The sequence below is a fragment of the Ochotona princeps genome, chromosome X (assembly GCF_030435755.1).
Source record: "Ochotona princeps isolate mOchPri1 chromosome X, mOchPri1.hap1, whole genome shotgun sequence".
In the NCBI taxonomy this organism is placed as follows: Eukaryota; Metazoa; Chordata; class Mammalia; order Lagomorpha; family Ochotonidae; genus Ochotona; species Ochotona princeps.
The window spans coordinates 67,168,017-67,240,105 of NC_080865.1; the positions used below are offsets into that span (position 1 = coordinate 67,168,017).

The following is a 72,089-nucleotide window of genomic DNA, read 5'->3' on the forward strand; positions in this document are numbered from 1 at the left end:
GGAAGAAAGCAGAGAATGTGTGAGAGAACTTGTTCTTTCTCGTTCCCTCTTCTAAATCATCTCAATGGCCCAGGGTCCTGAAGCCAAAAGCTGGGAGCGCCATCTGAGTCCCCCACGTGTGTGGCAAAAGCCCAGTACTAAGACCATCTTTCATTGTTTTTCCAGGGACATTAGCAGAGAAAAGGAATAGAAGTAGAGCAGCTAGGACTGGAACCTGCACTCATATGTGATGCGGGCTTTAAAAGTAGCAGCATAACCCATTGTGCCAGCACACCTCCCCCTCTGGGATTCAATGGCTTTATTATGATGAATCTAGAATTGGTTTCCTTCATATCACACTATGCTTGGTATCTACAAGGGAACTTCAAACATTATGGCAAGTGGTGTTAAGTTTATTTTTGGTGCAAAACTATTTTGAAATCTATGCAAAATGAGTCTTCATAAAGTTCAAGGAAAGTGTATGCTAAAAAATAATGCATAGATTTCAACATGTTTATGAATCAAAATAAACATCTTTTGATTTCATTATCTCAGCAACGCTTTTAAAATACCCTTGTTAATTACTTCTTGTACCTGTGGCCTAATAAGTTTTGCTACTTCTTGAAACTTTGCAAGGATTATACCTTGAAATGCTGTATCTGCACTATTCTTTCATCTTTCTAGGACTCAATAATTCATGTTTGCATTCACCATAATGTTGCTTTGTTTGTTTTTGCATCCTTCATTATTTACTTTCCATGTTTCAGACCTTTCTTTTGAAATCCTTTTACTTCTCTCTTTAGCTGTATACGTTTGTTGCCAATCACCTATTTGATCTTGATTTCAGTTATTATATTGTGATCTTGAAGTTTCCAGTTTTTAGATTAACTTTTGAATTGTTCATATCTTTAGAAATCATGACATGATCTGGGTTATATGAATGGTATGTAGTTATCTCTTAGTGTCTTTAATTTTTTGTTTTCTTTTTTGTTGTGGGCTAAGGAGTTAATTAGTGCTCATTAAGCTGAGCAGTAATAAGAAATGAGCTTGCAGCTGAAGGCACCTAGACTAATTGGACTCACTGGCATCCTATTGTTTGGCTAAAGGACTTGGGGGAGGAGTATAAAAGGAGTAATAAAGGGAGGCTTTGGAGAGACTTCTACCATCTCTGGTCTCCTGTGTTTCATTCCCAGATGAAACCTCTCCCTGTCCACGTTACTGGCTCTGCTGGCCGAACGACTTCTTAATTTTCCACTACACAGTCTTATGTTTCTTTTCACCTAGCTATCTTTGATTTCTCTTAAGGGAAATATACATTGTAATGTCTAGATTTATTTATTTTATTCTTTTTTGATTAATTTTATGTGTTTTCTTGGCAAGCTATACAGAGAGGAGGAGAGACAGAGGAAGATCTTCCATCCGTTGATTCACTCTGTAAGTGGCCACAGTGGCCGGAGCTGCATTGGTCTGAAGCCAGGAGCCTGGAGCCTCCTCTTGGTCTCCCATGAGGGTGCAGGTTCCCAAGGATTTGGGACATCCTCAACTGCTTTCTCATGCCACAAGCAGGAGTTGGATGGGAAACGGGGCTGCCAGGATTTGAACTGGGGCCCATATGAGATCCCCATGTAAGCTGAGAACTTTAGCCTCTGGGCTACCACCCCAGGCCTTATTTATTTTATTCTTAACATGCAGTTATTTTCACACAGGAATGAATTATACATATATATATATTTCTCAGTGTGTTAGCAGGATAACAACCCTAAACCTCTTAAATTTCACTGATAATTGAGATGATTAATGTGGATTTTAGTGCCTTGAAGGTATGGTTTCATTTCTATTCCTCATTATATTTGGCGTACCTCTTACATAAGCTTGAGTGGTTTGTTTTTTGTTTGCTTGTTTTTTTTTTTCAGGTTTCTCTCTTTGGGATGCCCAAATTCAAATGTTATACTTTTAACTTTGACTGGAATTTTGGCATTTTAGCAGTTCTTAAGACTTGAGATTATCTTTTGTGTTTCTATTTTTTTTATATGATGTTTTTAAATTTTAAATTGTTTCCTATGTATTTTGATTGTTTTCTAAGTTGAAAGTTTAGTTCAACTTAGCTATTCTCCCATTGTTTTCCAAGTCATAAGCAGAGAAGAGGGGTTGGAAGTGGAGCAGCTAGGACAGGATCCAACGCCTATAGGAGTTGCTGGTGCTTGCATGTGAAGGATTATTCTGTTGTGCCACGTGCTGGCCCCAGAGACAAAATTTCGATGCCTTCCTGTTATGTGGCAAATAATCAGCCTAACCCTTAAACAGCTTGTAGTTCTTTTCTTTATAAATACTGCTCCTTTTTGTAAATATTTCCACATAGTTACCTCCTCCTTCAAGATCTCTCTCCCCCAACCCCCTCTATCTATCTCTGATAAAGATTCCTATCTGGACAGGTAAAACAGTTTGCTTACTTGCTTTTGTATGATTATTTCATTAGGGCAGGTTGGTAGTCTTATTGCCCCCATGGTGTTATGCCAAGACATGGTACATAGTGTGTATTTACTGATGGGTTCTCAAATTTGTGTTATTGTTCCAAATTTCAGAATCCAGTAATGGTGGTGGGTGTCAAGGAAACAGTAATGATGCAGGTAGTTTGCAGGAGAATTTTGACAAGGGGAACCTTCATTATGAAGATGCTAGGGACAAGTTTCTATCTTCACACCTCCAGGAAACTGGAAACAGGGTGATAAGGGATGTCCATGAGGACTCCCCAACTGAGGTAAGTAACGAGGCAGCCTGGTTTGCATGCAGCGGCCTCTGGAATCCTGCAACTCTCACTGTCTGTATTCTTTTCTCACTAGAAGCTGAAGAATGCTAAAAGTGATAATGGTTGAGCATCCTAGTCGTAAGCCTTGTTACAAGTGAGTTGAGATTATGTGGAAGACCTTGGGGGCATTTCTACACATTTATAGATACCTCCTTCTATATTTTATCAAAGCCTTTACCAAAGCCTTTTAACAAAGCCTTTACCTTCCCACCCAACAATAGGAGTGTGGAATGTCATTATGAATACCAAGATAGAATTCCTCCAGAGAAAAAAAATGAAGGCTAACACAAGTACTGAAGCCCTGGGAATATTGTGCAAGATAACGGTAAGTGTCCTAACAAAGTATTGGAAAATTATAGGAGAGGCAGATCAGCGAGAATTCTGAGGATCACACATAAAGATTCTGGGAATTTGCAATGCACGGAGGAAGATGCCGTTGAAGTATAGATACTGAAGAAATATGTAAGAGAACAGGCTTATTGCATGAATATCAAAGGTGAAGGTGGAAACAAAGATGAGGCACTTCCCCACCAGTGCCTCCTCAGTTCAGTGCAAGCATCAGGTGGGGGGTTTCAGTCTCTAGTCTTTGTCAGAGGAGCAGATACAGTCTTCAATAGTTAGGATTTCATGGATCTCTAAAAAGAGAAAGGTCATTTTTAAGATCTGAATTTCATTACTTCAAACATACATGTTGAAATAGAGAGGAGGGACAACTGGGAAATCCATGTCTGGAAAGAAAAAGAATAGACAATTGAAAGCATGTTCCTACCTTACCAGTTTCTAAAACTTAATAGGACAAAATAAAACAGTTGGAGCTACTCTCCAGGCTAATTTCATACTGTTTATGTTGTTTCCCAGACTTTCTTTTAACACTTAGATTTCTTGTGGGATAAAGTATGAGAAAACATAGCTAATCAATTCAATCCAGAGCTACTGCCATGTCCCCTTCTCCCCAGTCAATGTAAGAAAAGATGGTGAAGCCACATGAATGGGAACAGTGGAGGTGTACAGAAATGGGTCAGCAGGGGCTGTGAACTCTTGAGACTGTTGTTTGGTCTTCACTCCCTATAGTTCCAGTATATCAAAAATTAAATAGAGTTCTTTGTCCAGGATACCAGCACTGCCTGCACCTTGTAGAATACAAACTGCAAAATTTGTGATGAGGAAAATCAAAAGGTATGGGTTGAGATCATTCCTTCTATTGATTTCCAAAGCAGGAAGACTGGCCAAGGGTTGGATTCATACTTTTAGGTTAGAAGTCTTGAAACTTATTCTGCCTCTCCTTTCTGCAGATATCTATTCATATAAATCCTTCTACTGAACCTCATTCTCTGCAGAGTAACTTGAAGACAGAACAAATGGAAGTGCTAATGGTAATGCCAATTTATGGTACATTTGGCACCCACTTACTGTTTTTTTTTTTTAAGATTTTATTATTATTGGAAAGCCGGAAATACAGAGAGGAGGAGAGACAGAGAGGAAGATCTTCCATCCGATGTTTCACTCCCCAAGTGAGCCGCAACGGGCCGGTACGCACCAATCCGAAGCCGGGACCAGGAACCTCTTCCGGGTCTCCCATGCGGGTGCAGGGTCCCAAGGCCCTGGGCCGTCCTCAACTGCTTTCCCAGGCCACAAGCAGGGAGCTGGATGGGAAGTGGAGCTGCCGGGATTAGAACCGGCGCCCATATGGGATCCCGGGGCTTTCAAGGCAAGGACTTTAGCTGCTAGGCCATGCCGCCCGGCCCCACTTACTGTTTTTCAACATTCTTACTTCCCTGTCACCACCAACATTTAGCCACAGAGTCACACTGTTCATCTCTTTCTCTGCAGGTGACCATGAATAATGATATGATATTTCCCAGGAAGCTTTCAACCTTCAGAGTCTCAGCTTGGACCCTAGGTACACCAGGGCAGGTGAAGACAGAGGGGTCTATTAGGGAGATGTGGGGATGACAACTTGATCAGGGACTGGGCTAGGATTGGTAAAGTCAGAACTCTCCCATCTTGCTGATGCTGTTCTGTTGGCTACCTAAAGCCTTGGCTGGCCATGATATTGACATGATCCTGAATTAAAGAGACTGCATGATTGCTGCCCTACAAATCATTGAAAGGAATTTTCCCGAGGTGCAGCCTTAAACTCATTATATAGAAACAGAAGGATAGAAGAGACGAGCTAGAGGAAAGATTTTCTTCTTGTTCCTGGATAGTTGCCATCTCTCTAACTCTTCCTCCCTCAAAGCTGTTATGCTTGAATTTGTACAAGAACAAACTGTACCAGCTGGATGGCCCATTCAGCATTACAAAGAAGCCCCCTAAAGTCAACACCCTGAACCTGTCTCACAATGAGGTGATAAGAGGGAGCTACAAGAAATCGGGGTTGAAGGTGCACATCAAATGACAATGTGCAAACTAAAGGTACCCAAGGGATAGGAAGGGAGCAGAGGCCAGGATATCTCTTTCCCTGGGACTCCTTTTTCATTTTTCTCTGTGTGTTTCTCAGCTGAGGTCAGTATGGGAGTTGGACAATGTGAAAGAGCTGATGCTCGAAGAACTGTGCCTACAAGGAAACCCCTTGTGTGTCACTTTCCCTAACCATGCTGCTATATAAGGTCAGTCACCTTTCTAGGGACCTTCCTTGTTCCTGGGAGGCTGAGCTGCCCCTGACAGTGCCACCTGCAGGAGGAAGCAGCCTTCTGGGAAGACCATGGCCCCACACTCTCTGCCCCTCAACTCTACTTGGAAGTCTCTTTTCCTTCTTCTGACCTCTCCCTTTCCCACCTGGTTGGGAATATGCTTTTTCCCTCTCTATACTGGCCTCCTCCAGCACACCCTCCCATAGGTGTGTTTCAGGAAGCAGGGCTCCCTGCTCTGACCTGGGATAGAAAGTTCAGTCTTGACCCAGATCCTGGTGATAGTACTGAAGTGGGTCTTCCAGCCCAGGGTTTCTAGCTGATTCACCTCTTCCTGTCCCTGTTCTGAGAGGGCCCCCTTTCCATTGTGCCCAAAAGAACCCTCTACCTATGCAGCAACACCTCCGCGTTGTACACTGATGGCTACCTCTTCCCTTCTCCCAGGACGGACAAGAGTTAATGACCAATTAAAACTAACATGGAAGTCCCTGAGATTATCAAACCTTGTTCGGTGAGGAGGAACACATGAAGGTTAAACGTGGGGAGGGCACTTGGTATAGTGGTTGAAACATCATTTGAGGCACTCAATCTGATATCAAGGTGTATGAGTTCGAGTTCCAGCTCCAATCTTGATTCTCAGCATCCTGAGAGGCAGCAGATGAAGACTCAAGTACTTGGCTCCCTGTCATCCACATGGGATACTCAGATTGGGTCTCCATATCCTGATTTCAGGCTAGCAAAGGCCTTGTTATTATGGGCATTGAGAGAGTGAACCAGTGGATTAGATACCCCTCTTCCTTTTCCTCTCTCAAATAAATGTCTAAGAGAAATCAGAGGGAGGTTTTTGTCAACTGCATTGTTTCAAACTATCTTTTTATTCCAGGAAAGCTATAACAGATCTGATACTCTGAAAAGTCTCATCCTGCAATTTCTGCTTCAGTAAGTACCCTCAGACCACAAGGCCTGAAAAGGCTGGGATAAAACAGACTACCTCAAGAATAGAGCTGATTATGGATGGAATGGAGATTTCAAAGTCCTTTTAGAGCACAGACCACAGATGTAGAATGCCCTTATTGCCTCCCCCCACAACCCCAAACAGGCACTATGTAATTTATGACTCTGGACATCAAGTGAATCTCTTTTTACCTTGAAAGGCCTGCCTCTCCATGACTGTTCCCTTCAGGTGACCCACTGTAAGTATGGCAGCTCAGACTCTGATCTGGGCCATGTAGATCCCTAGAAGTCACAAGTAAGATCCTGGAAGCACCAGCCTTGGCTGGATTACTATCTTTTTATTGTTGTTGTTGTTTGTTTTTTGTTTGTTTGTTTGTTTTTACATCTTCTTGTACAACCAGCCTATGTGAGTACTTTAAGTAGAGCAGGAATGTTAAGAAGCCAAAGGACCCATGTAAGTGTTTTAATGGAGGAATACCAGCATGGAAGGGAGATAAAAATAAATCATTAATAACTTATATGAACCTCTGATAGCCTCTGATCTTTGCTTCTCCTCCACAGTTCTGCAAAGACAGCTGCTGAGACACACAAAACATGACATTGTGAACTCTCACTGTGCTGCACAGAGCTCAGCATGATTTCAGCTCCTGTGTGGTGGGCCTATGTTTTTCATACAGTGAGTACTTGCTTTCTCTTTCAGGCAGTTCATGACATCTAGATCATGAAAGCCCTTATTTGCCACTTTTTCCTTTCAGGAAATGATGCTTTGCTTTTCTGTCAGTGCAGTGTTCAAGGAATGGGAGTATTATTGCATTCCACTCCACACATCCTTCATTCCTTCAGATGGCTGGGCTCTTGCACAGGACTCTCCAAACTCCTTTTCCTTCCTCTCTCTCTTTTTTTCACTCCTCCAACAAAGAACTTAAGTTTTGGGAACATACACCGTAGAGTTTGATGGCTTGCGTTCCAGGTTATTACTTTGCAAGCTCTGAGCTGTTCTTCTATTTTCTCATTTGCAAAATGGGGTTGGTAAGCCCATTTCTTAGCTGCAAAACTAAAATAAATGACCTTTAGCTTGGCATGTTTGAGAGAATCCTGTCATTAGGAGCTGATTATTTCTATCTTTGCCCTCTCAGTCCAGGAAACTCCTTACAACTAGTGAAAAATTGTCCTAATCTGTCTCCCTTTGGGGTGTCAAAAAGAGTGTCAAGTAAGATCATGACTGTGTAGTGCTGTATGAGTGTGGAAAACGTGTGTGTGACTCTAAGGGAATATCATTGTTTGTTATCTGCTCATCTGCTTGGGACGCACACACACATGGGCACAGGTCCCCAGATGCTGATTGCTCCTGTGCTGGCATCTGCCCCTACATATCTTTTTAACAAAGGGAAAAGAAAGAATAAGCATCTGTGCTGATACACTGGTATAGTTAACACAAATTTGACATTAAACAGGCCCAGAATGCCTGCCAGGTATTAGCTATTTTTCTCCCAACAGTGTCATACTTACCTCGGTACAATGTAACCTAGGCAGTTGCTTACATCTGAGGGACCTAGATTTCTAATCCTGAAAAACAACCAAGGGTTATTTTTTTCCTGCCACATACTTTTTTGCTTATTCAAAATGGTAACTCTGTCATTGAGCTGTTCCTAGTTGCCCAAGAAACAGGATCCTTTCCTGTCATGGCCTATGGGGATATACACAGTCTTCCTGCTTTTCTGCCTTGTGGTTCAAGTGTCAGACACCACATAAGGCAGGACCTGTCTTGAACTCTACTGTTAGGTCAGGGAAGAGGACTCCATGGACATCCTCGGGGCAGACACCCTCAGCCATAGAGGTAAGATGATGAAGGGAACGTGGTAGTTTGGGAAGCGTCGCAACAAGATGCACATGCTGTGCCACTGCTGAGGCCCCAAGATCTACCACTCGCAGAAGTCCACCTGCAGCAAGTGTGGCTACCCTGCCAAGCACAAGAGGAAGTATAACTGGAGTACCAAGGCTAAAAGATGCAATACCACTGGGAGTGGCCAGATAAGGAACCTCAAATTAGTGAATCACAGATTCAGACATGGATTCCAAGAGGGCAGCTGTTGCCACATCCAGTTCATCATGAGAATTTCAACAATTAGGTAATAAATATTTTGGTTTTAAAAACTGGAAAAAAAGAAAATATATCAAATAATAATTTGCATTTGTCATTACCAATAAAATTAAATGTATTTCAGAAACATTGGTGTGTGTTTTCTTTGTGAACACGATATTCATATGTTTATCTGCTTTCCACTAGATTTTGGACATTGATCTTTTTGTTATGAATTTAGATGGATTTGGAATAAGAAACTTTGAAAGGCACAGTTGTAAACATGCACATGATAGAAAATGAAAAAAAAGGGCCCGGCAGCGTGGCCTAGCAGCTAAAGTCCTCGCCTTGAACGCGCCGGGATCCCATATGGAGGCCAGTTCTAATCCCGGCAGCTCCACTTCCCATCCAGCTCCCTGCCTGGGAAAGCAGGAGAGGACGGCCAAAGCTTTGGGACCCTGCACCCGCATGGGAGACCCTGAAGTGGTTCCAGGTTCCCGGCATCGGATTGGTGCAGCACCGGCCCGTTGTGGCTCACTTGGGGAGTGAATCATTGGACGGAAGATCTTCCTCTCTGTCTCTCCTCCTCTCTGTATATCCGGCTTTCCAATAATAATAAATCTTAAAAAAAAAAAAGAAAAGAAAATGAAAAAAAAAAGTAAATCACTAATATAGAATCCAAACTTAATGTATTTTCCAAAATATTTGTTACCATTCGAGATATTAACATACCCTAGATTTCTTTCCAGACTGTATTTTTAAAAATTCCTTCCTCTAGGCCAACCAATAGTAGTACACTGGCATGCAGGCCATGGTGCAAGCCATGGTGTCCTATCTAAGCTATCATACCTACTGGTTTGCATGGAAGCCAGAGGTGGGGCACACTGGGCAGAGGTAGGCTGTAGCACCCACCAGTGAAAGTTGGGTGTAGCAGCATGTCAGGGCAGACCAGACTTCAGCATCTGATGGGAAAGTCCATGCTGGCTCATGGGTTACACTGGGCTGAGCCAGAGCAACAACCAGTATGGACAAGATCTGTGAGTGGGAGCTAAAGGGGGCACCCTGGCTGAGCTTTGGTTCCCACTAGTAAATGTGAAAGCTGGAATGTGGATTGCAAACTGGGTTGGACATGGCTGCATCTTCCCTTGGCATGGGTGCGGAGAGAGTCTGTGGAGTGCCAGATCGGACTAGGCTCCAGCCAGTGCTCGCAGGAGACAGGGTGAGTGTAGGACAGGCTGGGGTAGGTCTTGGCACCCACTGAGTCATGTGAGAGACTGGGCTGTAGTACTCAACAGTAAGAGCCAGAACAGGTGTGGGCTGGTTGGGCAAGACTGCCAGGACAGGAGGTGGGCCAAATCATGCTAGACCAAGAATCCACTGGTGTGCACGAGATCTGCCACTGGGAGATGATCTTATAGAGGAGCTTGGGGAACTCCTCTGTCAGTATGCAGTCCATGCAGGCAAGTATAAGAATCAAGACAAGGAGCAGTCCAGGCCAGGCCAGGTTACAGTACCAATTGGCATACATGTGGGCCAAGTCTGGGGGTGGGCCAGGTTGGGCCAGGTTGGGCCAGTTCATAGCACCAACTGGCAGATGTGAGAACCAGAACAGGTGTAGGACAGGCTGGATTGGGCTGCAACACCAGCACTGTGGGCATACGGGGCCGAGCTAGGCTGCAGTATCCACTGGTGCATGACAAGGTGAGGCAAGACATACTAGACTGGGTCACAGCACCCACCAACACACGTAAGACCTGGGGGTGGGGGAGGGGGAGGCTAATAGGGGGGCTGCATGGGCTCCCCTGCTGGGCCACTGCTCCCACTTGTGAGCTTAGGAGCTAGGACTGAGAGCAGACCAGGCTGGGCAGGGCTACAAAACTTCCTGGTATGCATGTGAGCCGGGTTAAGAGGAGAGCCAGGCTGAGCTAAGCAACTTTATCTACTGGTGCATGCATGAGCCAGAGTAAGTTCAGGCTGGTTTGGGTTTGCTGCAGCATAGGCTAGCAGGCACTAGGGTTGACAGCAAGGTAAGCCTAGACTGCAGAACCACCTGGAAAGTACAAGATCCTGGACTGGGAGTGGGTCTAGTAGGGAAACTGTGGGCACCCCTCTGATGGGCTGCACCTCACACTGGTGAGCATGGGAACCCAGGCTGGGGGTGGGCCTGGTTGGACAGGCAGTGGCACCCATCGGCATGAGTATGGGCTGAATAATGGGGTTTGTCAGGCTGAGCTAGGCTCCAACACCCATTGATGTGTGTGAGAACTGAAGGGGATAGGGATGGATTAGACTAGTCCACTGTTTGCACAGGTACACATGAGAACCAGGGCTGGAAGCAGGCCTGGTAGGGGTTATTGGGGGTTGCCCAGACTGTGTCACAGTTACGACTATTGTGTGTGAGGGCTGAGCGTGTTTTGGGCAGGAATGGGCTGGGCTGCAACATCCATTGGCTTGTATATGAGATGGGGCTGGGGACAGAACTGTCCAGGCAACTGCAACCACCAGAGTGTGTGTAAGCTGATGTTGGTGACAGACTGAGCCAGATCCTACACCAGATGGCACATTCAGGAGTCAGGTCTGAGGTCACCTCTAGTGAGGTTTCTTTGGGGACCCCTTGACTGGACCACTGGACTCAGAATTCTAACCACGTGGAAAATCATAGGATCTGTGGTCTGACAGTGAAGTGCATGTGTCACAACTAGGCCTCCTTGGATGTTGAAGCCTGTGCGGTGGACGGCATGCCCAGATGCACATCGGGGACATGACAACCAGTTCATTGGGGCCTGCAGAGGACGTCTAATACTATGGAGGGCAGAATAAATTGGATAGCTCTCCTAGCCTAGCTTTGACATTGAGTATCTGACTGTGTGGAGACTCTAAGACGGACTATGTCAGCCAATGGAACTTGAAGGAATTTCCTCATCCTTGGAGCAACAAAACAGCATTTCAGGACTATCAGAATCACTCAAGCAGTACCCTCAAAATGCTCCACATTTGGTGACCTTGGGATGACAGCGAGTGGCTGACCCCCATTCCCAGGTACCTATGTGGTTGGGTTCCTGGGAGCAGCCCTCCCCTTTCTCCCCACTTTCCTCAGATACAGTAAGAAAAAAAAGATTGGAAATGGTTTTCTCACCCACTTTCCTTTATTCCTCCACCTTTCCCTATCCTAAACATTGGTCCACATGGGTATGCATCCTTAACTATGTAAGGATCATCAAAATAAAACAGATTATATATACACATGTATATATACACACACAAACACACACATAAATATATAAAATCTAAGTCTTCCCTATTTTCAAAGGGAGGCAGTGGTGAGCTCTTTATGGAAGACTTCTCTGGCTATACACTTAAGTCTTTTACTCCCCCTGCACAACTCTATAGAGAAAGGAAAAAAGAAAAAAGAACAAGAGCCATCTGCATTGGAGCCTCTGGAGTGGTCTGGCCAGAAATATCTTTACCCTCTCATTCTTGTCTTGACAGCTACTCTACCCCATTTGAGGTTTTTAGGCACTCAAATTGGTGAGTCAGGTTTAAAGGGATCATACAAATAGGGGAGGGAGTGGGTTTACAGATAGTAAAGCAGTTTGGTATTAATCCTCTTCTATAGGAAAAGCCTGGTTTCCCTCACATCCCAGCTCTGGCTCCTGCATATTCACATGCGGAGAACATCATGGGAATTCCACACATACACCCGGTAATGGTTTGGTATTAGCGCAGTGTCTCTATTCATCTCTGTTTTATTTATACCTTAATCGCAATCTACCTTTGACCATTCAAGTCAAGAGTCTTGGATATAAAACATAAAAAGATCAAGATGTTCGATGTTGACCAATAAATTAGGGCAGAAAAGCTTTCCGGAGCCTAGCCCTGATTCTGCCCATATCGCGCAGGAAATTAAGGGCTAGAACAGCAGGTGGCAGAGACCAGCTTTTCTCACAGAACGAATACACTGAAATGTAGCCTCCTATTCTAGCCCTTATCCAGACTATCCTATCTTTTTAAAAAAAGACTTATTATTTTTATTGGAAAATCATATACAGAGAGGAGGAGAGACATAGAGTTAGATCTTCCGCCTAAGGATTCACTCCCCAGGCGGCCACAATGGCCAGAGATGAGCTGAGCCAAGCCAAGAGCTTCTTCTGGGTCTCCCACGGCGCAGGGTCCCAAGGCTTTGGGCCATCCTTGACTGCTTTCCCAGGCCACAAGCAGGGAGCTGGATGGGAAGCGGGGTTACCAGGACAGGAACTGGCGTCCATATGGGATGCAGGCGCAAGAAAGCTGACGACTTTGTCCACTAGGCTATCACGGCGCAGACTATCCTATCTTGGCCTCCTAACCCCTCCCCCAACCTCCCGGCCCCACCTCTTCCCCCCCGCCCCGCCCGCCGGCCTCCGGACTGCAATCCGCTGGGCCTTAAGGACCCCGAAAAGTGAACTTGTCAGTATTCGTCCGCTTAGTCAGGCTGGCACTGACTTCCAGACGCCACAGGGCAGCACAGGGGAGGGGAGAAGGTAAGCGTTGTTAGGGGCAGTTGCTAAAGAGAACTAATACTGAGCCACTTTGATATTAATATTCCTTCTCTCCGTTTGCCGTTGTTTCTCCGTATACAGATTCCGACGCAGCGCACTTAGAAAGGGCGGGGTGACGCATTTAGAAAGGGCGGGGCGGCGGCCTCTGACGTAGGAGAATGGCGCTGGGCAAAGTTTGGTATTACTCCGCTTCCGTAAGCCGGATCCCTTTAAACACTGCTTAGCGCCTCCCGCTGCTGATTTCCGCGAAGGGTATGAGGCAGTTACCGGACTGCGCGGAAAAGGTAGACGTTGCTAACTGCGTGCGGGTTCCTGAGGCGTCCTGAGAATGGGAAACCGCAAAGAATACCCGAAAGTGACAAGGCAGCAGTTTGCCACTCCTGGCAGTTTATGTGATAAAGGAAGTATCTCGTCGTAAGTCCCAGGTGCCGGTTGAGCCCAGAGAGTCGTCGCCATTGTCTCGGGTCCTTGTATTCTTCTGATTATCTTTCCTGTGTGCCACGACACCCTTGAGGCAAGGAACCAAGAAAATTGCCCCTGATTCAAGCAGAGCAGGTTAGTGAGAAAGGACATTGCTTGGGAGTATGGATTTCGGAATGAACATGGGATGCATGACTTGGTTACCTGAAGGCGGGCGGTGAGGCAGAGACAACGGGATAAGATAAAATGATCTTCCTTTTGCTAGCTTGATTTCCAGACCGGTGCCCCATTTCCAGTCATGTTCGGGAAGGGAAAGGAATGTAGTAGCAGCTTCTAGTCCTGAGCAGTGTAAAAAGAGGTTGTAAATGTTTGGTAATCAAGACCTTGGTTATGATAAAAAGTCCCATGTCCTGGTTAATGGTCTGAACATGAAGTCTTTTTCACTGTCTCTTCGTTGGATCTCTGTGTGTGGTGCATTTAAATGTGCTTGTAATTTTTGTGTACCTCATTCTTTAAAGAATCTATAAAGGGCTTCAGACTTCAAGGGGAGGGGCAAAGAAAAAAATGGCCGATTTTCAATAGAGTGAGGCTGCTTTAAGGTGGTAGATGACTAAGACTAGAGCACATAAGGGCATAAGGGAACCTCCACATCTCCTCTCTATCAGGTTTAAAACATGTCTTGTGTTTATATATGTTATGTTGCAGAAAATGATAGGTTTTAAGGACAGGAAGAGAACAAGAATTTATGAAAAATTTTGGAAATAATTTTCATTATTTTCTCGGCTTCCATGGTTTGTAGTAAACTTCATTCTTATGAACACCAGTACTATCTTGGAAGGATGTTTGAGTTTCCTCTACATAATATCGTCAGACTTTAGGAATGGAGCGAAGAGGACTGGAGATTTAGGAAATTGGAAAGGACAGGAGGTAGGGAGTATTGAGAAATAGGTACCTGTCTCCAGAAAACATAGTGCCCCAGGTGCCTGGTTTCTGCCAAGGACTCGATCTTCATTGTCTGCTGTGTTTCCATTTATTTGTCTTTGTGCTTGGACTCTCTGTAGATAGATCTGTCCCCATACTTACGAATCTGTCATTCATTGTGAATGTTTGTATATGGCAACCCATCCTGAAACCAGAGAATAACAAAGAAGGTAAAATTACCTTGTAAAATGTTGAGGGTGATGTGAGGGTATAGGGACATGGATGACTGAGACCAGAGAACTTGATCTCTTATATTGTAAGCTTACCGATAGCCCCTGTCTGCCTTCTCCTCTGCTGATTTACTTGGGACTTGTAAAAATTAGTGGTTGAAGACCTGCCATTCCCACTGTCCAATTGTTTTCCTTGCTAATTCTGAATTAGGGAGATGCAAAGGCAATCGCTGATGAGGAAAATCATGGGCACTTAGGGGAGGTAGAGCCGCCTTGAAATAGGACATGGGAAGAGGGGACCAAGAGGAGAGATGAAGGAAATGGGTTCTAATTGGAAATGCAAGAATAGCAGCCAGGGACCAAAACTAATTTACCAGGAGATCAGTTTCTATATTCTCCTGTTTGTTTATTTGCCTTTAGGTCTGCTATAGGTCTGCTATAGGGCTTGTCACCATTGGAAACGAGGAGAGGAGGAGAAAATTACTCCAGATCAGTACAGGTTGGTATGAGTGTGGGGAATTCTTGGGTAGACCTGTAGAATGGAAAAATGGAGATCTGCTTGGCTCCAAAAGGGTACAAAAGCCAGTCTTGTGCTTCCTCCGCCTGTCTTTTTCATTCCCACGCAGTTTTCCTTCTTTCTCTGTCCCTGTTTAGTGTCTAGAAAGGAGACTGTTAGTGCTTGAAGGTATCAAGTGTGGATGAAATGGAGAGGGAGTTTGCTGATTATGTACCTATATACCTTTCCTACCTAGCACTGAATCTCCTTACTTTCCTGTGTCTGTACAAGATACTGTGAGGAGAAAAAAGAATGGAAGAGACTCAAAGCCCCGTTTCCTTCCTTCACTCTTAGGTTCAAGTTGAACTTCAATGACAGATCTGGTGGCCTTGGAGTTACTGAAGACCACCACCCTCCACAGGGCTGCATCCAAGCACAGCCGTCTTTTCCTACCTTAAGTGAGCTTCCTGTGCTTGTTGTCTATATTATTGGTAGAGACTGTAGTTGGAGAGGGGGCTGAGTGACTGCTGGACTTTTTGTGAAAACATCAGCCTGGTACAGACTTTCTTCAAGGGTCGGGGGGGAGGGGTTTCATAACTTGGCCTTGTCTTTAACTTGAACCATGATTCACTCTGGGGCTAGAGCAAGAGCTAGAGGGCCTGGCCAGAGAGCTAAAGTCAGTGATCCTGCCAATACTAAAGTGAAGGCTGAGATCCAGGCAGCAGCTGAGGCAGCACAAAAAACAGAATCAGTAGTGCAGGCTGGGGATGGATCAGTGGTCAGGACACAGACAGTGACTGAGACTGTGGCCATGGGCACGACAAGGAAGGGAAGGAAGATGGAAGATAAGACTAAGACTAAAGTCAAGACTAAGACTAAGGCAGAACCTAGTAGACTGCCCCAAACGAATTCAAAGGCCATGGCTACGTTTAGGGTCGGTGGCATAACCAAGTCTGAAACCAAGGCTGTTGATGACAGTGAGAAAAATATCAAATCTTGTGTCAAGGCTAATGATAAGGCCAATATTGGGTCCAAACCTGAGAAAATTGAAGAGGTCAGCATTAAGTCCAGAGCTAAGGGAAAATGTAATACTGGGATCAAGTCAAGTGATGAGAATGAAAAAGATGTCTGCTCCTGGTTCTGGACTGGAGAAGAATCTAGTGTAGGATCTTGGTTCTGGCCTGAAGAAGAGATCCCTCTTCAAGTTTATAAGCCACCACCTGAGATTGAAGAAAAACCTGAGCCTATACATGAGCCACTCCTTGCTATAAAACAAAAAGCAATAGCATGGTCAAGGCCCCGATATATTGTCCTAGTCCCAATTGAGGAAGGGGAGAAATCTTTGCCTCCAGAAGGGAACTGGACCCTGGTAGACACCTTAATTGAAACTCCTCTGGGAATTCGGCCTCTAACCAAGATCCCACCTTATGGTGGACCTTACTTCCAGACCTTAGCTGAGATCAAAGATCAGATTAGGGAAAAGGAAAAGTATGGACCAAATCCAAAGGCCTGCCGCTGTAAATCAAAAACCTTTAGTTTAGAACCAGAAGAGTTTGATAAGCTTGTTGCTCTACTTAGGATAACTAGGGATCCTTTCATTCATCAAATAGCCACAATGATAATGGGTGTCACTCGTGCTTATCCATTTACCCAGGATATAGTTCATGATGTAGGTATTACTGTTATGATCGAGCACTTGATCAATAGTCCCGATGTTAAAGAACGCCCTAGAGCCTTAAATATGATGCGTAATGATTCTGAGTCCTATGATGAATCAATAATTGCAGAGTTATACATACAACAACTTTGTAAGGACATAAATTCTTTTTACTTGAATTCCCCTTTGCAACTTGCTGGACTTAAATTATTAGCTCAAGTTAGTGTGGAATTTGAGTACCACTATATAATTACCAATTACATTGAAGATTTACTCCTCTTTCTAAACAGGGGAAATGTCAAAACCAAGTTTTATGTTTTAAAAGTTTTTATGTGCTTGTCTAAAAATCAAGCTAATACAAGAGATCTCATCAGTGCTGAGGTACTGTCATCATTGCTTATACCTTTTAACAAGAATGAGTCAAAGGCCAATATTCTTAATATCATTGAAATTTTTGAGAATATAAATTTCCACTTCAAAAAAAGGACAAAGCTATTCACTAAGGAAAAGTTCACTAAACATGAGCTTTTTTGCATATTCCAACAAACGAAAGTGCTGCATCAGAAACTCCTAGAATTATCAGATCACAGTGATCCTGAAGTGAGAGATAAACTCATACGGTTAATACTCAAACTCTGAATAGCTGTGTGTCCTCGCATAGCCTTGAATTTTTTTTATAATGTTGCAATGTAAACCCAATGTATATTATTAATGATAAATTTGGTAATTATATTCTTTGTGTTGACTGAAAGAGTCCAGCTAATCTTGAAAGATTGAATATTTGTTTCTTTGTTGCTGTTGTATATAATAAAAATTGGGATATTTTTAGTATTTTTGCAACTTGTCCTGCTGATGAACCTATTCATGCTGAATAAGCTATATATATGGATATAGATATATATAGATATACCTGTTCTTTATATTGATATAAATGTGTTCTTTTTGAGATTTCATTTATATTTTGTTAATAAAGTTGTATGCCAAAACTGGTGAGAATACTGTCCTAGTTCTTCAGTTGAAATCTAGTCAGAAGCATAAAACACAAACAATATAAACATTATAAAGAGCACTGTCTGTGTGTCTTTCTGTAGGGTTTGGGTGAGGGCGTGAACTAATGAAATCGTAATGGCAGATCTTTTAGTTTCACTATGTTCAAGTAGAATCAATTAAAAAAAGATTTATTTATTTTGGTTGAAATAAGCAGATTTACAGAAAGAGAGACAGAAAGATCTTCCATCCGTTGATTCACTCTCCAAATGGCTGCAATGGCCAGAGCTGAGCTGATCCTATTCAGTAACTAGGAGCTTCTTCCAGGTCTCCCACATGGGTGTAGGCCCCCAAGGCTTTTGACTATTCTCTGCTGTTTTCCCAGGCCATAAGCAAGGAGCTGGAAGGGAAGTAGAGCAGCCAGGACATGAACTGGCACCTACATGGGGTCCTGGTGTTTGCAGGGGGAGTATTAGCCGGTTGAACCATCGTACCATGCCCAAGTGAAATTACCTCCTACGCAAGAAGACAGCAGTTACTGGCTGTAGATTATGGATGATAGGACTTCATTCTGTTAAGGTTTCAAGTGAGAAATAAAGCTTTTAGCTTGATAGCTCTGGGGAAGTGGATAACAGACCTAGGAGGAAGGGAACATAGTTGCTTTCATTCCAGTGGGAGTTGCAAAACTTTCACACAGAATGTCTCACCAACATGCCTTGAAAGCTTTTTAACATCTAAGAGGATTTCTGCTTCTCATGCCCCATTCAATAAAGCCATAAACAATTGCATAGAATATGATCTGAAGGAATCCAGCCCCACTGGCTCCCCTAGCTGTGGTTATCAGATTGATTCCCTCCACGTGCAATCTTATGCCTCAGAGGATGATCTCTGGTGACAGGGCCTGCCTTGGTGACTGTTGTCTTTGATCCTTGCTTTTGTTTTCTGGCTAACATTTTTGGACTTGGTGATTTTTACTCATTCTTGGAGGTAGCTCCTTGTTTGTGCTGATTCATTCTGGTTGGAGCTCAGCTCCATGTATAACACAGCTGCAGAATACTAAAATTCCTTTAGGAGTATATAATTAGGAAGAAATTAATGCCCCTATTTTACAGTGTGCAACTCATAGAGCCTACACTATGCCATCTGTGCAACCTCATTTTCTTTTGTTTATGTTTAACAAAGCTAGATCCTGGATAGGGGTTTTAGCATAGAATGACAGAATGCAGATTGTAGTGGAGTCACCTCTGACTCCTTTACCCTGAAACCTCCTTTCCTGTTATTACTTTCTTTACTTTACTTGTAAATATTGGGAAATGGAAATGTTAGGATCAGTCTACAAATGTTGCTGTCTCTGTTGACCTTTGTCCCTAACATTTTATTTATTTTGGGAAGACCTAAATGAAAAAAAAAAATATTTGCATAATGTAATACACCGCTAATTTTCATAGCCATCCCTACTTTAATTCAATTTAAGGTCAAGGGTGAACCTATCTTTTATACATTCAGAACTTAAAAAGGATAATCTACTACATAATGGAATTAAAAGTAAAAACATAGGTTAGGATTCTTTTGCAGTGTGAAGCTTCAATGTTGATGATTTTTGAAGGTTTTTGTTTTTCTGTTTTTTTTTTTCCTTTCTAAATTGGAAAGGGAAATCAGATTTATGGACAGGAGAGACAGGGAGAAAGATCTTCCATCTACTATTTCACTCCCCAAATAACTGCAATGGCTGGAGCTGAGCTGATCTAAAGCCAAGAGCCAGGAGCTTCCTCTGGGTCTCCCACGCGGGTGCAGGTCCTGAGGCTTTGGGCTGTCCTTGACTGCTTTCCCAGGCCACAAGCAGGGAAGTGGATGGGAAGCTGGACCTGCTGGGATTAGAACCAGTGCCCATATGGGTTCCTGGTACGTACAAGGAGAAGACTTTAGCTGCTAGGCTACTGCACTGGGCCCAGTTGTGTCCATCTTTTTGGCTCTCACAAAGCTGCAATAAACATTGGAGTACATGTATCTATCTAGGGCCCCAGTTTAAATTATTTAAGGCATATACATAGAAACTGGAATTAAGCATTTACCCAGTGGCCAGATCATAATCCATCAACAACATATAACAGTTCCAGTTTATTTGTATTGTTGCAAACTTTCATTATCCTTTATTTTTTTTAATTTTTTTTTATTGGAAAGTCAGATTTGCAGAGTGAAGGAGAGACATCAAGATATTCTATCCTCTGGTTTATTCCCCAAGTGGCTGCTACGGCCGGAGCTGAGTTGATCTGAAGCCAGGAGCCAGGAACTTGGTCTGGATCTCACATTCCCAGGCCTTAAGCAGAGAGCTGGAAGGGAAGTGGAGCAGCTGGGACACAAATTGACTCCCATATGGGATCCTGGCGCATGCAAGGCAAGGACTTTAGCCACTAGGCTATCGTACCAAGCTCCATTGATTTTTTAATAGATATTCTAGTAGATGCTATCTCATTGTGATTTTCATTTTTGTAATGATTAGAAATGAATATCCTTCTACATATCAATATGCATCAAAATGACCAATATGCATATTGGTCATTTGCATATCTTTGGAATGCTACATATTTAAGTTATTTGCCTATTTACATTTTTTTAAATTTTAATTTTACTTTAAAAGCATAGAGAAGGAGACAGAGAACACGATCAGATTTTCTACTTCTGACTGGATCACTCCCTAAATGCCTGCAACAGCCAGCCAGAGATACACCAGACCAGAAATGAAACTATCTGGGTCTCCCAAGTACGAGACCCACCTCCCAAGTAGGTGGCAGGATCTCAGGCAGTTGAAGCAAAATCCACTGCCTCCAAGACGCATAATCTATAAGCTGGATTGTCTATGGAGTGGCTAGGATTCACACCAGCAACTGGGTATGGAATGCAGGTATACCTAGTGGTATGTTGACGCACTTTGCCACAAACCTGTTCAGATTGTTGATTTCTTTTTTTTTTTTTTTTTGCTATGTTTGTTGTGTTTTGGGAGTTGTTTATATGCCCTGGATACAAGCCCTTTATATGATTTTCAGGTGTCTTCTGCAGTATACATTGTTTGTTCACTTTTAATGAAGTTCCTTGGTCATAGAAGTTTTCAATTCTGGTGAAGTCCAAAATCCAGTTCCTCTTTTTGTTTTTCTTTTGTCACTGATGTCTTGGTGACATTGCCAAATGAAGGAAAATCATAAAAATTTAACCCTATGTTTTAAGAGTTTTGTAATTTTTACTTATGTTTAGGTTGTTCATCCATTTTGAGTAAATTTTTGTAGATGTGTAAAGTCATTTGGTTTAATTCTTAACACACACAAAAAAATCCAGTTCTCTCAGTACCATTCCCCCTGGAATGTTCTTGGCCTCCTTGTGAAAATCAAAAGCATAATCATTTTAGTTTTGTTTCTGGTCTCGATTTTATTCCATGTGCATGTAATTCTATTTTACACTAGTGTTGCTATGCATTCATTACTGTAGCTCTGTAATAATTTTTGAAGTCAGGAAGAGTGAGTACTCCAGATTTGCTCCTGTTTTTGTTGCTCTGAATCCCTTCTATATGAGTTTGAAGATAATTTGTTCTAACATATAAAAATAGGTATAGTGGGCCCAATGTTGTGGTTAGGCTGCTACCTGCAGCACAAACTCTCATATGGGCACCTGTTCTAGATCCAGCTGCTCAATGTCTGATAAAGCTTCTTGCTAATGATCCTGGAAAAGCAGAGGGAGAGGGCCCAAGTGTTTCAATTCCTGCAGGCAACTAGTAGACCAGAGGTAGCTCTGGGCTTCTGACTTAAGCCTAGCACAAGTCCTGGTCATTGTGGCCATTTGGGGAGTGAACCATATTTAAATTATATTTTTAATATAAATAAGTATCTATGATTTACATAAATGTTTTATAATGAAATCACCTCAGTTATTGAAGACATTTCAACATTTTTATACTTCGTCTTAACCAAAAGGCCAAGAAGCAGTTCCAGCATTTTTTTTTTAAAGATTTATTTTTATTACAAAGTCAGATATACAGAGAGGAGGAGAGACAGAGAGGAAGATCTTCCATCCGATGATTCACTCCCCAAGTGAGCCGCAATGGGCCGGTGCTGGGAACTAGGAACCTCCTCCAGGTCTCCCACGCGGGTGCAGTGTCCCAATGCATTGGGCCGTCCTCGACTGCTTTCCCAGGCCACAAGCAGGGAGCTGGATGGGAGGTGGAGCTGCTGGGATTAGAACCGGCGCCCATATGGGATCCTGGGGCTTTCAAGGCGAGGACTTTAGCCGCTAGGCCACGGTGCCGGGCCCAGCAGTTCCAGCATTTTTATATGCATGGTCATAAAGTTAACATTGTGGTAATATACTTTTTAAATTTTAAACTTCATTTTTAATATTATTAACATAATTGAGAGGGGTGCATGCCCATATGGGCCTCTGATAGGCTGGAGAATGTGGAGATATGGAGGAAGGTGGGTGAGATAAATGTTTCAGTGTTTTTTGAGATAAATGTTTCAGTGTTTTTTTCCCCCTCCGGTGTCCTCGGGAGTGGTGATATAGGGAAATGAAGGAGGCCATTCTTCGCTGTCAAACTACATCAGCACCCAGGAATGAGGAAGTCATTTGATGACATCTTAGAGACCTTGATGTGGGGCAGAGTATTCCAGGAGTTTTCCATGAGTGGTCTTGATAGTTCTGAGACATTTTTTGCATTGTAGCACAAGGGTTGAGAAAATGTAGCATCTATTGGCTGACCAGGTCTACTTTGGTGTATCCGTGGACCCAGACATTTACTGCAAAACCTGGACAGGAGAGTTGTTTAACCTGTTCTGCTTTCTGTCTTTTGATGAGGTACTCAATGTCCTCTGTTGGCTTAGATGAGCTGGCTTTGTTTCTATCAAGTGCATCTGTGTATGTTCTCTATTCCATGGGTGTCAGCAACTGAGGAGGCCTAATCCCAATACAAGCACTCTAAGGTCAGACCACAGACCACATATCTTGTGCTTTTCCCTGTGAGTGCGCTTTGAGTCTAGCAGTCCAGTTTAGGACTCCCTCAAGAAACCTTGCCTGGGATATTCTCAGGAATTCTTGTGTGTGCCAGCTAGTACAGGGTCATGTTCAGCCTGACACCTACACCAACCAACGTACAGATTGGTGGATTCAGCTGCCTGATCAGTTCTATCCCTAGTCTGATCTCCCACACAAACTAGTGGGTAGTGTAACCTAGCCCAGCCCAGCCCAGCCCACCACAGGCCCAGCCCTCATGTACACCAGTGGATATTGCAGCATAGTTGAAGTAACTCCGGATAACCTCTAGCAGTCTTTCCTGCAGCTCCAATTTTTGCACATACTGGCATGTGCTGCAGCGTAGCCCATTCTGTCCCACACCCCACCTGGTTATTGTGCATACTCATGGGTACTGGAGCTTACCTCAGCCTGGTCCATCCCCAAGACCTGGCTCACAGACCTGCCAACATGTGCTGCAGCTGTTCTAGCATGGCCCATACCAGCCCTAGCTCTTGTACTCACCAGTGTGAGCTCCAGCCCTCCAAGTTTCCCTACCAGACCTGCTCCCAGCCCCAGATCTTTGTGTGTCAGTGGGTTCCTCGACCCAGCTGGGCATAGCCTATCCCCAGTCTTGGTACTTGCTAGTGGGTGATGCAGTGTAAGTCAGTGCAGCCCATACCCCGTCCTTGGTCTCATGTGTGCTACAGGGTGCTGTGGCTGGCCTAACCTAGCCTGCCCACAGCTCTGGCCACACACATTCTGACAAGTGCTATATAGCCTTGCCTGATGTGGCCCACCCCCAGCCCCGGTTGTCAAACTCACCAGTGGGAGCTGCAGCCTAGCTGAGGAGTTCCCTAAGTTCCCCTACCAGACCTGCATCCAGCTCTGGAGCTCACATCTGCATTTTTATAGCTAGAGAGAGCAGTGGAGGGAGGCTTTGGGAGCAGGGCAGAGGTGGGGAAGACACTGCATCTGCATGGGAGACCTGGAAGAAGCTTCCAGCTGCTGGTTTTGCATCAGCTAAGCTTCAGCCATTGCAGCCATTTCGGGAATGAACCAGCAACCACCAGATGGAAGATTCTCTCTATCTAAATCTGACTTTCAAGTAAAATAGTAAATAGATCATCTAAAAAGAAAGGAAAAAAACTTTTCTATGCGTTACTACATGTGGCAAATCTGAGTTCTGAGAATTTTTGAAAGTATTACAATAGTGCATATATTATCCTACTGCTTTTTAGATATGGTTTATTTACACACACACACACACACACACACACACACACACACCAATCTTCATCCATTGGTTCACTTGCTAAATAGCAATAATGACTAAGGCTGGTGGGGCCCATAGGGCTGGTGGGGCCCAGGTAATTGAGTTAGCTTCTACTTTCTAATGCAGTTTAGCAGAGTTGGACTGGAAGCAGAGCAACTGGGAATTACTGCATCATGGGATGCGGGTGTTGCAGGGGGCAGCTTAGCTCACTATATATACCACAATGCTGGCCCTCTACAGTTTTTTTTAAACCTAAAGTATATCTTCAGAGATTTTTTATTTAGATAAATATTTATTTGTTACTAGCGCTATATTGCATTTCTTAGCATTGTAGTATGCTTTTTTTTTTTTTCCTAAGTGTTGCTGAGAAATAGACTTCTCAACCATAGAAATAAACTCCTGGTCATCTTTTTTTTTTCCACTTGAAAAGTTATTAGAATTCTCCTTATAAGTGGACTGTATCAGTTTATACTTTATCAGCATATGAATCCCTCGTTCGCCACACACTCAGCAACTCTTCTAAGGATTTGGATATTTGAATGTATTTGCCAATATAATGGATTAAAATAGTGTCTATTGGGGTGACTGGTTAGATCAGTTGATTATAGGGTGGTGCTAAACTGGTACTGGTATCTGTATTTTAATTCGCATTTTAGTAATGTTAAGAAAATATATACGCTCTCAAAATAATCAAATCAGAATTATGAAGTTGCCCTTAAATTGCAGAAGCAAAATTCTTGCTAGCAAGATTTTGGCAGCTGAAAAAATGAGTGAATAATGTATTTTTCTTTGCCAGAACTTAATATTCAACATTTCTGTTGTGTAACAAGGTTAACAGTTTGCACAGTGGTAGCAAATTCGAGTTTACTGTTGTGGGCTATAAGACCTTTTACCCTGTAATTATTTCAAGAATGCCGAGACACTGTTCAGGTAATTGGATAAATTAGGCATGATTGGCAGGCTAATAAATGATCATTTAAACTTTCATTGGATGATTTAGCAGTCAGATTGCAAATTTTCCTTGAAGATTGTATTCAAAGTTGATTAAAGTTTAAATTATCTAGTGTGTTAAGAACAGTTTAGTAATTTTTGTGCTACAAGATAATTCTATAGTAAAATTAAATATAACAATTTATTTTCTAAGATTTCTGGACACCTTTTTTTCCAGATTTTTTTTTTTTTATTGGAAAGGCAGATTTACAGAGAGGAGAGACAGAAAGATCCTCTGTCTGCTGGTTTACTCCCTAAGTGGCTGCAGTGGCTGGAAATGAGCTGAAATGAAGCCAGGAGCTTCTTCTGGGTCTCCCATGTGGGTGCAGGGTCCTAGGGATTGGACCATCCTCAACTGTCTTCTCAGGGAACTGGATGGGAAATGAAGCAGCTGGACACGAACCAGTGCCCATATGGGACCCCAGCGCATGCAAAGCAAGGATTTAGCCACTGAGTCATCATGCTGGGCCCCTCAACACCTTGTTTTGTTTGTAATCAATGGAGTCTTGTTATTACTAATCCAGTTGAACGCCTGCAGCTGTGGAAAAGGTTCTGTAAATCTGAAGTTTTGTTTTCTTAGCTAAGAACTTTTCTCTTTCTAAGGAAATATTTGTAGGATTTTCAAATATCTTGATATATCTGGTATTAAGGTTTTTTTGACTTATTCACTAGAAAAGAAAGATAAACACATATAAATCTGTGATCCAGAATAGAAAGTTGGAAAATGATTGAGTACCAACATAGAATCTGATCTTCCAATGTTAGAACTTCATCCTGTACAATAAATCCCACAATCTGTTCACACTAAAGTGACCCTGAGTAGTAATAAACTGTTAAATTGGGAAATCGGTGTCAATACCTTTTTATAGCCAACATTGATTTGCCTGACAAACATGGTTGGAGTGACTTCATGCTTTCTGAAACACCCTTGATGAGAAACTGTGGTTCAGAACTAAAAATTTACCCTTTAGTGAGCCTGTGACCAAGTACACATGCTTACACTTCTTTTTTTGTTTTAAAAAATTTTTTGATTTTTATTGGAAAGTAAGATTTGGAGAGAGGAGGAGAGACAGAGAAGATGATCTTCTGCCCGATTGACTCCCTACATAGCTACAACGCTGGAGTTGAGCCAATCTGAAGCCAGGGTCTTGGAGCCTCTTCTGGGTCTGCCACACGGGTGCAGGGTCCCAAGGCTTTGGGCTGTCCTCAACTGCTTTCCCAGGCCACAAGCAGGAAGCTGGATGGGAAGTGGGAGCACTGGGCCACGAACTGGAACCCATATGGGATCCTGGCATGTGCAAGGTGAGGACTTACAGCTGCTTGCCTACTGTGACAGGCCCAGCTTACACTTCTTGAGATTTCTTTATCCCCCTTCAGTTTTCTAAAGAGATAGCCATTTCTTTTTGGAGCTATTCTGATTTAGAAATACCTGGAGTGGGTGTTTAGCATTGTGGTTACAAGACACTGTTTGAGATGCTCGCATCCTTTATCAGAGTGCTGGGTTCCTCAGAGTGCTGGGTTCCTTTGCTTCTGGCTCTAGCTTCCTGCTGAAGTGCACCCTGGGAAGCAGCATGTGATGGCAGAAGCACTTGGATCCCTACCACCTGTATAGAACAATGAGATGTAGTTCTGGTTTTTCCTGGCATCAGCTTGCCCCAGCCATGACTATTGTCAACATGTGAGAAATGAAGCAACAGATGGGTAATTTCTCTTCTATGCCTTTCAATTAAAGTGAGAATAAATTAATTAAAAATCTTAGTTGAATATAAAGTCTTGGTGTGTAAGTTCCAGGCAGATAAGAAACAAGAGAAAGTGGCTCAAAGGTTTTGGCTTTTTTGAGATTCATGTTACAGTAATTTTAATATAATGGTAAAGGCTTATATGATTAGCCCCTAAATATTACTTTGGTATATATGCAAATTGTAAAGTCTTGAACCAAAACATTAACATTTGAAATGATACCTTAGACTAATAATCCTATTTTGTGAAAAAATTTGCAATTTTTTCCTGTCCTTTTCCTCAGATTTATAAATGAGCAGTAACCTGAAAAAAAAAAAAAAACCCAAGAAATTAGTCGTAGGCCTCTATTGTGCAGAAAACTATTTTTTGGGGGGGGGTTGGGGGAGACTCTTGTGGCTATACTTCAGAAATCATGACGTTTGCTTCAGATTCCAAGACTGATGACGTCACACACACCCCAAATGATTATGAGGTGTTTTAGTACTCACTTAATGAGGCATTCTGGACAGAAAAGGTTAGCACCCTAGCAGGTCCAAAAATGGCTTGAGGGAGTATGGCAAGGAAACTTCTTTGGGGTTTTATGGTGGCTAGGAAATGGGTTCAGGGTGAGGGTTTCTGCAAATGGTTTGAACTTTGCATTCATGCCTAAGGAAGGAGCACCCTGGTTTCCATACAGCTTGCCCATATGTACTAGGCAGTTACCAGCTTGTCCATGTGTGCAGCAGAGTAGAAAAAGTGGAGTGAGACTTAAAAACTGTCAGTAGTCAAACATTAAAAAAACATCTTTTATCACAGAAACTGTGAAATATCTGTTTTATTTGCCAGGTATAAATAGAAGCATATAAAGATAGGTTTCTATTGTAATTGAGGTAAGAAATGAATTTTGGTTGATAAGTATACTCTGAAATACGTAGGTTTGCTCTGAAATTTTTGTCTATAAAGCTAAATTTACTAGAGGAACCCAGAGTTACAAAGGCTGAATAAATTAATGGCATGAATATCCTGAGAAACATGTTTGTTCTATTGTATCAATAATACAGTTTAAATAATACAATCAATAACAATTACATGTTTTTTTCAGCACTTTTTTTAATTGCTTATTTATTTGAGAGGCTGATTTACAGAGAAAGAGAGAAAGAGAAATCGACTTTCCTTCCACAGATGCACTCCAGATATGGCTACAATGGCTGAGGTTGAGCTAGGCCTGAGCCTGAGGCCTGGAACTCCTTCTGGGTCTTTCACATGAGTGGCAAGGCACAGTCACTCCTGTGTTTATTGCTTTTCCAGGGTCATTAGCAAGCTGGATTCAAAGCAGAGCATCCAGGACTCAAACTGGTGCTCATGTGAGATACTGGCTTTGCAGGTGGCTGTTTAACCCTCTGTTCCTGATACTTATTCGATCAACAATGGATTGTGTATACAACAGGGACTTCATAAAATTATACTGCCTACTAGTGTTACAGCCATCCTATTTTGTGTGAGTGCACTCTATTAAGTTCACACAATGATTAAGTTGCCTAACAATACATTTTTCAGAATGTATTCCTGTCCTTAAGCAGTTCACTGCTGTACTTCTTCCTTTTATCCAACCTTCCCCCCACCTTACCGGGTCACATATTAGTAACACCTTTTATTAGTAGGGTACATTTTTATAATTGATGATTGCTTGTTATTTCCTTTTTGTTGTACATTTCAATGACAAAATTTATGTGGTATTAAATTTGCCATTTTAACTACTTTCTACTGTACACATTAGGTACTTTAATATTGCTGTCAAAATATCATCACTATTGATCTTTAGAAATTTTTCACCCTGAATTGAAACTCTTTAACTATTTTTTCAGATTTATTTTTACTGGAAAGGCAGATTTATAGAACAAAAGAAAGGCAAAGGAAAGATCTTCCTTCCACTGGTTCACTCCCCAAATAGCTGCAATGGCCAGAGCTGAGCCGATCAGGAGCCAGGAGCCTCTTCCAGGTCTCCCACGTGGGTACAGGGTCCCAAGGCTTTGGATTATCCTCCACTGCTTTCACAGGCCATAAGTAGGGATCTGAATAGGAAATGGAGTAGTCAGGACATGAACCGGCATCCATATGGAGTGTTAATGGAGAATTAGCCAGTTGAACTACTGCACAGGCCCCAAAATTCTATATCTATTAAGAAATACTTCTGGGCCTTGCATAGAAGTCTAGTGGCTAGAGTCCTTGCCTTGCATGCCCTGGATCCTAAATGGACGCTGGTTTGTGTTTTGGCTGCTCCACTTCCCTTCCAGCTCCATGCTTGTGGCCTGGGAGAGCAGCAGAGGACAGCCCAAGAAGGACTTGGGATGCTGCACCTATGTGGGAGACCTGGAAGAGGCTCCTGGCTCCTGGCTTCAGATTGGCTCAGCTCTGGCTGTTGTGGCCATTTGGGAAGTGAACTGTGGATGGATGATCTTTCTCTCTGTCTCTTCTATACTCTGTAAATCTGACTTTCCAAGAAAGCAATAAATCTTTTAAAACAAGAGAGAGGAAAAAAATACTTCTCCAGTGCCTGCTGTTAGCAGCCCCCTATTTTCTATCTTCATGTATCTGACTATTTTAGTCATTTTACATTAAGTGGAATTGTATTAATTATCCTTTTGTGCCTGGTTTATTTTGCATAGTATAACATTTTTGAGATTCATCTTCATAGCATAAATTAACTACATTTAAGGCTGAAAAATGCTGCATTATATGTATTTACCAGATTTTGTATATGCACTAATATGTTTCTACCATTTGGCTACATATCAGTTTCTACCACTTGACTACTGTGAAGAACTTTGGTTGTACAAGTATTAATTTGAGTCCTTGCTTTCAGGTATCTTGAGTATATAGTTAAATGTGGGTTGCTACATCATATGGTAATTCTGTGTTTAATTTAAAATCCGTGCTACTGCTTTCTGTGGCAGTTGCTCTATTTTATATTCCCATCAGTATTGTTTTAATGTATAAGTGCTCCAGTTTCTCTGTAAGCTCACTAGCACTGGTTATTGTCTATGTTTTTGATAATTGTCCTCCTAATGGATATGAAGTATTGTCTCATTTTTATTTTAATTTGCATTTTCATAATGGTTGGTGATGATGAACAACATTTTAAGTGTTTATTGGTCATTTGTATATCTTGTTTAAAAAAAAAAGTCTATCCAATTCCTTTAACATTTTTGTGGGTTTGTTTTGTTATTTTTACTTTGGTATGTTTTCATATTAATTCCTTATCATAAATTGATTTTTAATTATTTCCTTCCTTTGTGTAGGTTGCCTTTTCAATCTCTTAATAGTGTGCTTTAATGGATGACAGTTTTTAATTTTGATTAAGACTGTTTTTTAGGATTTCTATTCTTTGGTGTTGTTTTTCAGAAATTGACAAATCCAGCATCATGAAATTTTCCTGTCAGGATTTTGGAACTGTAACTTTTAAATTTTAAGGTCTTGATCTACTTTGAGTTAATTTTTATGTATTATATATGAGGGACTAAGTGAAATGAGAAATTTTAATATAAAAACAATCTAGTCACTGAAGCAGAGAATAGAAGGGTGTTTGCTGGGGTTGTTCAGAGGGAGGTAGGAGAGCTATTATTGGTCAAGATTTGAAGAATTCCAGTTATGGAAATAAGTTCCAAAAATCAATTATACACCATCATGACTAAAGTTAAGAGCAGTATATCATATACTTGAAAATGTTAATACAATGAATTTTAAGTGTTTTTACCGCCAGAGAAATTATAAGGAACTGAGGTAACTTCTGTTTTAATTAGCTCACGATCAAGCATCCACAATTATCATATATTTTAAACAGTATGTGATACCTGATAAATATCTAATTTTTGCCATATAAAAAAGAAAAATATACAAAATCCAAACTAAAGTGCTATATACAAAATATCTGAAAAGAGCTAAACTTGCAATTAACAAAAATGAGTCTCTCCCTTTTTCTGCCTACCTGTGTTTTGGTTTTAGTTTTTAGCTTGTTATTCATAGAAATTTGGAGAATCATTTATTTAGCACACTTTTTAAAACTTAAAAAAAATAGAAGTCATGTAAAAAGTGTTCATATTCTTGTGCTGCCATGTGAAGGCAACACATGTGGGGTGAATACATCTGTTACATTCAATCATCATTTCTTTATGGGGAAAAATTCAAAAGAGCTTTATCTAGGATATTTTATGAAGAAATATACAGTATATTAACATTATAATCATTCTGTTGTGGAATGAAACTCACAGAACACTTTACTTGTACCTGTTACCTAATGCCCATTAACCAAATTTTCCCAGTATATCTCTCCTCCCTCTTTTGCCTCTGCATCCTGTGTTAACACCACTATACCCTTAATAGGAGGTCACTTTCTTTACACTGTACATATTAATTAGATAATGTGTGATCATGCAATATATTTGGCTTTCTGTACCTGGTTCATTTTACTCCACACACTGACCTCAAGTTCCATCCATGCTGTGTCAGATGACAAGATTCCATCCTTTTAAGGCTGGTAGCATTTCACTGTGTGTATGTATCACATTTTCTTTGTCCATTCACAAATCAATAGGCAGGTTGTTTCTACTTCTTGATTATTGTGTATGGCTTGCAATAAGTATGGGAGCACAGATTTCTTTTTGACAGAATGATTTCATTTCCCTTGGATATGTACATCGCTGGAACATATGATAATTTTCTTTTTGTTGTTTTTTAAGGATCTTTTATGATACTTTCTAGAGTGTCTGTGCTAAGTTACGTTCTCAACAAGAGTCTGATTGTATTTTCTCCACATCTTCACTAGAATTTGTTACATTTTGTCTTTTGAATAGTAACTGAAGGGAGGTAGTTGATGCCTCATCCCCTTTTATAGATTGTTCATTCTGTTGATTGTTTTGTCTGCTGTGCAGAAACTCTATAGTTTGAGAAAATCCCATTTGTTTGTTTTTATTTTTGTTTCCTGTGCTTTTGGAATTGGGTCCAAAAACCCACTGTACATTTCAGTGTCCTGAAACATTTTCCCTAGTTTTACCTCTTGTAGTTTCAAAGTTTCAGGTCTTACATTAGAATAGTTAATCGATATTATACATGGTGACAGGTAGAGTCTAGTTTAATTTTTCTGCATTAGAATAGCCATTTTCCCATTTATTGAAAAGACTTACCTTTTTCCAATGAATGTTCTTAATACCTTTGTGAAAAATAAGTTGGTTTTAGATGGTGTGAATTTATTTCTAGGGTCTCTATTCTGTTCCACTGGTTTACCAATTTGTATAACAGGTAATAATGCTATTGAAACTACTATAGTTTTATAATGTATTTTGAAGTCAGGTGGTAGAATGCCTTTTGCTTTGTTTTGTCTCATGACTGCTTCAACTGTTTGGATCATACAGATCTTAGTAGTGCTTGTGCTATTTCTATAAAAATGTTTTTGGTATTTTCATAGTGACTGAATTGCATGTGTAAATCACATTGAGTAGTTATTAACTAATATTTTTCATTGTAAAGCTCTTTTTCTTGATTTGTTAAATTTATTCCTTAGATATTTTAGATTTTGTCACTGTCGGGGTTAAGATTTTTTTTTTGCAGATAATCCATTTTTTGGGTGTATAACTCTACTGATATTTGCAAGTTTACTGTGTATTCTGCAAGTTTGTCAAATTTATTTCTTAGTTCCAATAGCTTTAAAGTAGAAGCATTTGGGATTATTGATGTAAGATATTGTCACTTGCAAACAGTTACAATTTGACTTCATCCTTTCCAATTTGCATGCTCTATATTTTTCCCTTATCTGGTTCCTTTCTAAAAATTGTTTATTTGAAAGAGTTGCAGAGGGAGAAAGAAAGAGAGAGAGAAACAGAGAGAGGTAGAGAGAGAGAGAGAGAGAGAGAGAGAGAGAGAGAGAGAGAGATCTATCCACTGGCTTACTTCCCAGGGGGCTGCAATAGCCATGGCTGGGCCACGCAGACACCAGGAGTCAGGAGCTCCATCTGGGTCTCCCATGTGGGTGCCTGGGCAGGGGCCAAGCATGTAGGCCATCTTCTGCTGCTTTCCCAGGCCATTAGGAGGAATTGGATCAGAAAAGGAGCAGGTAGGACATAAATTGACATGCATATGGGATGTCAGACAACAGTTTTACCCACTATATCATGATGTCACCCCTTTCTTACCTAATTTCTCTGAAATTCAATACTATGTTGAATAGAAGTAGTGAAAGTAGTTGCCCTTTTTCTTGTTCCAGATATAAGAGGGAGCACTTTCAGCTTTTCTTTATCCAGTCTACTGTTAGCGGTTGGCTTGTTATAGATGGCCTTTATTAGATTGAGGTAAGTTGCCTCAGTATCTAATTTGTCTTAGTTTTTATAATGAAGAGATGTAGGAATTTATCAAATACTTTCTCTGCATATATTGAAGTAGTTTGTGACTTTTGTCATTCATTTTGCCAGTGTGTCACTTTTTATTGATTTACCTATGTTGAACCATCCTTGCATCCCTAGAATGAATCCCTAATAGTTATTGGTAAATAATCTGTTTAATATGATACTGGATTTGGTTCTCTAACATCTTTAGGATTTGTTCATCTATTTTCATCAAGAATGTTGGCCTGAAACTTTCTTCGTTGGTCGTGTCTTTGTCTGATTTTGATATTAAGGTAGTACTACACTTATAGAATGAGTTTGGACAAATAATTTCCTCCTTCCTTTTTTGTGAAGATTTATTTTTTATTTCTATTTATTTTTATTATTTATTTTTCAAGGTAGACTTACAGAAAGAAGCAATGAGAGAGAAAGAGGGGAAAGAGAGACAGAGAGAGACAGATAGAGAGAGAGAGAATGAGAGAGAATATCATCCTCTCTATCTGCTTGTTCACTATCATGGCAGGGCCAGGTTGAATCCAGTAGCTTGGAACTCCATCCAGGTCTCCCATATGAGTGCAGGAGCTAAAGCATTTAGGCCATCTTCTGCTGTTTTCCCAGCTACATTAGCAGGGAGCTGGATTGGAGGTAAAGCCACTGGGATTCTAAGTGGCATATGGGATACCAGCATTGCAGGTAGTGGATTAATTTGTTGTTCCACAACACTCCGCCCTTGCCTTCTCTATTCTTTGGAATACTTTCAGAAGAATTAGTGCTAATTCTTCTTTAAGTGTTTGTGAGAATTCAGCATGGAAGCCATCTGGCCCTGGGCCTTTTTTTTTTTTTTTTTTTTTTTTTGATAGGAGAGATTTTATTACTGATTTGTCTTGCTACTCATTATTGGTCTCGTTAGGGAATTTTGTTTCTTCATTATTCAATTTTCTTTAAGATGTATGTATCTAGGAATTTGCCCATTTCTTCTGGTTTATCAGATTTATTACAATAATGATTAACAGTAAGCTGTAACAGTCCTTTCTTCACATTTGTGAGGCATCAGTCATGTCTCCCTTTTCATGTCTGATTTTATGTTTGTCTTTTTGCCTTAGTCTAGCCAAGGATTTGTCAATTTTACTTTTTAAAAGAACTATCTCTTCATTTCATTAGTTCCAAAAAAATTCATTCTTATTTTTGGTCTTGATTTTATATTATGTCTTTCTAGTAATTTTGAGTTTCGTTTGTTTTTGGTTTTCTGGCTCCTTGAGTTGCAACAGAAGTTGATTTTTTTAAGTTATTTTGGTTTTTACTTTTTCTTATCTTTTAAAGATTTTTTAAATTGGAAAGTCATGTTAACAGAATGAAGGAGAGATGGAGAGAAAGATCTTCCATGCACTGGTTCATTCCCTAAATGGTCACAAAGGCCGGAGCTTAGTTGATCCAAAGCCGGGAGCCAGGAATTTCTGGGTCTCCCACATGGGTGCAGATTCCCAAAGTTTTGGGCCATCCTCCGCTGCCTTCTGAAGCCATAAACAGAGCTAGAGCAGCCGAGACACAAACTGGCACTCATACAGGATGCCGGCACTTGAAGTCGGAGGTTTAGTCTGTTGACCCCCGGCACCGGTCCCTCTTTTTGATTGTTTAGTGTAGGAATTGATTGCTTGAACTTCCCTCTTACTACTGCTTCTGCTCTGTTCTATACACTTTTGGTATGTTGTGTTTCCATTTTCATTAGTTTCAAAAATTTCTTCATTTTCTTTTAAGTTTCTATGTATTAAAATTATACATATGTGTGTGTGTGTGTGTGTGTGTGTGTTTGGGTTTCTTATTGGAAAGTCAGATTTACAGAGAGAAGGAGAGACAGAGAAAAAGATGTGTCTGCTGGTTCACTCCCCATGTGGCCACAACAGCTGGAGCTGAGCCGATCCAAAGCCAAGAGTCCGGAGCTTCTTCCTGGTCTCCCATGCAGGTGCAGGGTCCTAAGGGTTTGGGCCATCCTCTACTGCTTTCTCATGCCACAAGCAGGAAGTGGAGCAGCTGGCATATCATCCCACACCCATATGGGATCCAAGCATATGCAAGGTGAGGACTTTAGCCACTAGGCTACTGTCCCAGGCCCTTAAGTTTCTATTTTAAATCCATTTTGTTTTTTTAGGGATAAGTTGTTCAGTTTACATATATTTATATAGCTTCTAAAATTTTTATTTATTTCTAGTTTTGTTGCTTGTGAGCAGAAAAGGATAACTGATATAATTTCTGGTCTTGAAAATTAATTGAGACTTGGTCTGTAACATACTATATAATCTATCCTGGTGAATGATCCATGAACTCTTAAGAATATACATTTTACAGCTGTTAAGCGAATGGGTGTCTATTAATTCCAGTTGATCTAGGGTAAAATTTAACTCTACTTTTGTTAACTTTTCTGTTCATTTCTGATACAATGTCTTTTAAAATCCTTTTATTATTGAATTAAAGTCTATTTAGGATTATTATTAAAGTCTATTTAGACTATTATTAAAGTCTATTTAGGACTATTATGTTTGCTTTAATATTTGGGTTCTCCAATGTTGAGTGTATATTTTATATTTACAGTTGTTATTTCCTCCCACTGGTTTGAACTCTGCATCTTTATATAATAACATTCCTTTTTCTCTTTATTACTTTTGATTTTAAATCCATTTTATCTTTACAAAGTGGCTATTCCTGCTTCCTATTGGGTTCCATTGTGGAGTATATTTGTTTTCCTTTCTATGAGTACTATTTTTAAATTACCATTATGAGAACAGACGTCATATACTACATAGGTATAGTTCTAAGATTATAACCATACTTCTCTTCTTTTTCCTCCCACAATTCCCCTTCTTCCTTCCTTTTTTTCTCTAATTTTTACAAAGACCTAATTTCAATCCCTTCCATAACCACAGGATTAGCCATATTATTAGCCATAATATTCAACAACTACAAAATAGGAATACCACAGTCATTTTTATGGACTATCTTATCCCATCCTTTCACTTTTGTTCTATGCATGCCCTTAGATTTGAAGTAAGTTTCTTATAAGCAGCATATAGTTGGTTCTTGTGGTTCCACTCATTTGGTTACTCTCCATCTTTTAATTGGAGAATGTATTCCACTGATATTTAAGGCAATTATTGATTTTTAAAGGAATCTATAATCCTATATTTACAGCAGCACAATCTACAATACCAAACACAAGGAAACAACCCTTATGCCTGTCAAAAAAAAAAAAGGAGTGGATTAAGAAACTGTATTACATCCATTCTATGGAATACTACTGAGCCATTAAAAAGAATGAAATTCTACCATGTGCAAACAAATGGTCCTAACTTAGGCTCAGTGTGGTGGCCTAGCAGCTAAAGTCCTCGCCTTGCACTCACTGGGATCCCATATGGGCATTAGTTCCAATCTTGGCTGCCCCACTTCCCATCCAGCTCCCTGCTTGTGGCCTGGGAATGAAGTCGCGGATGGCCCAAAGCTTTGGGACCCTGCACCTGTGTGGGAGACCTGGAAGAGGCTCCTGGCTTCAGATTGGCTCAGCTCCGGCCGGCAATTATTGATTTGTAAAGTATCAAGTCCTGCCATTATGATACTTACTATCAATAAGCATAAATACTGTCAATTTATAGTAATTTGTTTGTTCATCCATCTCTTTCAGTTTTCCATTATGGTTTTTTCTCTAGTGTTGTACTTTGCTACTTGCTTATTGCTTTGATGCCTCTTAAGATTTTTCCTTTGTAGTTACCATGAGGTTTACCAAACTAATTGGGTCGTCGCATGCTAGTTTGAAATTATACCCACTTAATATTGATTAATAAAATCTGTAAAAGAAAGAAAGGGATAAAAAATTTCTAAGAAATACTCTTAACATGCCTTCTAGTATTCTTCATATTTAAAATTTTTGATGTCCCCAATTTGCATTTTTGCATTAGCTGTTTTATCCTTTTAATAGTATTGTTGTTATTTTAATTTTTTTAATAAGTAGTCTCAGTGCCTTGGATTTAAATGGCTCAACCACCTTTGATCAGTATTATTGTGCTCAGAATTTGTATAAATAGTCTTAACAGGGAGTTTCCTAACTTCTGGTATTTTTTTTCTTATTTGTTAGTGTCTCCTGTCATTTTGAAGAACTGCCTTTGACATTTCTTACAAGTCTGGTGGTCATGAATGATCTCAGCTCTTATTTGTCTGGGTATGTCTCTCTTCCTCATATATGAAGGATATAGTCTGTTTGAGTGATATTTTTCTACGCTCCCTACCCTGAAATTATTATCCCACTCCATCCTGGTGTGAAACTTTTCAGCTGAAAAATGTGCACTCAGGCAAACTGTGACCCCTCTATGTGTTATTTGATTCTTTTCATTGGCAACTTTGAGGATGTTCTCTTTTTCTTTAACTTTCGAAATCCTTTGTTGGTAGACTTTCTGGTGTTGAATCTGACTGCATGTGAATAGTTGTATCTTTATATAGGTCTAGGAAGGTTTTTGTCACTGTCTCATTGAATATAATTTCTACTTCTTTGGCATTCTCAAGTTCCTCTTCAGATGAATAGAATATTTGCTATTTTATACTGTCCCTAAACTTTCTCCATTCCTCTTACTTCCCTTTTTCCTTCTGTGTTTTCAACTAGCCCTTTAAACTCACTAATTCTGTATTTATTCTGCTGCTGTTGCATACCATTGCATTTCTAATTTGAATTCATGTACTTTTTAATTGAAGAATTTCTGTTTGATGAGTTTTAATTACTTCCATTTCTGCCAGATGTCCATGTTACATTATATTCCATTTGTAGAGATCAATTTATTTATTTGAAAGACAAAGTTACAGATAGAAGGAGAGATACAGATCTTGCATCCACTGGTTCACTCACCAAGGGGTGGCAACAGCTGTGCCTGGACCGGCCCTAAGCCACGAGTTTGGATTTTCTTCAGGGTCTCTCATGTGGGTTTAGGGGCCTAAGGACTTGCGCTGTCCTTTACTGCTTTTCCTGGTGCATTAGCAAAGAGCTGGATCAGAAATGGAACAGCCAGGACTCAAAGTTGTGCCAGTATGGGATGCCGGTGCCACACATGTAGGCTTTCACCATTATGTGTCAATGCTAATCCCTATATTCTCTTGAAGTTCACTGTATTTCCTTTATACAGCTATTTTGAAACTTTTAGTTCTTAGATGATTGTAGTTGTTTCCTAGCACTTTGTTTTCTTCATTAGATGAGGTCACAGTTTCCTAGAAGTTTCTGTGGTGCAACATTGTCTGTACAATTAATGATTCATTATAGTAGTTTCGATTTGTTTGTGGCTGTCCCTCTAGAAATTTGAAGCACTGTTTGTGTTCATTGACCTTGTATGTACTTCTGCTATTTCAGCACTAGGTGGCACCCAAGTCATGATTTGCCTTAGGTGTGCTGTTTTGTGTTTTTTGGTATTTCACTTCCAAAATATTATCAAAATTCAGGATTCACCCCAAGTCTAAGGTTGATATATTATTCAGAACATACTTTGAAAGTGACACCTAGTCTTATTGTGCCAATGCCATAATATTTAATCACAACCAGCATTCACAGTGCAATAAGACCAGAGCACCCTGGGATATGACTGAAGCCTACTGTAGTACTGTCTGCTGCTGAGGTGGCCTAACTCCCTGTACCACTCCTGCCATCTACTGCTGATGCTGACTGAGGTATAAGACTAACTAGCTGACCATGAAACTCCACTTGGCACTATTGTAGGTCCAGAGGTTCCATCTTAATGTACCAGCCCGGGACAGACATTCTTAAGAATTACTCAAATTAGGTTCTGCCAGCCAAGAATTGAATCTCAGTACAGACCTGGGTTTCCCTTATAGATGCTCAAGGTTGGAGGAGGGATGATAGAGGCAGCCCCTCATTTGATTGGACAGACCCTCATTTGATTGGACACACTCTATGGGTCATTTCTGTGTCTTGGTCATCAGACCCTCTTTAATGTTGGGGATACACAGCAGGCCCAAATGAACACATGAGGCTTGCAATGATACACTCTGAAACAGTGCTTTCCCATCAGAGTGCAAGTCTCCACCAAACACTGCGGCAAGACTAGAGATTTCATGTTATAGACACTGGCCTAGGTGTGGAGACCTTTAGGTTCTGTCAAATACTGAGCTTTTCCAATCTAGTACTGAGTGCCAAGATACAGTTCTGTGGGTTCTTGCTGTTTGCCCAAGGATAGAGGAAGAGTGATAAAGTTCCTTGGTCAACCCAAATGAAACGAGGATAGGTTACACCATGATCCCATAGTCACTAGGCTCTACAAAAACTCAGGTTGTATGCTACACCCACTTGACGCTGACAGTGGTGTTTACATAAATGAGTTCATCCCACCAGAATACAATTCTCTGCCTTATGTTGATGTAAGTCTAGAGGAATCACCTGTAATCAGTGGCCTGGGGAGCGAAGCCTTTGGGCTTTATGATGGCCTGTTCTTACACTAGCAGGACACCTTTTAGTTCTAAGGCAAGATCCAAGCACTCTCTTTTTTACTACTACTAATTAGGAGGAGCCTGGCTCAGCTCTCTGAAGTTGGGGAAGACATGCCAGAGGTTATCCCCAAGCTGCTTGTCTATGTAGTATTCAAACACTTAGTTTGAAGATATGATCTTCATGGTGCTGTGGCACCTGTACTACTCTCAGTTTTATCATAGTAGGTATGGCACTGACACCCCAGTTTAAGAGTAGACTTAATTCCTTCCCTCTCTGCCAGGTAGAAGATGTCTCCAAGTTGCAGACAGACAGGAGGGGTGGCATAGGCAATTCTCTATTTTTGCTTTCTTCAGGGCATGGTTTCTTACACTAAACAACAACAACAACAAAAACTCACCGTGGTGTGGTCTCTTATCTGGCTATAATACCTCTTACGAAAGTGTGTGAATATCTGTGTAAATTGGTGTCTCTGTGGCAATATAGTCACTGGAGTAATGCCACCTTTCCTCATTGTAATTGAATTACCTGCAGGATCATTAAATTTAGGAAGAGTGTGCAAGTGTCTCTGAAGCAATTCAAACTTGTTTAAAAAAAAAAACACTAGGTGAGACAGTGTAATTTTAACCACTAAAGAATATTATCTCCAACAAAGTAGTTCATCTAACCATTTTTTGATGGATTTACTTTTTTAATTTAAAAGGCACACAGAAGAAAAAACACAGAAATAGAGAAATCCTTTACCTGCTGGCTCACTCCACAAATGGATGCAGCAGTCAGGGCTGGGCCAAACTGGATGAATCCAGGAGCCACAAATTGGGTCTCTCATATGGGTTTTAGGGACCAAGTACTTGGGCTACCATCCACTGCCTTCTGAGGCGTATTGGCAGGAAGCTGGATCAAAAGTAAAGCAGCTGGGATTGGAGGTGCACTCCAGTATGGGATGCTAGCATTGTAGTATTAGTTTAATCCACTGTGCTATACAATTGGTGTTCTTGGTCTGTTTGATAAAAGATAGATTCTTACAAGCTTCCCAGATTTTATTCTTTTTACTTTTTTTTCAGATACTTCATGTTTAAGATGTAGGGAAGTGGAACTCCCATATACTGCTTCAGCCTACTAGATGCCCACAAGGACCAGGGCCACATCTGACAGCCAGGAACTCAATCCAGGTATCCCACATAGGTGGGGGGGAGCCAGTTACTTGAGCTGCTGACTCCCATAGTACACATTAGGAAGAAGCTAGAGTCAGGAACCAGTTATGAAGCACAGGTACTCTAATGTGGAACTTGGACAGCTTAACCATTAAGCATAATGCCTACAACCCCTCTTTCCAGATTTAAAAATACAGTGTAAATTACTGTGGTTTGTATAACAAAAAGATATTCCCATATCCACAAGACTTTATATATTTAATAAACAGAACAGTCTGTATGTACCAGGTACTGGCCCTAAACTCTAGGAATATAGAATTTAGCATAGAACAAAACAAAGGAGCATCCTTATGTAGCTTACATTTAGGAATGAAAAGAAGCACAATAAATTAAACATATTTATGTAATATTAAGTAGTAACAAATTTTACAAAGTAAAATAAAGCAAGGAATGAGGGTACAGAGTTTTGGAACGATCAGTATTGTGGCAAAGTTGTTTAAGCCACAGCCCACAATGCCAGCATCCCTTATAAACACTGTTTCAAATGCTAGTGCTTATACTTCCCATGCAGTTCACTGCTCATGTGTCTGAGAAAACAACACAAAATGGCCCAAGGGTTTGGTCCTCTGTGTCCATATGAGGAGACACTGACAAGGTTCCTGATTTCTGATTTCTGCCATTGAGGCCATTTGGGGAATGAACCAGCAAGTAGAAGATCTTTCTCTCTTCTGTTCTCTCTGTAATTATTTTCCATTTTTTTTTTTTGAAAAAATAGGATTTGTGAAGGTACAACAGTATTTGAGATGGCATAGAGAAGTTCACCCTGGACAAACATATGAAAGAAATGAAGGAGAGAGAGCCATGAAGCTGTCTACCAGAGAAGCATTCTAGGTTTTGGGAACAAGTTTACAGATCCTTGACTTGATACTCATTTATTTTTAGTGCTGAATAATAGTCCATTGTCTAGTCCACAGTTCTTAAATCATCTACTTATTTATATTCATTTGAGAGTGAGAGAGGTGTGTGTGGGGGGGTATCTTTCATCTTCTTGTTCACTCCTTAAGTGGCTGCAATGGCCAAGTCTGGGCCGGGATGAAGCCAGGAACCAGGGGCATCATCCTTATCTCCCATGTGGATGACAGGGTCACAAGTACTTGGACCTTCTGCTACCGCTTTCCCAGGTGCATTAGCAGGGAGATGGATTAGAACTGGGACAACTAGAATTAGAACTAGCACACATGGGATGCTCATGTTACCAGCAGTGGCTTTTTACCCATTATACCACAGTGCTGGCCCAACATATAGCAGTTACTTATCAAATATATATTTTTTGAAAACATTAAGTCCTTGTTTATTAATGATTTCTCATTATCTTGACAATGCCCTTTGTAAATCAGAAATTTTTTTAATGAATACCAGCTTATCAACTTTGTTTCTTCAGTTCATGCCCCTGAAATTTCAAGTAACTGCCATATCCATGATCATCAAGAATCTGTTATTATCTAGTTGACGTTTTGCATTTTGTATTTAACCCTGTGATTCATTTTGAGTTAATTTCTGAGAAATGTTTAAGAACTGTGTCTAGGTTCATTTTTTGCTTTTGGATATCCAGGTTTATTAAAAGGTTTGTTTATTTTACTTGAGTTATGGAGAGAGAGAGCGGGAGAGAGCGAGAGAGAGAAATATAAATATATATATATATATATATATATACACACACACACACACACACACACACACAGAGCAAAGCTCTTCCATCTCCTGGTTCTGTCCCCAAATGGCTGCAGTGGCCAGAGCCGGGCCTGTCTGAAGCTGGAAGCCAGGAGCTTCTTCTGGGTCTCTTACATATGTGCAGGGACCCAAGGCCTTGGGTTAGCCTCAGCTGCTATCCCAGATTATGAATTAGAAAGAGCTGCATTTGAACCTGAGTGGCTTGTACTCAAACCAGACTCTGAAAAGAGTCATACTACAATGAAAGAAAAGCATTGTCAGAATTTCCTGGGGTCTTAATGGAAGAACATGTTTTTTTTTGTTTTTTTTTTTTTTTGTCTTTTACAGGTTCTAAGCAAGCCTGACATGTTTGGCTTTCCTTCCATTTTCAAATCGAACAATACATACTCTTCTCTCTGCGGTTTGCTCCCTTACTATTGGAATAGCAAGGAACACCAGCAGAATCTTCTTTGAGTTCAGTGAACTGCCAACCTTAGCCTTATCTGGAAACTTAATTCTTTGCCAGGTAACAAAACATGCTTTATATGTTTCAGGGCACAGCACGTGCACGCTTGCACACACACACGCACACACACACACACACACACACATTTAGAGTTACCGTTATTCTTCCAAGCACAACAACGGTGGCCTTCCAGTGAGTTTCCAACTGTGCAGCGGTGACAGCATCCAGTTTGTAGATCACACTGCTGTCTTTGCCCAATGCAGCAAGGACAGCGATGGGCTCCAGGCTGGAGCAAGGATGTGTGAGTGAAAGGAGAGGATGCAGAGAACAGCCAGGTTGTTCTGTCTTGGGGAAGTGGATATCAGTGGGTTCTTCCCTGAGAGGAACTGGTGAAATGAGGCAGGTGGCTACAGCAAATGGCTGAGGCCCAGGTGACTGAATCCCTGTCCACTTTCCACACTGCCAAATGCCTTGAGGGCTTAGATGTGATTGCAAACAACAGACTTGATGGGCCTGCTGAGTGCTACAGTGGTAAAGCAGCTGAATGGCAAGCCTGGCATGCCATACAGGTGTGCCAGTTGGAGTCCCAACCTCTCCAGTACAATCAGCTCCCTGATTATGCACCTGGGAAGGGAGAAGAGGACCACGCAAGTACTTGGGGGCACTGCCATCTACCTGGAGACCCTCATGGAGTTCTGAATCATGGCTGTGGCCTGAGCCAGACCTGGCTGTTGTTGCAGGCATTTGTGGAGTAAGAACAAGATGAAAAAAAAAATCCCTCTCCCTCTCTGGCTTTCAGATCAAGTTTTACTTGATCTTAGCCAAAAGGCTGAGAGGCAACAGGTTGAAAATTCTGACAAGGAAAGAGAGAGAGAGAAGAGTGAAGGAGACCCAGGGCGTGCTGTGCCCCGGGCCTGCCACGTGGCCACTGGGCAGCAACAGAGGGTGGCTCTATGGGCACCTGTGGGTCCTGAGAGGGGAGCGTCCTCTTTCTTGGGCAAGTGTGGGCATTACATAACTAAGGACCGAATTGGCATCACAGAATGAGCAAAAGGCAGTGTGGGCCAAAGGCCAACTCGGGGCACGGACCAGGGGTTTGCTTGCTAGGGCTGGAGGGACAGGTGGGCCTTGTGTGAGAGGCGGGCAAGGCTGAGGGCTCTGTGCGGCCCCCCAGTCGTGTTCTCTTGGGCGCCAAAGTGCCTTCCTCCCTGGGCTGGCTCCTGAAGGCATCCAAGAGAGGGCAGGACCCCCGCCAGGGCCTCGGCCCGCCCAGACCTCAGCCTGACTGGCAGCCCCTGGGTCCCCCAGCAGCGTCCAGGGAGGGGGCGGCAGGGCCAGGCGCTCAGGCCTGAGGTGCAGAGGCGCCCCGCGGCGGCCTGTATCCCTCCGCTGCTGCTGTGGGGGACGCGGCTCCGCCGACCCCCGCAGCCAGCGCGCCCCACTGCCGGACAGCCGCCTGCCCGAGCCCCTGGCTGCTGCGGGCGCGGGCTGGTGGGCGCCAGGTGGGCGCGCGGGGGCCTGCAGGCCGTGGGCGCCCCCGTGCCGTCCCGCCCCGAGGCTGGCGCTCGTGCTGGCCCCGCCCAGCCCAGGGTCGGAACTAGGGTGGGCCTGGGAGGGGGCGTCGAGCTGCTGGCGACATATCCCTCCGCCCTCTTCCCGACAGCCTCGCGCGGCGCCGGGCTCCTGCCGCAGCCTGCGCAGCCCCTGGCTGGTTTGGTGCAGAGGCGCGGGGGGCGCTGGCGTCTGTGCTCTTCTGGTGGCACGGACAACTGGGAAGGCCAGGAAAGCGAGGAGCGGCAACAGGAGGAAGGGCAGGCTGCAGCCCGGGCCTGGAGCCCGTGCAGGCAAGTGGGGTTTGGTGGCGGCGGGGTGGCCCCCATGGTCGGTGGCTGACTGCTGGTCCCACACCCTGACAGCCTGGCAGGGAAGCTGTGAACCAGTCTGCGCTGATCAGGGACCCCTGTCGCTGAGAAGTACGTGCTGCCAGCGCCCCCTGCATGCAGGCCTGGTTGGGCCATGGCGGAGGAGGTGGTTTAGAGGCAGCAGCACATCCTGTGGAGGCTCAGGCGTGGACAGTTTGCCAGCCACCTTCCCTGCTCTGGTGCCCCGCCCTCCTGCACGGGGGCAGGTGCCTGGAGATGGCAATGGGGAGGCAGCAGTGGGAGAAGTGGCACAATGGGATCTGGGCTGGGGGACGCCCGGGGAGGCTTGCAGGGAAGGATGGCGGTTGGGCATCTGAGGTCTGTGGGCAGTCCAGTGGAGAGCAGCTGAGAGCCCTGAGTATGGAAAGTGGTCCATGGGGGTCCGGGGTCCTGCAATTTGTCCCTTCCTGCAAGCTTCGGGTTGATGTCCAGGGCTCACGTCTGCATGGTATGTGTAGCGTCTTCTGACAGGCGGTGGTGCCTATCCGTAGAGGAGAAGCGTGAGTGCAAAGAGAAGCAGAAAGTGACTTAGCTGTATGGACCTGTGTGTGGTGTGTGTGGGGGTGGGGATGGGGGTGAGTGCTGCCACCGCGTGTCTGGCGCCCATTAGCAGCTCCCCAGTTTCTTCTCTAACAGCATTGCAGGTACTTCTTCACCTTGCTTCTCCACCCTCCCAGGCTGGGGGCCTGGAGAGGGCCTCTGCAGCTCGGGAGGATGAGAGAGGCATAATCACAAGTGCCACTTTGTGATCTGCTTTCCAGAATGTGCGATGTCTTCTTCCCATTTTGTGCTGCGCAAGGCATGGGGATGTGGTGCACCTAGTGGTGAATCCTCGGAGTCGGAGGCAGAGGGTGGGGGGGATTGGGCAGAGTATGACGTCAAGGGAAGGAGTTTGTCTGGAACCCTGCAACAGGACTGAGACCAGAATATTCCACCAGCGTGACCTCCAACGTTGAAAGACAGATCTTGTTGGGACTGCTTTTCTTGGTATCCGTCTGTACACAGGCTTCAACTGCTACTGTTATTTCTTGCGTGTCTTACCTTTCCATCTGTTTGTCCATAGGCCTGCTTTAAGGCTGGTCAGTTCTGCAAGAAAGGAGAGAAGGAAGAGACTGGCTCAAGTTTCTGGAGGCTGGTGAGGAGGGGGCAATGCAGGGGACAGCTGTAGACGTTGATCCCAGCGGGAAGAGGTGTTTGTTTCCAGGGGCTAGGGTGTGTGCCATCTGCTGAGCACTCAGATGCCCTTCTCTCCTGTGTTTGCATGTCTTAGGACCCCTCCCCACCGCAGTCAGCTGTGGGGCTTGACTCCAGTTGCTCAAAGAGAGGAGGGGGAGATTGCGCCACATCAGTGAAGGTTGGTATGAGAACGGGCTCACTTTGGGTGGGGTAGTGGAGACTAGCAGAGCTCCAGGAATGATGAGGGTCCATTCGGGGGCTCTTCAGCCCCTCTTAGTTCCCAAACACTTCCCACCAGCTGCAAACCCATGTGTAGCAGGCAGCAGCTACAGAGACCTTCTATTCCTGTTTTCCCACCCAGCATTCTCTACGTCTGTCTGTGTAAGTCTGCACAGTGCAGTGCAATTGGAGGAGATTCAGATTCCCATTTCATTCTCTCTCTCTAGATCCTCCTGCGGAGGCAGCTCTGGTGGTATTGGAATTGCTGTGGACCACCACCCACAACTGGCCTGCACCCACCAGGAGCCACCTATCCTTCCTCAGCTTGGTTTTACCTCTTTGAAAGTTTTTTCTGTGTTACTAATACTGCTTGAAAAGATAATTGCCTCTTTATCTCATTCACAGCCTTTTAGCCTGAATAATTGCAAGACAGTTAAAACTTGAAACAGATTTCTAGTTGAAACAGAAATCTTTGATTGTTACTGAGTTGGGTGTTACTCAGGGCTGCATTACTGAGCTTTCTTTGCCTTGTACAATGACTGGTCCAGAGAATGAGCCTAGTGTTTCTGCTGGGCCTGAAAAAAAGACTGGGGAAGATGTTTTGGGTGTTATTGGAAAAGAGAATGTAGTTCCGCTGGTTGTCAGACCCAAGATTAGGACTGAAGCCCAGATTATGAATGGGGCAAGACCCAAAATGAAGACCAAGGGCATGCCTAGGACAAGGTCTAAGACTGTGACTGGTACAGGAAGTGGGACATGTTGTAAGAGTAAGTCCAAGGGAATCTCTGTGTCAGAATCTAAGAGTAATGCCCAGGTATGGGCCCAGACTGAATCTGAGGCTGTGGCAATGAAGGTAAAGGGAAAGTCTCTAACTGGTAATGCTGTTTCTGAATCGATTGCTAAAACTAAATGTCTGTCTGTAGATGGAGAACTGCTTAATATGGACACTGACGGCTTTCCCAGAAGGAAGGGCAACTCCCAAGCAGGATTGCAGTCTTCATTTAGGCTAGGAGAAGAGGACAGTGCTGTGTCCTGGTACTGTTCCAAGCCTCCATCCACACAAGAGAACTCTCTGAATTCCTGGTTCTGGAATAGAGATGAAGTCAGTTCCAGGAATCATTCTAGGAATAAGATAAAAGCCAGTAACAGGTCTCGGCACATGGACAAAAAGGAGGTTAATATTTTTTGTAAGCCCCAGATCAACAAAGATATCTGTCCTATGTCCAGCTCTGGTTCTGAGGATGAGTCTGTTAAGATGGTGGGTTTTGGGGCCAAAGAAAAGATCGATTCCTGGTCCAGGCCCAGAGAAGAGACCAATAGCTGGTCAAGGTCTAAGACAAAAGACTACATTGACTCCAGTTCTGGTTCTGATCGTGAAGACCACATGACATCCTGGTTGTTGTCTAGAGATGGAGCCAAATCCAGATCCAAACTCAGAGCCAGAAAAGAGGCTAATACCAGGGCCAGACAAAGGGCCAAGCAAGAATCTTGCATGGATTTCATGTCTGGCTCCAGGGATGTAAGAAAAAATGAGTCCTGGTTCTTGCCTGGAGAAAACGCTGGTAACCTTTTATGGCCTAAGACCAAGAAAGAGGCCAGAGGCAGAGCAAAGGCAAAAGAAGAGGCCAAAGCCAAGGCCAGAGCCAGGGCCAAACGAGAAGCCAAGTCAGAGGAGGATGTCTTCACTGGTAACTGGCTCTGGGCTGCAGAACAATCCAGCATAGTAGATGAAGCCAACACAAAGTCTATTTCAAAAGTAGAAGATGAGTCTCTAGTTGGGAGTTGGTTCTGGGCAGAAGAGACCAGTATGGGTACTGGGGCTAGTGATAAATCCATACCAAGGGTTAAGATGGAATTTAATTGTGATTTCTCTGTTGGAACTGTGAAAAATACTAGTATGGAACATGGGGCTCAAACTGCTTCTGAAGCTTTACTAGCATCTGATGAAGAAGTCATTGTTGGTTCCTGGTTCTGGGTTGGTGAAGAAGTGAACCAAGAGTCTGAGGAAGAGACCATTTTTGGGTCTTGGTTCTGGGACATTGATGAAAATAGTGTGGAATCTGGTAGTTCAGTCAGCTGTGAATCCAGGCCAAGGTCTGGGGAAGAAGAAGCTATTGATCACTGGTTCTGGGCTGGGAAAGAAGTCAGTGTAGCCGCTGGGGTTGGAGAAGAGACCAAGTCAGGAGCTGAAGAAGAGACATTATTTGGATCTTGGTTTTGGTCTGAAAACCTGATCCATGTGGATTCTAGGAATGAAGCTAACTGTGATGCTGTGCCAGTGACTGAGGATGACTTTATTATTGGGTCTTGGTTTTTGGCCAGAGCAGAAACTTGTGTAGAGGCTGAAGTCAACAGCAAATCTAATCTGGAGAATGAGCAAGAGGCCATTGTATCACCTTGGTTCGGAAGCAAAGAAGAGGTCAGTGTGAAGCATTGGCCTAGTGCCAAATGCAAATTCGTGGCAGGGGCTGAGGAGAAAGATAACAGATCTTGTTTGGGGGCAGAACAACACTTTCTGTATTCTGCTAATGGAGGAAGCTGGAATTCTAGGCAAAAGGAAGAAGAGGATATTGTTGATTCATGTGTCTGGTCCAGAAAGTACTCAGTGCCAGAGACAATTATAGAGTCCCGGTTATGGACTGCAGAAGGTGGCATTATAGATAGTGAGACTGGAGAAGAGGCTAGGTTTCCAGCTGAAGGGGAGAACATGATCAAGTCCTTGTTCTGGAAAGAAGATAAAACAATTCACAAGACAACCAGCAGGGAAGATCCTAAGCCAGAAGCTGAGAAGGAATACCTTATTGATTCTTGGTTCTGGGCTGGGGAAGAGGACAGGCTCAAGGCAGTGACTGCAGCTAGAGGACAGAGCAGTGTGACAGCTGAAGAGGAAGCTATTGGGTCCTGGTTCTGGGAAGAGGCGATTAGGAAAGAGGCTGAAATTTGTCACAAATCCTGTCTCAAATGTGAAGAGGAAGATGTCATTGTTGGGTCCTGGTTCTGGGAAGGAGATAGTGTGGGCACATTGAGAGAGGTCAGCTCTGATTCCAAGTCTGGGCCTGAGGAGGAGGAACTGATCGTTGGGTCCTGGTTCTCGGATGTGGAAGTCAGTACAGAAACCGGGCATCATGCAATGGACAAAACAAAGTCAAAGAGTAAAGACAAGATTTCTGGATCCTGGTTCTGGGCTGCAAGAGAAGTTGAGAGAGAATCAAATATGTTATGTATATCTAAGCCAGAGGATAATGAAGAAATGATTGTTGGGTCCTGGTTGTGGTCTGGAGATGAGGCCATTAAGGAGACTGGAATTATGGCTACTTGTGAGTCAGAAAATGAGGAAGGGGATGTTGTTGAGTCATGGTTGGGAGCTGAAAACGGAACCAATGGTGAATATAGAACATCTGCTGAGGAGGACGAGGCTACAGTGGGTTCCTGGTTTTGGGCAGGAGATGAGACCCATTTTGAGTCAAACCCTACTCCTGTGTTCAGGGCTGTTTGCAACTCCAGGTGTTCAGTTGAACAGGAGCCTGATCCTTCACGCAGGCCCCAGAGTTGGGACGAGGTTACTGTTAAGTTCAAGCCTGGTCCGTGGGGAAGGGTTGGCTTCCCATATATAAGCCCCTTTAACTTTCCCAAAGAAGCAGCATTTCTGTTTTCTGAAATGCTTGGGGGACAGCCTGTGCCTGTGGAACCTAGCCCAGGCGGGGAAGAGCAGGAATCCTTGTCTCAGCCTGATGAGCCTGGACTTGAGTACCCATTTCAGTATGATCCTTCCTACCGCTCAGTCCCAGAAATTCGAGAGCACCTTAAGGAAAAGGAAAATGCAGAGACTGAGAACTGGTCCTGCACCTGCATACAATGTGAGCTTAGAATTGACTCTGCAGAGTTTGAAGAACTCCTTTTACTGATGGACAGAGTGCGTGATCCTTTCATCCAGGAAATATCTAAAATTGCAATGGGGATGAGAAGTGCTTCTCAGTTTACCAAAGATTTTATTCGGGATTCAGGTGTTGTCTCACTTATTGAAACCTTGCTCAATTATCCATCCTCCCGAGTTAAGACAGAATTTCTGGAAAATATGATTTGTGTGACTCCACGTAACCCAAATCTAAACATGATTCAGACGTATGTTTATCAAGTGTGTGAGGATACCCTTGCCCTTGGCTTAGATACCCCTGAGCAGCTGTGTGGAATAAAGATGATCACGCATCTCACCAGTACTACTGACTATCACACACTGATTGCCAATTCTATGCCAGGCTTTCTCTCCTTGTTAGTGACAGGCAATCCTCAAACAAGGTTTCATGTTTTGAAAGTACTTCTGAATTTTTCTGAAAATCTTTTCATGACAAAAGAGCTACTCAGTGCTGAAGCAATGTCAGTATTTGTGGAACTCTTCAGCAGGAAAGAGACAAGTGACAATATTCAAATTATTCTTGCGATATTTGAAAATATTGGTAACAATATTAAAAAAGAAGCATTATTCACTGATGATGATTTCGATCTTGAGCCACTTATTTCTACATTCCATGAAGTAGAGAAATTTGCTAAGGAATTGCAAAACAAACCAGATAATCAAATTGACTCTGAAGCAGACCAAGAAAATTAGTATGATTAATCACTTGACGGATTGTTCTTTTGTTGCTGTGTTGTGCTCCTGGAGTAATGCTTTGGTTTTCAAAGTCAGTTTTATGTTGCACTGTACATCTTTAATTCTAATATTAACTGGCCAACTCTGTGTGTAAGATCGATCACTTTCTGATGCCAAATGAGAATTGGAACTGAAAACACATTTGTTGATGTTTATCTTGTCCAAATTGTGGTGCTAGCATTTGAGCTTATCGTGAACTGAGCCATCATAAAATAAGCTATCCTCCTACAGTTGTTGTTCCAGTGTTCAGCTACCTCTTTGTTTCAGTAAAGTTCTGTGTTAAAACTGGCAAAAATCTGGTCCGGTGTGGTAGCCTAGTGGCTCCTTGCCTTGTATATGCCAGGATCCCATATGAGTGCTGGTTTGTACCCCAGCTGCTCCACTTCCCATCCAGCTCTATCTTGTGGACTGAGTAAGCAGTAGAGGACGGCCCAAAACCTTGAGACCCTGCACCTATGCGGGACACCAGAGAGAGCTCCTGTCTCCTGGCTTCAGATTTACTCAGCTCTGGCTGCTGTGGCCACTTGGAGGGGAATGAACCAGTGGATGGAAGATCTTTCTTTCTGTCTCTCCTTCTGTCTGTAAATCTTACATTCCAATAAAAAAATCTTTAAAAAAAACTGGTAGAAATCATTCTTCCTGAATTCAAAACATTTGAACACAGAGAGACATAAATGCCTGAGTAATATGCTTCATGGAAAGCTGCTATTCAGGGCATGCTTCAGAGAAAAAGGACCTCTTTAGGTTGGACTTTAAAGTGTAGGGCCAATGCCTGTGGTGTAAACAAAGGATGGAGTTGGGGCAAAGTGTTCCTATGGGAGTGGGATCCAGTTTGTCAAGGGCAAGAGTAGTATGTTGAAGGATATAGAGCATGAGGTGAGTTTTAGGGAACTTAGAAGATGCACTTAGCTGATCAAAGTGCAGCTATTACTTTGATGTTGCCTAAAGGGTAAAAGAACAAGATACACGAGTTTAATTGTGTCAGAAAGATGACTTAAATAGGATGGTGCCTTTATTGCTTCTCGGCCTTTTGGCTAAGATCAAGTGTAGGATGGTGTCTTTGGCAATTGTTAATAATAGTTTCATGCAGCGATTAAACGTGATACATAGGTTTTGTAACTAGGAAAAGCCCAAATAATGGGAATGTGCCATACATGAGAATTATGCTTAAATTTTAAAAATAAATTTGAGTTAACAGTTTATGCAAGATAGTATAAAAATTCTGGAAGGATATAAGAGATTTCAGGAAATCTGGCTTGCGAAGTAAAAATAGAAAAAAATAAATGTTTACTGTAATCAGAAATTTCTGATTTTATGCCACACATTTTTGGTTTTGTTTTACATTCAGAAAGGTTCTATTATTCATACGAGGAAAAGTGATAAAATCTTTGAGGAGGAAGTCTATGATAATGAGGGGATATACAAAATGTTTTTATGGAAAGAACGAGGAAACTGGCCTTTATTTTGATTGGCCTTTGGGAAAAGTGCTTTTTCATGTTTGATTTGCAGTACATAAAACCTTATGAAAGTAGGGTAAAGTGGCAGTTTTGCCTGCCTTGAAAAACTACAGTTGTAGAATGGGATCACACAGGTGGTGGAAATTGGGAATTGAATGTTTATTTTACTTAACATTTTTTTTGAGACCAATCCCACTGTGTAAGTAAGTATGTGCGCACATGCATGTGCTTTTACATGTCATTTGAGTATTGCAAGTATTGATAATTTATGTTACAAATCCTGGCTGAGTGTTCCTTAGCAGCTATGCAAGCGCCCTGCAGAGCACAGCACAGGCATAAAGCCTGCAGCTTGGGCTCCTGGAACAGGCCGCCTGCCTGTTGCTTTTGCCCCATGCTCCGGAGCTTCTGGTCCCTGTAGCCAGCTGCTCATCTTCTGAAGCTGGTCCCTACCATCCATGCTGTCGGCCAGCAGCAGACAAGAGGACTGTGTGGTCACGTGGGCAGACACTGGGTCCTGTGGCCAGGCTCTCCACAGCCAGAGGGGTGTGTTTGCTTGCACGGAAAGAGGAGCTGGAGGACACACACGTGTGAATTGACACAGCAGGGTGGGAGCGTGTTGTGGTGGGTGGGGTGTCTCTATGCTGCATGGGCATGACATTTCTCAGGCGACCAGAACCACCTGTGCTTGTCGGTAAAGGAAACAGTCCTTTGGGCAGACGCTAGCATCGTGGCCACCTGCGTCCTTTTCCAGGAGCTGGAAAAGCCAAGCAGGCTTGCAGGAGGCGTTGATGGAGGGAAGCAGCGGTTGCTCTTGGAGGAGATGGGTGCGAGGCCTGGCAATGCCAGCCAGGGGAGGTGGTGGCTGAGCCTAGATCACTTTCTGGGACTCTCCCCCTTACTGCCTTCTCAGCGCCCCCCCATCTCCAACCCACTGCAGGCTTCCCACCCTGGCACTGTGCTGCTGTATTTTCCTGTTTGAGTTCGGGAGGAGAGCATAGGCACGGAGCTGGCTTCAGTGGATCCCTCAGAGCAGAAGCAGCGATGGGACAATGCATGAGCACTTGTGGCACTGTCCGAGGAAAGGCAGGGGTAGGCCTGGGCACCTTGGGCTACACCACAGCTCTCTTGCTCTCGCTGAGTGGGCACTGGCTCTGTCCGGGCAGGAAGGGTGGCTGAAGGCCGCTCAAAGTCAAGGGACAGGCAGGGTGACCAGTGTGGCTTTTACTCCAGGGTTCCGGCTGACTGGGGATGCCAGAGAAGCTTAGCCTGGGAGTTCTAGACAAAGGGGAGGAGACAAACACTGGGGGAGGAACCAAGAGGCCTTGGACTCCTCACTTGGGATTTCCCAGTGATTGGGATCCTCCAAGCTTTACTTAACCTGATAGAGAACTTCTGGATATCAGCCTCAGCAGCATCCTGAGGGTCTGCCCTGAGTGTGAGATTCTTCAAAGGCCCCATCCCACTGTGACCTGAGTGGCTCTGCCATCTAATGACATGGTGATTCTTCCTTCATCTGATGCTTCCACCCCTCTTAAATTCTTGTGTACAAGGAGTGTCTTCCCAGAGGCCACTAACACATACTGATTTATAATAGATGGCCTCAAATAGTACCTCCTGTGCACCTCTTGCTCTTTTTTATGGCCAATGTCTGAGAGTTGGTTATTTGCACCTATAATTGCTGATGCTCCCTCAGTTGTATTCATCCCTGTTTTTCAGTTGCTCAGCTCTCTCAGGCAGTCAGACTAGTTTAGGATTGTACAGTTAGGAAAAATTAAATATACTTATTCACATCACCTTTAATTATTTGTGCCTTTTACAGGTCTTAAACTATTTAATTCATAAAGGTCTTTCTCATTTATAGCTGCATTGCACTCCATAGTGTAATTACTGTATATTTAATTTCTCCTATATGTGCATTTGTTTCCGATATATTATTACATATTGTTTTCAGCAGTATCAAAAAATAGCCTCACACAAATGTATTTTTGTTTGGCTGGAGATGTATCTCCATGCCTTTCTATATTTGCAGTTGGTGAGTCAAATTATAAGTTTCTTAGGTGCTCTCTAATAATTCTCTCCAAAAGAATAATACAAATTTTCATTGTTATCAACAAAATTTATGGTACATGTTTCTACATAACCCTGAAAATTGAATTCTTATCTCTTTGACATTTATGGTATGATTTCATCTGTTTCATTTCTTTTTTTTAAGATTTATTTATTTTTATTACAAAGTCAGAAATATAGAGAGGAGGAGAGATAGAGAGGAAGATCCTCCGTCCGATGATTCACTCCCCAAGTGAGCACAATGGCCGGTGCTGTGCCGATCTGGAGCCAGGAGCCAGGAACTTTCCCCAGGTCTCCCACATGGGTGCAGGGTCCCAAAGCATTGGGCCGTCCTCAACTGCTTTCCCAGACCACAAGCAGGGAGCTGGATGGGAAGTGGAGCTGCTGGGATTAGAACCGGCGCCCATATGGGATCCTGGGGCGTTCAAGGTGAGGACTTTAGCCGCTAGGCCACGGCGCCGGGCCCATCTGTTTCATTTCTAATGTTAATAGTTGTCTTCCTTTTTTCTTTGTATTTTTATCTATTGTGATATCAGTGTTATTGACCTTAATGAATTAGCTTTCAGTTTTATTATATTTCTGTTCTTTTATTTCATTAGTTTATAATTTTATGATTATATGTGAGAGGGCTGTATGCGGACTGCACTGGCAGGGTTGAAGCACCCATCTGCATGTGTATGGGTTGGATCTGGGGGTGAGCCAGACTTGGCTAGGCTCCACCACCTGTTGGCAGTCGGAAAAACAGGAATGGTTGTGGGACAGGTCATGGCTAGGTCACAGCACCGGCTGGGTCACATGAGAGCCCGGTCTCGGAGTGAGCCACTCTGGCCTAGGCTGTAGCATCCATTTGTGAGAGCTAGAATGGGTGTGAGCCAATTGGGCTAGGCCATAGTACTCACTGGTGAGTGTCAGGAATGGGGACTGGCCATGTCTGCCTGGGCTACAGTCCTCAACGAGTCTGGGGGTAGGCCAGGCAGGGTTAGTACCCAGCACATACTGGCACAAGTGGGGGCCAGGATATAGTTCAGGCCAGGCCAGTAAGACTGGGCCTTTGCCAGGCTGGGATCGGCTAGGCCACAGCACCTGTCAGCGTGGCTGACGCCAGAACTGGCCAGGCAGCTGCATCAGCCAGTGTGTGCATTGGCTGTTTCAGGTGACAGACCAAATGTGACCCTTCACTATGTGGCACACATAAGAAAAAATTCTGAGTCACCTCAGGAGAGATTTCTTGGGTGACACCCTAACTAGACCATATCTTTGGACTCAAACCTTAACCTCAGAGAAATTCATATGAGCTATGTGATCTGACCTTGGAGTGCATGTATTGGGACCGGGGCTCCTTAGCTGCTGGTACTTGTACAGTGGACAACATGCCCAGTTGCACATGGGGGAACGTGCCTGACAGCTCATCAGTTTATCTGGGAGAGCAGACGACAGGGAGTGTCTCATCAGAGGATGGAGACAGAGTAAGTTAGGCAACACTCCCTGCTAAAGGGTTTTTTTTTCGGATTTATTTATTTTTATTGGAAGGTCTGATTCATAGAGAGAGAAGGAGATACAGAGAGAAAGATCTTCCATCTGGTGCTGTTCTGATCCGAAGCCAATAGCCAGGAGCTTCTTCCAGGTCTCCCATGTGGGTGAAAGGTCTCAAGACTTTGGGCCATCCTCCACTGGTTTCCCAGGCCACAAGCAGAAGCTGGATGGGAAGTAGAGCAGCTGAGACATGAACCCATGCCATATGGGATGGGAGCATGCAAGGTGACTATTAAGCACTGGGTCCTCACCGAGCTTTCTAGCAAGTATCTGGGACTGTGAACACACTAAGGTGGACATGGTCAGCCAATGGACCCTGGGAAAGTTTTCTCAACCTTGGTGCAAACATGTCAGGACTGTAAAAACCACTGGAGTAACACCCTTAGAACTTTGGGGTCTCTAAAGCATAATCAAATGAGTATCTCCCATCCCCAGGTGCTAATCTAGTTTGATAGCAAGGAGCAGCCCCTCCATTTCCCAACCAGCAGACCAGGGTAATTAAAAGAAAAGAACTGAAACATTTTTCCCACCCATCTTCCTCCATACCTCAACCATCTTCACCCTAATTGGAAGTCCACATGGGCATGCATCCCTCTCAACTATGAAAACAATATTAAAAACAAAATAAAAATAGAAAGTCTTATCACCTAGCCTTGTATATTTTTATATATTTTTAAATGTGTACATATAATTTTATACACACAATAATGTTTTCCATATTCCCACTACTTAGCCCCAGAACTCTTTCTGCTTTTTAAATATCCATTATGGAATTTGGCTATTTCTTTTCTCCTCCCTTCCTTCTGTTCTCTCTAGTCTCTACTGTCAACTTTTATCATGTCACTTTTTTATGATTTCATATTTAGATAAGATTATATGATACTTGTCTTTCTTTGCCCACCTTATTTCACTTAGCATAATGAAATCCATGGTGTTTCAAATGAGAGAATTTAATCCTTTTCATGACTAGCGGATCATTGCATATGTGTATTGCATTTTCTTTATTTTTCACTTTGTTGATATTTAGGTTGTTACCGTTTCTTCACTATTATGAATATTGTGCAGTGAACAGGGGAGAAGAAGGGTCTCTTTGGTAGACATACATTTCCTTTGGATATATACCCAATAATGGGATTGATGGGTCATATATTGCTTCATTTTTATGTTTTTGCAGAATCTTCATATTATTTTCCACTAAAACTTACTAGTTTAGATTCCCACAGTGTGCAAGTGTTTTCTCCACATCTTTGCCAGCCATTTTTGATAATAGCCAGTCTAACTCAAATGAAGTGCTATCTCATTGTGGTTTTGATTTATCTTTTCCTTTTCAGTGTTAAGGGTATTTTCATGCAACCTTTGGCAAGTCTTCCTTTGGAAAATACCATTTGGAACTATGATGCATTTTAAAATTCGATTATTTTGTTCCTGTGTTATTGAGCTTAGTTGCTCATGTGTTCAGGTTAACTCCTTGTTAGATGTATAGTATGTATATATTTTTTCTCATTCTATAGGAATGTGTCAATCACATCCCTTGGTGTTCAAAAACTTTTTAGTTTGATTAAATCCCTTATGTCTGTTTTTTGCTTTTGTTTTCTATGCTTTCTGAGGCTTAAACCACAAAATTCTTGCCTGCTCTAATGTCCTAAAGCGTTTTTTTCTCATAGTCTTATAGTTAAATTAGGTCTTTTTTCCTTTTGAGATGATTTTTGTATTTAACGAAAGAAAGGAGTCTAGTTTTACTTGTTGCATGTAGATATCCAGTTTTCACAGCACTAGTTATTGAAAAGGCTGTCCTTTCTCTAGGGCATGTGCTTAGCACCTCTTCTAAAGATAAGGTGGCTATTATTTAGTGAGGTTGATATGTTCTTATATTTCCTTTTTATTAGTGTCTCTTTCTTTCCATTATAAAAATTCCCCTTTGCGGGAGGCCAGCTCCAGCCAAGTTCAGACCTTGAGAAGGGTGTGTGGAATAGGCATAGAGAAAAAAAAAAAGGACCATTACAATTCCAGGATCATAATGGACATTATAGGGAAGCTTGTCCCCTTTATCTATGCAGAAGCAGTCACAAACTCTGACACAGACCTTTTTGTCATGGTGTTGCAGCCACTCGACCACACAGTGCATCCTGAGCAGTACAATTACAAAGTTTTCTTTAGGGGCAGTTTGACACAGCTTCAAGGGGGGCACAATTTACAACAGGTGAGGGAGGAAGGATTACGCATTCCTTGCTTATCTCGGCTTGCCAGCCCCTGCCTGCTCTCCTCAGATCTGGGCTCTAACCTTGGTGCCACCTGTGACAACCAGACCCCGATCTTGAATTATATATGGGTTAATAAGGCTGCAGCCTTGATTTATGGGGATTGGGGCCATTGGCACTAAATCATGTTGGCACTAAGTCGTGTTGGCCATTAGGCCTGCAAGCTCACAAAGTTTGTTAGCCAAGCAAGTAAAGCAGGAGTTACAAAGGCGGAAAGAATTGCAGTTAGCAATGAGCCATGTTCACTCCATTTTTACTTCAACTCTACAATAGACACGAGGGTGTTTTCAAGGATAATTCTGCCAATTGTTTCACCTTAAGGCAGGGCATTATCCATTCTGACTTTGCAGCCAGGAATTCCTCAGTAGACAACACATTTTAATCAGTAATTCAATCCTATTACAATTCTCATTCTACAACTTATCAGTTAGAAGAGAAAATATATCACAGAGGGGAAAATATAAAGATCAGAAACAGAAAAACTACCAACCTAAATTCCAACTACAACTACAGACTCAATAACCCTAAATTAGTTTGAAAGCATGTCATCCACACCAGCACGGACCCCAGCACTCCTTGTCCCATGTGGCGCAGATAATGATGCTAAATCCTTTCAGCCTTTGTCTGGGAATGTCTATGTCTCATATCTAAAGGATAGGATTTGCTTAGTACAATATTCATGCTGGTCAGTTTGTTTTCTTTCAGTACTGAAAGTCTGAAGGAAAATCTCATCCCACTTTAATGTTCTGGTCTGTGACGATTCTGCCAAGAAGTTTGTAGTAAGTGAAATTGGGACATCCTTGTATGTTATTTCCTTTATTTTTTAACTTTTCTGTTTTTTTTTGTTGTAAAGGTACATTTATTTTTATCAGAAAGGTACATTTACAGAGAGAATGAGAGACAAAGTGAAAGATCTCCCATCCATTGGCTCACTCCCCAAGTGAGCACAACGGCCGGTGCTGTGCCGATCTGGAGCCGGGATTTTTTCCTGGTCTTGCACATGAGTGCAGTGTCCAAAGGCTTTGGAAAAATCCTTCACTGCTTTCCCAGGCCACAAGCAGGGAGTTGGATGGGAACTGGAGCAGGCAGGATCTGAACCAGTGCCCATATGAGATCAGCACTTGCGGAATTGGCCATTTGAACCATTGTGCTGGCCCCAACTTTTCTTTTTTAACTACTCTCTTCATATTTACCTTTGAATAACTTCATCATAATGTATTTTTGGGTAGACTTGATTGTTTTTCACTAATCTCCTCTGACCTTTCTGTAATTAGTGTTATCTTTTTTCTAGTTTGGGGAATTTTTCTGTTATCACTATACTTTCTACCCCCTGTGACATTCTGAAGTCCTCCTTGAAACTCAATAACTCATATATTTGTTCTTTTCTCCTTGTTCCTGCAAGCTTTTTTCACTGATCTTTATTTTTCCCTCTGTTATTTTCAAATAGCCTGTTTTTGAGCTTACTAAACTGATCTAGTCTGTTATTGATGTTTGTCATGTTTTAAATTTCCCTTAGTGTACTTTTCAATTGAAAGTTTTATGTTTGATTTCATAAATTATGTCCATCTGTCTGTTGAGTTTGTATGTTCCTGGAGCTTTATCAGTTTCCTTGAAACTATTTGAGTTCATCTCAAAATTTTGATGTATTGAATTATTGACTGATTAAATTTGACACCTTATTTATTTAATGAGATCGTGATTCCTGAATGGTTTTGTCATTTGTTGTTGTAAAACATCCTCTTCATATGTAAAGACTGGGAACTTTTTCAATTCTTAATAATCTGGTTTTGTTTGTTCCTGCATTTAAGATATTCTAAGCTGTTTATTTTCTGACTGTAGACATTTCCACTATTTCAACACCAGATGGCGTGCTATGTTGCAGCTTGCCCAAATCTGCATGTTTTGACTGTATCAGAATTATAGGGCATCTCAATCCTAGGTTTTGCCCAAATCCATAACATTTTTATTATTATTAATTGTTTTTAAATATTCTTCTATATTCCACTTGCATTTTTAGCATGTTCACCAATGAAACTGACATAATTTTACTGTTTATTCTATAGTTTCACCAATATGGTATTGTTATATTATCTGATTAGATGGATTTAGATAGCTTTTGTCCTTTAATCTGAGGAATGATTAGCATAAAATTGGGGTTGTCCGTGTGTTAAAGATAATTTAAAACTTGTCTCTCAAATCTTTTATACCTTATACCTTTTTTGGATGGTACAAACATGTTTACATAATTATATAGGGATAAAATCAGCTTTCCACAGTCATTATTTTGTGCCATAAATTATTCACATAATTCCACATGCCTGCAAAAACTGCTTTGCTCTTACCAATACTCCCCAGTCTCTTGTAAACTCTGCCTATTAAAGATTTCCATCCTTGAAATAATTTTTAAAGATTTTATTTGAAAGAATTGCAGAGAGACATGGTGAGACGAGAGAGAGGTGTTTCATCTGCTGGTTCGCTCTCTAAATGGCCTTAATGACCGGGGTGGGCCAGACTGAAGCCAGGAGCCAAGAACTTCTTCTAGGTCTCCCACATGGGTGCTGGGGTCCAAGGAGTTGGGATATCTTTTGCTGCTTTTGCAGGCCATGAGCAGGGAGCGGATCAGAAATGGGACAGCCAGGATTCAAGCCAATACCCATATGCAATGTCCACATGGCAGGAAGTGGCGTTACCCACTATGCCAACAGTGCTGGTCCCTGTCCTTTAAATATATTATAGAAATCCAACCACTCCCTTCATAGTGGCACTAATACCTCACACTAACTTACTCTCAACTTCTTTTCAACTTACTTGTTAGCCTAACAACACTATACCTTCTCTCTAATGATTAACCAGTCCTATTTCAACAGCAATTCAGAGATCTTCATATTGTGCCATTAACATTCCTGATCATTCTTGTCTTAGTGCTTTCTTGTGTCAGGTCTCCATTACTGGTTTAGGTTGGTAGCCAGGCCTTGCTTAAGAATTATGCAAAAGACTTCTTCCTTTAGAATGGGGTGATAGACTGGATAGTTTGTCTTACAGATAATGAGTGTGGTACGTTCTGTTTTAAGTATGTCTGTGATGTTTATAGCACATACAAGAAGATTGTAACACATTTCTGGAAAATTGAATTTAAAAACAAGTATGTTTGCATACTAAAAAAAGGAAGTCATACTCAGACATTTCATAATACACATTTTCATGATATTTTTGTAGACCCCTCTTATGCAGTTTTCAAAACTTTTACAAAAGAATAAACTTATGCTTTAATTGTGTTTTCTACAATCTTTTTTTTTTAAGATTTATTTATTTTTATTGGAAAGGCAAATATACAGAGAGGAGGAGAGACAGAGAGGAAGATCTTCCATCTGTTGATTCACTCCCCAAACGGCCGCAACGACTGGAGCTGAGCCAATTCGAAGCCAGGAGCCAGGAGCTTCTTCCAGGTCTCCCACGTGGGTGCAGGGTCCCAAAGCTTTGGGCCGTCCTCCACTGCTTTCCCAGGCCACAAGCAAGGAGCTGGATGCAAAGTGGAGCTGCCAGGGTTAGAACCGGCGCCCATATGGGATCCCAGCATGTTCAAGGCGAGGACTTTAACCACTATGGTATCGTACCGGGCCCTTCTACAATCTTTTTAAAACTTTTTTTTCATTTATTTATTTCATTTGAAAGGCAGATGTACAGAAAGGAGTACAGAGAGGGGGAGATATTCCATCAGCTTGTCCGTAGGACTGGATGTAGAGCTGCTGGGACCCAAACATGGTGCCTATATGAGATGACGGAGCCGCAGGTAGAGATTTAGCCTACTACACCACGGAGCCAGTCCTTCCTCATTAAAAAAAAAGAAGTTTTGATTTCTGAATACTTCCAAATTTAGAAAACAAAGATTGTGAAGTAGTACAAAGAATTCTGAAATACCACTTATAAACTTCCCCTATTATTAACATCTTTTATTAGTATGATGTTTTTCTCACAATTGATAAACCACATCCAGTTCCCCCTGCCCACTTTTAATAACCTCTCTATAGTTCTTACTCCTCCAAGCTTCTAACAATCACCATGCTATATTCAAATTGAGGTTTTCTTTTGGTTTTGTTTAGTTTCATTTCATTTTTGTTTGTTTTTTTTGTTTGTTTTAAGCTCCCATATGTGAAAGAGAAAAAGTGGTGGTATTTGTTTTTCTGTGTTTGGCTTAATTCACTTAATTTTGGTTTGGTTTAGTTTGGCTTGGTTTGGTTTTTGACTTTTTTTAAGCTCCCACATCTGAAAGAAAACATATAGTGTTTGTCTTTCTGTGTTTGACTTACTTCACTTAATTTTTCTTTGGTTAGGTTTGGTTTGTTTTGCTTTGGTTTGGGTTAATTTTTAAACCCACATGTGAAAGAGAACATGTGGCATTCGTCTTTCTGTGTCTGGCTTAATTTAATTTGATATCTTCAATATTCATCCATTTTGCTTCAAATTGCAGGATTTCATTATTTTCATGACTGTAGAGTGTATATACCACTTTGTAAAGCAATTCATCCTATGATAGACACCTTGGTTAATTCTGTACGTTTGATGTTATTCCTTTGTCAGATATTTTCAAATTGTTTTGAAATGTTTTTTGCAAATATTTTCTCCCATTCTATGAGAAATCTTTTTACTCGCTTGATTGTTTCTGCTATGAGGAAGCTTCTATATTTGATATTATCCCATTTATCTAGTTTTGCTTTCTGTTGACTACAGTTTTGTTGTTTTAACCACTAAATCATCAGATAAATTATTGTCTTGAAATAGTTGCCATATGTTTTATTTTTTCTTCCAAAACTTTACCTATTTTTTCCATCTTGAGTTGATTTCTGTATATGTTGAGAAGCAGGGATCTAACTAAGAATATATATATATAATACTATATATTTATAATATATATGTTATATATATGTTATGTAGTTATTTTTTATATATATATATATATATATACATATATATATATATATATATATATATATATATAATGTAGTTATTTTCACCAGAATGATTTATTGAAAAGACTAATCTGTGTTTTTGGCACTTTTGTCAAAAGTCACCTAGTTTGGGGCTGGTGTTATGGTGTAGTGGATAAAGCCACTGCCTGTGAAACTAGCATGTCTCATGGACTCCAGTTCCTCTCCCAGCTGCTCCACTTTTGATTCAGTTCCTTGTTAATGGTTTGGGAAAAGCAGTAGGAGACTTGGAGGAGGCTCCTAGATAAATCCTAAATTTGGCCTGGCCAAATCCTGGCCATTTCAACCAGCTGGGAATTGAACCAGTGAATAGATCTCTCTCTTCACTTGCTCGCTCACTCTCTCTCTGATTTTAAAATTATTCTATTGTATTCTTCCATGTGTCAGTTTCATGCTGTTTTAATTATTGTAGCTTTGTAGTATAATTTGAAACCAGGTATTGTGATACCTACAGTTTGATTTGCTGTTGTTGCTGATGTTCAGGATTACTTTGGCTATTCTGGGTCATTTCTGATTGCATGTAAATTTTAAAACTGTTTTCTCTAATTGTGTAAAGAATGTCATTTGTATTTTGATAGAGATTACATTGAATCTGTACACTGGTTTAGGAAGTATGGACATGCTAATGATAGTAATTCTTTCAAACCATTAATAAGGAATAACTCACTTTTTCTCATCCTTTATTTCTTTTACTTATTTAGTTAAATTTATTGCTTACTATTTAACTTTTGTTATCATGAATGGGATTGCTTTCTTGCTTTCTCTGTCAGCAAGGTCATTATTGGTATATAAAATTACATATTTTAATATGCCGATTTTATGTCCTGGAACTTTACTGAGTTGGTTTATCATTTCAAACAGCTTTCTGGTGGAATGCTTAAGTTTTTCCCAGACACAAAATCATGTCATCTAAAAATGTGAGCATTTTATTTCATCTTTTCTACTTTTGGTGCCTTTATTTCTTTTTCTTTATTGTTCTTGCTAATACCTGCAATACTGTGTTGAATAGGAATAAGGATGGTGAAAAATGAACATCCTAGTCTTGTTCCTAATATGCAGTGAAATGCATTTAGCTTTTCTATATTAGGTATGATGATGGCTTTTAGTTTTTCAAATATTTGCCTTCATAATTTTAACATATATTTCTTATAAATTTGTCTTTTTTATCGTTGAGGGATGTTGAATCTTACCAAATATTTTGTCCGCATATGTCGAAATGATCATGTGATTTTTATTCTTCATTCTGTTGATATGATTTATGACATATAATTATTTTAAGTTCTTTTAATTAGAGCATGATATTTCATTTTTGTTTTGTATTTTTAATTGGATTAAACCTACTTCAAATGTCTGTTGAATTTTTCTTCTTGTGAGTGGAGTATTTCTAAGATTTTGTAATTTTGTCTTTTAGAGGTTCTTGTAGATTCCTATGTGTTGAAAACATCTTTATGACTTTTTAGGCATGCACAGACCTATTAATGATGCAGAACATTTTGAAAGAGAAATAACTTGTACATGATTGGGCAGAAATTTTAAAGCTTTTATCCATTTGTGGTTACTAAAATAGAGTAGTATTAGCTCAAGAAGCAGAACACAAATAGTGGCATATATAGACATTTTTATTAGGATAACAAGTTCATATTCTTTTTTTTAAAGATTTATTTATTTTTATTACAAAGTCAGATATACAGAGAGGAGAGACAGAGAGGAAGATCTTCCGTCCCATGATTCACTCCCCAAGTGAGCACAACGGCAGGTGCTGCGCCAATTCGAAGCCTAGAACCAGGAGCCTCTTCCGGGTCTCCCATGCGGGTGCAGGGTCCCAACGCATTGGGCCGTCCTCGACTGCTTTCCCAGGCCACAAGCTGGATGGGAAGTGGAGCTGCAGGGATTAGAACCGGCGCCCATATGGGATCCCGGCACGTTCAAGGCGAGGACTTCAGCTGCTAGGCCATGGCGCCGCGCCCTCCTTAGAGGATTTTATCAGAGTATCCTGCAATTGAATTTAATTCTGATTCTGCTTGGATTTAGAATCTGACCCCACTTAGAGGCTCAGAACCTCACAAAACTGTTCACAACTTCTGATGACAGTTGCAGGCCCTGGATTGTTTTGACTGTGCTTCTGACCTACTGGGTATAAATCTTTATTCCCATGATCCCCTGCTCAGGTTCCATTAATTTTCCAGAGCAATTCACACAACTGCCTCATCTTACCCTCCCAGCACAGGAACATGTTTGCCAGCCTGGAACCTCTCTGAACCCTATAATTATAGCTCAGGGATTTTTATGGGAGTTGCATCATGTTTGATTATTAAGTTGATTTACAGCACACTATTCACTTCCTGAGGAAGTGAGTATAGCTGAAAGTTCTAAGCATCACTTTGCAGCTAAGCATAACTTTGTCTTTTAATGACCAGCCCCCAGCCAGTAGTTCACCAACAGGAATCTTGTTAGCATCACTAATATTCCTATCAACTGGCATATTCTAAGGGATTAAGAGCTCTGTGTTAGGAACTGGATTCAGATTGCTGTTGCTCAGGGGCCCGGTGCAGTAATTTAGTGGCTAAAGTCTTCGCCTTGCACACGACAGGATCACATATGGGCGCTGGTTCTAATCCCTGCAGCTCCATTTCCCATCCAGCTCCCTGTTTGTACCTGGGAAAGCAGTCGAGGATGGCCCAAAGCCTTGAGACCCTGCACGCACGTGGGAGACCTGGAAGAGGCACCTGGCTCCTGGCTTCGGATTGGCTCAGCTCTGGCCATTGTGGCCGCTTGGGGAGTGAATCAGCTGACAGAAGATCTTCCCCTTTATCTCTCCTGGAGCTGGATGGGAAGTGGAGCTTCCGGGATTAGAACCGGCGCCCATATGGGATCCCGGGGCTTTCAAGGTGAGGACTTTAGCCGCTAGGCCACGCCGCCGGGCCCTGTTTTTATTTTTTTAAAGATTTATTTATTTTATTACAGCCAGATATACAGAGAGGAGGAGAGACAGAGAGGAAGATCTTCCATCCGATGATTCACTCCCCAAGTGACCGCAACGGCCGGTGCTGCGCCAATCCGAAGCCTGGAACCAGGAACCTCTTCCGGGTCTCCCACACAGGTGCAGGGTCCCAAAGCATTGGGCCATCCTTGACTGCCTTCCCAGGCCACAAGCAGGGAGATGGGTGGGAAGTGGAGCTGCCGGGACTAGAACCGGCGCCCACATGGGATCCCGGGGTGTTCAAGGCGAGGACTTTAGCCACCATGCCATGCCGCTGGGCCCCAAAAATAAAATATTTTTTTAAAGATTTATTTTTATTGGAAAGTCAGATATAGAGAGAGGAGGAGAGACAGAGAGGAAGATCTTCCATCTGATGATTCACTCCCAAGCGGCCACAATGGCTGGCGCTGCGCCAATCCGAAGCCAGGAGCCAGGAGCTCTTCAGGTCTCCCACATGGGTGCAGGGTCCTGAGGCTTTGGGCCATCCTCGACTGCTTTCCCAGGCCACAAGCAGGGAACTCAATGGGAAGTGGGGCTGCTGGGATTAGAACTGGTGGCCATATGGGATCCCGGCGTGTTCAAGGCGAGGACTTTAGCCGCTAGGCCACGGCGGCAGGCCCAGTAAAAATATATATATATATATTTTAAATTGTTGTTGGCCAGAAAAGTAAGAGTATTAGCATCTCTGTGCTAGGAATTATGATCAGAACCCAAATTACAGGTGAATTCAGAATGCTCATAGGTAATACATATTATGAAAAAAAAATACACATGGATTTCATAACTTTCAAATAAGCATTTTAAATCTATCTATCCATGTATCTACCTAAGAGATGGAAAGAGAGAGAGCCACCTTCAATGGGGTCATCTCCCCAAATTCCTGCAACAGTCAAGGCTAGGCTAACCTGAAAGTGGGAGCTAGAAACTCAATCCAGGTCCCAGCTGGCAGAAATCCAATTTCTTGAACCATCAATTATTCCCTAGGGTCTGTGTTTGAAAACTCAGATCAGGGGCCAAGACGTCAAATTCATGTTGAACTCCAATATGGGACACAGGTATTCCCCCCCCCCCCCCCCCCCGCCGCCCCAACCCCAGCCCCCTAGTGCTCATAATCTGGCTTCTTTTGGTTCTCTTTCCCGAAATTCTTATCAGTAATTTGCTTTCTCTTATCTTGTGGAACTTTTGCCACTGCATCAGCACTAGATGGCGCCATAAGTTGAAATTTTTAACAAATCTGCCATTGCACTGTCATTAACCTCAGTATCACAGGATGCTGTTATTTCAGATTTTTCCCAAACCCACAGTTGGTGTGCCACCCAGAGTGGATTGTGCATGAGTCCAAAAGGGGAGTTTATCCCTAAAAACCTTTCCCGGGGTTTTGGAAGTGCCAAATACCTAGTCCTGTGACAACCTACTCTGTAAGGTCAGATCACAACCAGAACCCACAGCTGATACATTTAAACCAGTACAACACAGAGCTAAGAAACAAAACCTACACTTCTGTGATCTGTCTGCTGCAAGATAGACTCATGCCTTAAAGTTATATCGACTAGCTATAAATGATGCTGGCTAGAACACATACATTGATTGGGTCAGCTGGAACCACTGGACTCTACTTGACCTTATGATAATTTGGAAGTATCATCTCAAATACTGGCCTAGGGATGGAGACCGTTAGGATTTACCTGATACTGTTTATTTTTTAAAAAATTACATATTTGAGAGGTAGAGTTACAATGTGAGAGAGGAACAGAGATCTTTCATCCACTGGTTCAGTCCCAAAGTAGTCCCAATGGCCAAGGCTGGGCCAGCCCACAGCCAGGAAACAGGAGCTTCCTTTCAAGTCTCCCAGAGACCCAGGCACTTGGGCAGTCTTCTGCTATCTTTCCAGGTGCATTAGCAGTGAACTGGATCAGAAGTGGAGCAGCCAGAACACAAACTATGTCCCCTATGGAATGCTAGCCTTCTAGGTTAGTGGCTTAGCTCCCACCACGACACTGATCCCACTGTGTAAAGTTTTATTATCCTACCACTGAGTCCTGGGACAGTTCTGTGGTTTCTTGCTGTTTTCTCCATTATAAGAACTCTCTAAATATTATAAATATGTTTCCAGTTCTTTGGGTTTCATGGGTGTGGATATTCATTTCTCTCCCTAAGTTTCCTGAAATTATTTCTTTGCTTGAGTTTTGTTTCCATTTCTCTTTTTTTAAAGGGAAGCTTTTAAAAAAGATTTATTTTTTTTTAATTGGACAGTCAGATTTACAGAGAGAAGGAAAGACAGAAAGATCTTCCATCTGCTGGTTTACTCTCCAAGTGGCCTCAACGGCCAGAGCTGAGCCTATCCGAAGCCGGAAGCCAGGAGCTTCTTCCTGGTCTTCTGCGCAGGTGCAGGGTCTTAAGGCTTTAGGCCATCCTCGACTGCTTTCCCAGGCCACAGGCAGGGAGCTGGATGGGAAGTGGAGCATCCAAGCTGTGAACTGGCACGCATATGGGATCCCAGGGCATGAAAGATGAGGACTTGAGCCACTAAGCTACCATACTGTGCCCTCTCTTACTTTTGTAAAGAAAAAAAAATTATTTTCAAAATTTATTTGAAAGTCACAGTTACAGAAAAGTACAGACAGATAATTCATCTGATGGTTCATTTCCCAAAGGGCCCCAATGACTGAGGCTGGGCCAGATTGAAACCAGGAGCCTTCTGAGTCTCCAATGTAGCTACAGGGACCCAAGCATCTGGACCATTATTTGCCGCTTTCCCAGGTGCACTAGCAGGATGCTGGATTGGAAGTGGAGCAGCCATGACTCGAACCAACATCCATATGGGGTGCTGACATCTCATTGGCTTTAGCTGATATTCCATAATGCCAGCCCTGTCTCTGTTTCTTCTGGGACTTCTATGGTGGTGTGCCTATTAGTTCCCTTGATGGTATTTGGTCACTGCTTTCTATTGCTTTTTGTTTTTGTTCTCTGATTGGATAATGTGAAACAATATGACTTTGAGGTTGTTTTTTTAAATCTTGCTTCTACCAGATTGAGTCTGCTACTGATGTCTTGTGAATTTTTCAGAAATTCTTCACCTCCAGAATTCCTTTTTAGATTTTTTTAGTATTATTTGTATCTCTTTAATGAATTTACCATTTTACTCATATATTGTTTTCTTAATTTCATTTAGTTGTTTGCCTGTATTTATTCTCTGGTAGTCATTGAGCTTAAGGTGCTTATATTGAGTCTTTATCAGGGACTTCATGTATCTTTTTTTTTATACCACTCACTGTAGCTTTATTTTGTTTTGTTGGGATGTCATATGCCCTTGATTCTTCATGTTCCTTGAAGCCTTATGTTTCTGCCTTTGCATTCAAGGAGTAATCACATGCTCTTTAATGACTGGCTTTGGGAAAGGTCTTCACTGGTAAGCCTGGTACAGATTTTCGGGACTTCCCAGATATTGTGTAAATAGATCTACTCTGATCTAGTTTCCTGTGAGAGAAAAATCTTGAGATTGTCAGCCTTCTTGATACCCCACAAACCCAGGCCAGCTGCAGAGAGTCTCCTGAGTGTTATCAGTATTTTTAAGTGTCAAGGCTGTGCATTTTTTCCAAACCCAGCAGAGTCAACATGGCTGCTGGCATGTATGTGATGTCTGTGGAAGTTTACCATCTATGGGAGGAAGAACGTGCAGAGTGCTGAGATTGTGTGTTGACCACTTCAAGATGAGATACACAAATGAGGCATCCTTTGAGGTTCACAGACAGAGCTCTTAGTAGAATCCATAAGCTAGTTCATATCTAACTGAGATAGTGAGAGCTAAGTAGCAGTTGCTAAGAACTCCTGCCACTTTTTCTTTGTCTCCGGAGTGTTTACTTGTGCTATTCTCAAGGTTCTAAGTAGAGTGGAAGAGAAGTATACCTCGTTGTCAGCTCCCTAAAAGTTTTGGGTAGCAGAGTATTAATTTTGCTCTCATTTTCCTTTATGAGAGAAATCATGACCTGAGGAGGTCTCATGCAGTGCTTCTTTGGAGGAGGGATAACGTGAATTACTCTGTTATTTCTTAGTGACTTCAATGCATCTGTTTTCAGATGTGTCTACTCCACCAGGGAGCTAGACTGCCTCAGCAGACTCCTAGGTCTTCATAAAAGGTTTTTCACCCATGAGTAGTTATTAAAATCATTGCATTTGTGGAAGGAGCTATGGGGACTAGAATCTTCTATTTTGCTATCTTGTAGACATTTTACACTTACATTTCTGGTTTTAGGAATGGGTGTTTTTTCCTGAGAAATCTAGCTAAATATTTGTAAATTTTGTTATTATTCTAAAAGCACTTGTTTCATTTAAACTCTTTATTTTCTAGTTGATTTTATCTTTGCTATTATCTATTATTTACTCCCTTCTTCTAGATGTGGTTTAATTTTCTTTTTCTACATCTTTTTTTAAATGTAAAGTTCAGTCTTTGAATATTTTTTAAAAGATGATTTATTTATCTATTTATTTATTTTAATTTTTTTTAAAGATTTATTCAGTTTATTACAAAGTCAGATATACAGAGAGGAGGAGAGACAGAGAGGAAGATCTTCCGTCCCATGATTCACTCCCCAAGTGAGCCGCAACGGTCGGTGCGCGCCGATCCGATGCCGGGAACCGGGAACCAGGAACCTCCTCTGGGTCTCCCACGCGGGTGCAGGGTCCCAAAGCATTGGGCCGTCCTCGACTGCTTTCCCAGGCCACAAGCAGGGAGCTGGATGGGAAGTGGAGCTGCCGGGATTAGAACCGGCGCCAATATGGGATCCCGGGGCGTTCAAGGCGAGGACTTTTAGCCGCTGAGCCACGCCGCCGGGCCCTTATTTATTCATCTTAAAAGTCAGAGTTATAGAGAGAGGAGGATAGAGACAGCTTTCATCTGCTATTGCACTCCCCAACGGACTGCAATGGCCAGCTCTGGACTAGGCCAATGTCAGGAGCTTTATCCAGGTCTCCCATGTGGGTATCAGAGGCCCAAACACTTGAGCTGTTTTCTGCTGCTTTTCCCAGGCCATTTAGCAGCGAGCTGGATCGGAAGTAGACCAGCTTTACCTGCTGTGCCCCAACACTGGCCCCAAGTTCTTTTTCCATTTTTAGCTACATATGGGAAAAAAATCTGTCAGAGTTCTGATTTTTAAAAAAGATTTACTTATTTTCATTGGAAAGTCAGATGTAGAGAGAGGAGAGATAGAGGGGAAGATCTTCTGTCAGCTGATTCACTCCCCAAGCGGCCACAATGGCCAGAGCTGAGCCAATCCGAAGCCAGGAGCCAGGTGCCTCTTCCAGGTCTCCCACATAGGTGCAGGGTCCCAAGGCTTTGGGCCATCCTCGACTGCTTTCCCAGGCCACAAGCAGGGAGCTGGATGGGAAGCGGGACTGTTGGGAATAGAATTTGCGCCCATATGTGATCCCAGTGTGTGCGAGGTAAGGACTTCAGGCGCTTCGCAATTGTGCCGGGCCCCTGATATTGTTTTATCTCCTAAACTTTGGTATATCTCATTTTCATTTGTTTATATAAAATTTTTCATTTTATTTTTAGTTGATTTTTGACCTATTTTAAAATGTTGATTAATTCCCTGACTTCTAAATATTAAAGTTTTAAAGTGAATTTAAAATGTTTCCTATTATTACTGATTTTACTGATTTCTAATTTCACACCGTTATGATTGGAAAAGATTTATTTTGAGGTATCTGTTACAATCTCTTGATGCTTTTTTTTTTGTGAGTGTGGCCTAACGTGTAACTCTTGGCAATGTTCAATATATATACTTGAGACTGTATATTCTGTGTTTGTTGAATGGAGTGTTTAAAACATATGCTAGGTCTGGTTTATGTATACTGTTATTCAGTTTTTCTTTGTGTGTGTACATGCATAAATGTGCCCCTCAATTCCATTGTTGCACATGGTGATCTGATCTTATAGCTGAAACTCCAGGGACATCCTAACAGCTTCTAAGAGTACTATCTCTCAGGAATTCTCCCTC

General features: G+C 42.1%; 2 protein-coding genes across 5 annotated transcripts; both read left to right on the forward strand.

Annotated features, from left to right (window-relative positions):
- The first annotated feature begins 13,414 nt into the window (after positions 1-13,414).
- Positions 13,415-51,995, forward strand: GPRASP1 (G protein-coupled receptor associated sorting protein 1). Of its 4 annotated transcripts, XM_058658902.1 has the most exons (5): positions 13,495-13,542; positions 14,979-15,057; positions 45,831-45,902; positions 46,038-46,121; positions 46,390-51,074. In XM_058658902.1, exon 5 carries the CDS (start codon positions 46,698-46,700, stop codon positions 50,766-50,768), a length of 4,071 nt encoding a protein of 1,356 aa, XP_058514885.1. In that variant the 5' UTR covers positions 13,495-13,542; positions 14,979-15,057; positions 45,831-45,902; positions 46,038-46,121; positions 46,390-46,697; the 3' UTR covers positions 50,769-51,074. The 4 variants fall into 4 exon arrangements, with proteins under 4 accessions (XP_004590205.2, XP_058514885.1, XP_058514887.1 ...); XM_004590148.4 differs by lacking the exon at positions 14,979-15,057 and having other exon boundaries at positions 13,415-13,542; XM_058658904.1 differs by lacking the exons at positions 13,495-13,542; positions 14,979-15,057 and adding an exon at positions 37,035-37,253 and having other exon boundaries at positions 46,390-51,995.
- Positions 13,485-17,700, forward strand: ARMCX5 (armadillo repeat containing X-linked 5). The gene is made up of 3 exons (XM_004590147.3): positions 13,485-13,542; positions 14,979-15,057; positions 15,409-17,700. The coding sequence occupies exon 3, from the start codon at positions 15,677-15,679 to the stop codon at positions 17,348-17,350; it is 1,674 nt and encodes a 557-aa protein (XP_004590204.1). The 5' UTR covers positions 13,485-13,542; positions 14,979-15,057; positions 15,409-15,676; the 3' UTR covers positions 17,351-17,700.
- Positions 51,996-72,089: the final 20,094 nt, after the last annotated feature.

Excerpts from the sequence above, each read along its gene's own strand:
- GPRASP1 (XM_004590148.4), top strand. The coding sequence starts at position 46,698 with ATGACTGGTCCAGAGAATGAGCCTAGTGTTTCTGCTGGGCCTGAAAAA.
- ARMCX5 (XM_004590147.3), top strand. The coding sequence starts at position 15,677 with ATGATTCACTCTGGGGCTAGAGCAAGAGCTAGAGGGCCTGGCCAGAGA.